At 43.3% G+C, this 72,089-nt stretch overlaps 2 protein-coding genes across 4 annotated transcripts; one reads left to right on the top strand and one right to left on the bottom strand.

Moving 5' to 3' along the window:
* Positions 1 to 14,541: 14,541 nt before the first annotated feature.
* On the bottom strand, positions 14,542 to 21,140 carry LOC121394331 (serine/threonine-protein kinase N2-like). 2 transcript variants are annotated; one of them, XM_041565130.1, is made up of 13 exons: positions 20,994 to 21,140; positions 20,812 to 20,912; positions 19,429 to 20,575; positions 19,267 to 19,342; positions 19,094 to 19,185; positions 17,936 to 18,112; positions 17,769 to 17,831; positions 17,403 to 17,479; positions 17,109 to 17,251; positions 16,568 to 16,675; positions 15,863 to 15,937; positions 15,096 to 15,352; positions 14,542 to 14,713 (listed from the first exon to the last, which is right to left on the bottom strand). In XM_041565130.1, the coding sequence occupies exons 3-12, from the start codon at positions 19,650 to 19,652 to the stop codon at positions 15,179 to 15,181; spliced, it is 1,209 nt and encodes a 402-aa protein (XP_041421064.1). In that variant the 5' UTR covers positions 19,653 to 20,575; positions 20,812 to 20,912; positions 20,994 to 21,140; the 3' UTR covers positions 14,542 to 14,713; positions 15,096 to 15,178. The 2 variants fall into 2 exon arrangements, with proteins under 2 accessions (XP_041421064.1, XP_041421065.1); XM_041565131.1 differs by lacking the exon at positions 20,994 to 21,140 and having other exon boundaries at positions 20,812 to 20,982.
* An 18,742-nt stretch (positions 21,141 to 39,882) lies between these two features.
* LOC108718312 (kinesin-like protein KIF3C) lies at positions 39,883 to 71,500 on the top strand. Of its 2 annotated transcripts, none has more exons than XM_018266049.2 (8): positions 39,883 to 41,921; positions 63,167 to 63,268; positions 65,358 to 65,480; positions 67,453 to 67,571; positions 67,838 to 67,954; positions 68,246 to 68,363; positions 68,781 to 68,950; positions 69,202 to 71,500. In XM_018266049.2, the coding sequence occupies exons 1-8, from the start codon at positions 40,509 to 40,511 to the stop codon at positions 69,293 to 69,295; spliced, it is 2,256 nt and encodes a 751-aa protein (XP_018121538.1). In that variant the 5' UTR covers positions 39,883 to 40,508; the 3' UTR covers positions 69,296 to 71,500. The 2 variants fall into 2 exon arrangements, with proteins under 2 accessions (XP_018121538.1, XP_018121537.1); XM_018266048.2 differs by having other exon boundaries at positions 39,885 to 41,921; positions 68,781 to 68,956.
* The last annotated feature ends 589 nt before the right edge of the window (positions 71,501 to 72,089 follow it).

Raw genomic sequence — 72,089 nt, 5'->3', positions numbered from 1 at the left:
ATCATGGGAATGCTTGGGCAATGGCTAATTTGTCATAGAGGCCAGGCAAAGGGCTATGTGACTGACAGCTCTTGTCATAGAAGGATGTGGGTCTTCCCATTGCTTTTCATGTAAGTGGGTCATCTGTAATAGGTAAAGGGCTATGTTGTTTGACAGGCCGTTTTTGACATGGCTCGGAAAGTTCTCTTGTGATTGGTCAACTTTGACTGATATGGAAATGTTGAAGACTTGGCAGGTTTTTCTCTCCCTATGGTATTATGTGATAGGGAAGTTGAGGCTTACTAGGCACAGTGCAACACATGGGTATGTGTTGGAATGTCAGCTTTTATCATGGGAGTGCTTGGGCAATGACTAATTTGCCATAGAGGCTAGGCAAAGGGCTATGTGACTGACACCTCTTTTCATAGAAGGCTCTGGGTCTTCCTATTGTTTTTCATGTAAGTGGGCAATCTTTAATAGGCAAAGGGCTATGTTGTCTGACCGGCAGCTTTTGACATGGTTAGGGCAGTCCTCTTGTGATTGGTCAACTTTGACTGATTTGGAAATGCCGAAGATTTGGCAGGTTTTTCTCTCCCTATGGTATTACGGGATAGGGAAGTTGAGGCTTACTAGGCACAGCTCTTATGTGTTCGAATGTCAGCTTTTATTATGTGAGTGCTTGAGCAATGGCTAATTTGCCATAGAGGCTAGGCAAAGGGTTATGTGACTGACAGCTCTTGTCATAGAAGGGTGCGGGTCTTCCTATTGTTTTTCATGTAAGTGGGCAATCTGTAATAGGCAAAGTGGGCAATCTTTAATAGGCAAAGGGCTATGTTGTCTGACCGGCAGCTTTTGACATGGTTAGGGCAGTCAATCTGTGACATGGATTGGAGATTCCTCTTGTGATTGGTCAACTTTGACCGATATGGAAATAAAGAAGATTTGGTAGGTTTTGCTCTCCCTATGTTGTTATGGGATAGGGAAGTTGAGGCTTACTAGGCACAGCTCAACACAGCAGTATGTGTTGGAATATCAGCTTTTATCATGGGAGTGTTTGGGCAATGGCTAATTTGACATTAAGGCTAGGCAAAGGGCTATGTGACTGACAGCTCTTGTCATAGAAGGCTGTGGGTCTTCCCAGGCAAAGGGCTATGTTGTCTGACAGGCAGTCTTTGATGTGGATTGGACAGTCCTCTTCTGATTGATCAACTATGACTTATATGGAAATGAAGAAGACTTGGTAGGTTTTGCTCTCCTTATGGTATTACAGGATAGGGAAGTTGAGGCTTATTAGGCACAGCTCAACACATGGTAATGTGTTGGAATGTCACCTTATATCATGGGAGTGCTTGGGCAATGGCTAATTTGCCATAGAGGCTAGGCAAAGGGCTATGTGACTGACAGCTCTTGTCATAGAAGTCTGTGGGTCTTCCTATTGTTTTTCATGTAACTGGGCAATCTGTAATAGGCAAAGGGCTATGCTGTTGACAGGCAGTCTTACATGGATCGGAAAGTCCTCTTATGATTGCTCAGCTTTGACTGATATGGAAAAGAAGAAGACTTGGCAGGTTTTGCTCTCCCTATGGTATTTGGGGATAGGGAAGTTGAGGCTTACTAGGCACAGCTCAACACATGGCTATATGTTGGAATGTCAGCTGTTTCACCGGAGTGCTTGGGCAATGCCTAATTTACCATAGAGGCTAGGCAAAGGGCTATGTGACTGACAGCTCTTGTCATAGAAGTCTGTGGGTCTTTCTATTGTTTTTCATGTAAGTGGGCAATCTGTAATAGGCAAAGGGCTATGTTGTCTGACAGGCAGTCTTTGACATGGATTAGACAGTCCTCTTGTGATTGGTCAACTTTGACTGATATGGAAATACTGAAGACTTGGCAGGTTTTTCTCTCCCTATGGTACTACAGTATAGTGAAGTTGACGCTTACTAGGCACAGCTCATCTCTTGGCTATGTGTTGGAATATCAGCTTTTGTCATGGGAGTGCTTGGGCAATGGCTAATTTGACATAGATGCTAGGCAAAGGGCTATGTGACTGACAGCTTGTCATAGATGGCTGCAGGTCTTCCTATTGTTTTTCATGTAAGTGGGCAACCTGTAATAGGCAAAGGGCAATGTTGTCTGATAGGCAGTCTTTGACATGGATAGGACAGTCCTCTTGTGATTGGTCAACTTTGACTGATTTGGAAATGCCGAAGACTTGGCAGTTTTTCTCTCCCTATGGTATGACGGGATAGGGAAGTTGAGGCTTACTAAGCAAAGCTCAATACATGTCTTTATGTTGGAATGTCAGCTTTTATCATGGGAGTGCTTGGGCAATGGCTAATTTGTCATAGAGGTTAGGCAAAGGGCTATGTAACTGACAGCTCTTGTCATAGAAGGCTGTGGGTCTTTCTATTGTTTTTCATGTAAGTGGGCAATCTGTAATAGGCAAAGGGCTATGTCTGACAGGCAGTCTTTGACGTGGATCGGACAGTCTTCTTTTGATTGGTCAACTTTGACTGATATGGAAATGCCGAAGACTTGGCAGGTTTTCTCTCCCTATGGTATTACGGGATAGGAACGTTGAGGCTTACTAGGCACAGCTCAACACATGGTTATGTGTTGGAATGTCAGGTTTTATCATGGGAGTGCTTGGGTAATGGCTAATTTGCCATAGAGGCTAGGCAAAGGGCTGTGTGACTGACTGCTCTTGTCATAGAAGGCTGCGGATCTTCTTATTCTTTTGTATGGAAGGGGGAATCTATAGTAGGCAAAGGGCTATGTGACTGACAGCTCTTGTCATAGAAGTCTTGGTCTTCCTATTGTTTTTCATGTAAGTCATAGTGCTTGGGCAATGGCTTATTTACCATAGAGGCTAGGCAAATGGCTATGTGACTGACAGCTCTTGTCATAGAAGTCTGTGGGTCTTCCTTGATTTTCATGTCAGTGGGCAATCTGTAATAAGCAAAGAGCTATGTTGTCCAACAGGCAGTCGTTGACATGGATTGGACTGCCCTCTTGTGATTGGTCAACTTTGACTGATATGTAAATAAAGAAGACTTGGTAGGTTTTTCTCTCCCTATGGCATTACGGAATAGGGAAGTTGAGGCTTACTAGGCACAGCTCAACACATGGCTATGTGTCTTAATGTCAAATTTTATCTTGGGAGTGCTTGGGCAATGGCTAATTTGCCATAGAGGCTTGGCGAAGGCCTAACTAATTGTGTACGTTTTGTGTAACCATAGGCAGGTATGTGTCAGTGCCTTATAAACATAAGTTTGATTTGGTGGGTGCCATTTAAGGATCAAAGCAAATACCCTCCACCATTTTATTGGGGTTTCGGGCATTTCTGCAAGTACTTGAATGACCTCAATGAATGATGACACTGTGTTAGCACTTTATCTGGAATGTGATTGTTTACTTCTCATTTCTCTGCATGTGGAACACAGGGCCGACACCTGGATCTCTGACTCTCACCTGTTGTGTTACTGTGTCTTACTTACTGTGGTTATTTGTTGGTTGAACTACTGACAATGGTGTTTCCTTCAGTGATAATAGCGACTAGTAATGAGTATACCCTGTACCTACTGTATCTGTATCAGCAGGACTCTGTATGCGCTACTGTATCTGTATCAGTCGGACTGTGTATGCGCTACTGTATCTGTATCAGTCGGACTGTGTATGCGCTACTGTATCAGCCGGACTGTGTATGCGCTACTGTATCTGTATCAACCAGATGGTGTATGCGCTACTGTATCTGTATCAGCCGGACTGTGTATGCGCTACTGTATCTGTATCAGCTGCACTATGTATGCGCTACTGTATCTGTATTAGCCGGACTGTGTATGCGCTACTGTATCTGTATCAGCCAGACTGTGTATGCGCTACTGTATCTGTATCAGCAGGACTGTATATGCGCTACTGTATATGTATCAGCCGTACTGTGTATGCGCTACTGTATCTTTATCAGCCGGAATGTGTATGCGCTACTGTATCTGTATCAGCTGCACTATGTATGCGCTACTGTATCTGTATTAGCCGGACTGTTTATGCGCTACTGTATCTGTATCAGCCAGACTGTGTATGCGCTACTGTATCTGTATCAGCCAGACTGTGTATGCGCTACTGTCAGTGCCGGGCCATGCTGGGCAGGCGCTCTAAGCAGGCCCAGCAGTCGCAGCGCCTATTTACTGCGCGCGTGCACATGCGCGAATTTGCGCTCGTGCGCATGCGCAAATTTGCGCTCGTGCTGAAGCCCACAGATCGCGAAAACTACATCGAGTCGGCCAGAGAAGGGAACCGGACTTGGGGTAGGCGACAGAGGAGGCATGTGCACGGCGCCTCCCAGCTTTGCGCCCTAGGCACATGTGTTATATGCAATGTGTTATATAATGTATTAGTTGTATGCTTGAGGTTTACTGAGAGCTGTCCCCTTTAATCAAGGTGTATGTCAGGCACTATGTATAGATGCACATGCCGTATGGTCGGCTGACCCCGTACATTTCCAGAATGGCCAGATATTTAGATCATCAGTGTGAATGGCCGGACAATGTTTCTATCCATAATTGCTCCTGCTTTGGTGCTGCTATCAGACATGCGCCTTCCCCCAGATACACAGGAATAATATACAAGAATAATGACCCTGAGCTCAGGCAGTTCAATTCCACTCTGTCCATTCACTGCCTCTTTGTATCATTATAATCATAGTGTCTGTACGCGGGTACTTTGCGATTGGTTTTGGAAGCCACGAGGTCTATCTGTGGTTGCCCCCATCGATGTACTAGATTGGCAAACGTCTCCGGGTGTAGCTCCAATTCTCTGGGCTCTAGTTGATTTCGGCTGAGGTAATCTGCCTTTGTGTTGGATATCCCGGGTATGTGGATTGTGGACAGCATCACCTTGTTGATTTCTGCCCAATGTAATATTTGTTGTGCCTCCTCTAGGGCTGCCTTACTGCGGGTTCCTCCCTCGCTCTGAACTCGTACTGGTTTTGCTTGAAGCATTTGTGTCCATACTTCTAGTGCCAGTCTGACGGCTCTTAATTCCAATATGTTTATTGGGAGTTTTGATCCTTCTGTTGACCATAGCCCTTGTGCCGATAGGTTGGTCCATGTCGCTCCCCAACTCTGTAGGCTGGCATCCGTGGCTATGACGTTCCAGTCTGGCGTCGCCCATGACTGTCCCTTGTTGAGGTTGCAAGGTCTCAGCCACCAGAGTAGAGAGTTCCTGGTCTGTTGGGAAAGAGAGAACATTCGGGACAGTGGTCCCCCTTTCCAGACTGCCAGAATATTCGCCTGTAGCGGACGAAGGTGTATCTGTGCAAATGGGATTGCCTCGATAACTAAGACCATGACCCCCAACACTTTCATTGCCGCCTGTATAGTTACAGTATCTTTTGCTTGTGAAGTAGGCGTGTTATCTGGTCCCTGAGTCTTCGCTGTTTTTCTTGAGGAAGACAGACTAGTTGTGTGACTGTGTTGAATTCCAGCCCCAGAAAGGTCATTTGGTGACTGGGCTGGAGGTTGGATTTGGACCAATTCACTGTCCATCCGAAACTCTGGAGCATTGAGATCGCTAGACTGAGGTCTTCTTTCGCTTTCTCTGGTGTTCTGGCAATTATGAGCAAATCATCCAGATATGGAGTGATTGATATCCCCTTTAGACGCAGGGCCGCTGCAGAAACCACCATCAGCTTTGTTAACACTCGGGGGGCTGCTGATAACCTGAATTGTAGAGCCACAAACTGGAAATGCCTGTTGGCAAATGCGAATCGTAGAAAGCGGTGTTGAGGAGTTCAGATTGGTACATGGAGAAAAGTGTGACCTTGAAGGTGAATGTTTTCTTCTGGGAAAAGTCCGCTTTGACCTCGAAAAAACCTTCCTCGTCTGGAAGAATTTACTCTTGGACTGTGGGAGGAAGGTACTCTTGTCCCCTGTCGTTTGGCAAATGATCTTTTCCAATTCTTCGCCGAACAACCGCTGACCCTTGAATGGAAGTGATGAGAGATTTCTTTGAGCTAAGATCTGCTGACCAACTCTTAAGCCACAGAACCCTCCTCGCGGTTATGGACAGCGCTGATGTCCTGGCCGTGGTTTGTGAAGCATCGAGTGTGGCATCGCATAAATAGGCTGATGCGTCCACAATGGAAAGAATGGATGCTGTGAGTTCGGACCTAGGCACACCCTCCTGTACATCTCTGAGAAGGGCCTCCGCCCAAAAGTGCATTGCTCTGGATACCCATGCCGAAGCTAGTAACAGTTGTAGTGCAGCTCCAGAGGCTGAGTAGATAGCCTTTAGAGTACCTTCCATCCATCTGTCGGCTGGATCTTTAAATGCTGCGGCATCAGTCACCGGCAGGGTGGAAGATTTGGACAATCGTGATACTGGGGCATCCACAGTTCGAGGGGTGAACAATTTATCCACCAACTCCTTAGGGAATGGATAAGACTTTGAAAATTTCTTAGTGGCTTGAAACTTTCACTCAGGAAAATTCCATTCTTCTTGAATCAAATTGGTTAGTTGGTCATGTGCAGGAAAGAAGGATTTTACTTACCGAAAAATCTTTTTCTAGCTGGCCCGAACTGTCAGTGCAGAACGGGTTAAGTATCCACCTCCGGAGGCAGGACAGAAGAATAGAAAAAACTTCAGCTCCACCCTCCCTCTATATAGCCATGCTCCTCCTGTATCCAGCAGTTTCGTCGGTCAGCTTAGTTAGGAATAAACAGAGGAGATGCATGCAACATACAAGAACATATACAACAGAACGTGAGAACGTATCAATATAAAACTACGGCAGAATAATGCACTCGTATAACCTTAACAGAAGGGTGGGGCTAACTGCACTGACAGTTCGGGCCAGCTAGAAAAAGATTTTTCGGTAAGTAAAATCCTTCTTTCTCTAGACTGGCCCTCCCTGTCAGTGCAGAACGCCTGGGGACGTCCAAAAGCTGTCCCATAACTAGGGTGGGAAAATCACTACTGCTGTACTGCTGCCTGTAAAACTTTTCTACCAAAGGCAGCAGGTGCAGAATGGAAGACATGTAGTCTGTAAAATTTAGCAAAAGTGGACAGTGAGGCCCAAGTGGCTGCTTTACAAATCTGTTCAGGGGAAGCAGAATTATACAGAGCCCAGGAGGTACTCATAGCTCTAGTAGAATGAGCCTTAACATGGAATGGCCTAGGCTTGTTACTTAGATCATATGCACAATTTATGGTCTCCACGAGCCATCTAGCTATAGTGCGTTTCGTGGCTGGAGATCCCTTGTTGACCCCATGCGTGACTAGAAAAATGTCGGTCTTCCTATACGCTTTTGATCTGTCTAAGTAGTAGCGGATTGCCCGAACCACGTCCAACTTGTGCAGGGCTTTCTCTTTAGCATTAGCTGGGTTAGGGCAAAGGGATGGTAAATTAATCTCTTCATTAATATGGAAAGCGGAGACCACTTTTGGAGTGAATGAAGGAATCGTTCTGAACACCGCCCTATCCTGATGCAAGATTAACCATGGTTCTTTACGGGAAAGGGCTGCCATGTCCGATACCCTCTTTGCTGAGGTAACGGCCAACAAAAATGTCATTTTCCAAGTAAGGAACTTCAGTGGACAGGATGCCAGTGGCTCAAATGGGGGACCCTGAAGTGCAGTGAGAACAGTAGTAAGGTCCCAAGGTGGTGTGGGGTCTCTGTAGGCTGGCCTGACCTTGCAAACCCCCTGCAGAAACTGGATGATGTCAGGTTCCCGTGCCCACTGGTGTTGTAAAAGCAAGGAAAGGGCTGAAATCTGGCCTTTTAGAGTTGCTAGCGATAACCCTAACTGGAACCCCTGAGTCAGAAATTCCACTATCATCTGAATGGAAGTTTGGTGCCAGTGTAAAGACTTAGAATCACACCACAACATGAACCGCCTCCAAGTCTTATAGTAGGCTTTTGTGGTGGCTGGCTTTCTGGCCTTCATGAAAATGTCCGTGGCCCGTTGTGAAAACCCTTTTGCTCTCCAAATCTCGGATTCAATAGCCATGCCGTTAAATGTAGAATGGATAGGTTTTCGTGTCTGATTGGACCTTGAAGGAGAAGGTCCGGCCGAAGAGGTAGTCTCCAAGGAGGAGCTACTGACATTTTGACAAGTTCTGAATACCACGCTCTCCTCGGCCAGTCTGGAGCAATGAGGATCGTCAATGCGCCCTCCCTTCTGATTTTTTGAATTATCCGTGGCAACAGTACCACTGGGGGGAATGCATAGACTATCCTGAAATTCCAAGGAATACGCTGCTCCCGGATCGTGAGACCTGGCGCAGTAAGTAGGTACCTTGAAATTGTGTTTTGATGCCAAAATGTCTATGTCTGGTCGACCCCACCGGGATGTGACCGCCTCGAACACCTCTGGGTGTAGTGCCCACTCTCCCTGGTCTAAGCGTTGGCGGCTGAGGTAGTCCGCTTCCCAGTTGAGAACTCCCGGAATGAAGACCGCTGATATGGCTGGAACATTCAGCTCCGCCCATGCGAGTATGTGAGATATCTCTCTCATGGCTCTGTCGCTGCGTGTGCCCCCTTGTTTGTTTAGGTAGGCCACGGCCGTGGCATTGTCGGATTGAATCCTGAGAGGGAGGCCATGCAGCTCGTTTGACCAATGTCGGACAGCATTTCTTATCGCTCTTATTTCTAGCACATTGATTGGAAGGGTGGCCTCCCTTGGGGACCAAACACCTTGGCAATTGAGGGGTGGAAGAGTTGCTCCCCAGCCCTTGAGGCTGGCATCGGTGGTCACCACAGTCCACTGGTGTAAGACCCAGGATCTCCCCCTGCTGAGGGTCTGAGGTGATGTCCACCATCGTAAGGACTGTTTGACAGGACTGGTCACAGGAATCCGTTGTGTGAGATCGAAATGATCTTTGTTCCAACAGTGGAGGAAGTGATTTTGGAACTCCCTCATGTGGAATCTGCCGAAAGGAAGTGCTTCCAAGGCTGCTACCATGTACCCCAACAATGTCAGGCAACACTTTGACGTGACTGTCTGCTGACAGCAGACTTGTTGTGCATTGGAAATGATGGTATGGATCTTCTCCTCCGTGAGAGATATTGTCTGTGCCGAAGAGTCCAGCCACATCCCCAAAAATTGAATGCGTTGTGTTGGAATGAGCTGGCTCTTGGTCTGATGTATGAGCCAACCGTGTTGTTGGAGCACGCGGACACATAGACTGGTGTCCTTCAGACTTTGTTCGTATGACGTGGAGCGAATGAGAAGATCGTCCAGATACACAGTCAGTGTAATCCCCCATGCGCCTGAGGTGTGCCACGAGTGGACTGAGTATTTTGGTGAACACCCTTGGTGCTGTGCACAGTCCGAACGGAAGTGCTCTGAACTGGTAATGGTCTTCTAGGATCGTGAATCTCAAGTACTGTTGAGATTGTTCCCTGATGGGGATGTGTAAGTAGGCGTCTCGAAGGTCTATTTTGGTCATGTAACAGTTTGCTGTCATTGACATCAGAACCGAACGAATTGATTCCATGCGGAACTTTTGCTTGGATACGAAAATGTTGAGAGGTTTCAGATTGAGGACTGGTCGGAAAGTTCCTTCTTTTTTTGTGACCAGAAATAAATTGGAGTAAAACCCTTTGAACCTCTCTGGCGGAGGAATTTTGGTGATGACTCCTTGATGGAGTAAGTCTGTGACGACAGAAATGAGAGCCTGCAGTTTGTGTTGGTTTCTTGGAATGGTGGACCGTTTGAATGAGCGAGGAGGAAGGTCGTTGAATGGAATGCGATAGCCTTCTTTGATGATCGTTAATACCCAACTGTCTTGAGTGTGAGTTTGCCAGATTGGCAAGAATGTTTGAAGACGACCTCCTACCCCTCCCGTGCGAGTGGTGTGTGAGTCAGGTGGAAGGTGTTTTTGGCGGACCTGGCTTTCTGGTCTGCCTGGATTGGTTGGACCAGGATGGTCTGCCTTTTTTGGGTTCTCCACTGGTTTGGTTGGGACGAAACGAAGTGTTTCTAAAGGGGCGAAAGGAGCGACTGTGGGACCCCCATTGCCTATTGTATGGTCTACCTTGTTGGTCAGGCCGAGGTCTTTTCCCAGATGGGAAGAAGGTGCTCTTCCCTCCCGTAACCTCCGTTATGATCTGTTTGAGATCCGGTCCAAAAAGGGTATCACCCGTGAAACGTAGATTCAGTAACTTATTTTTGGATGCTGTGTCGCCAGACCAATGGCGCAACCACAGGGCCCTCCTGGCAACAACATTGTCCATACTGGCCTTGGCTGCTAGTTTCACTGTATCCATTGCAGCATCGGACAAAAAAGCTAGAGCTGAACTGATACGAAATAGTTCCTCCTGCAGTTCCTCCTGCGATTTGGGAGTTTTGAGCAGTTCCTGACACCAGAACCGAGATGTGCGTGCTAGACCTGCTGCCGCTATTGCTGGTCGAAGCAATGCGGTAGAATGTGTGAAACCCTTCCTCAATGCGACCTCCATTTTTTTATCCATGGGTTCCTTAAATGCAGCTTCCTCAGTTGGAAGTGTGGTATTCTTGGAGAGGCGAGCAATAGCAGAATCTACCTTGGGAGCTTTGTCCCAAGGTTTCTGTTGTTCTTCTGGTATGGGATAAGTACTTTGGAACCTCTGAGTTAGTGAAAAACGGTGACCTGGTCTTGACCATTCATTTTCGATTACTTGAGACACTGATTTAAACACAGGAAAAGCTCTCGACTTCCGAGGCTGAACACCCAAAACTTTATCCGCCTTTGATGCGGTGGTCGTCTCATCTTTAATTTCAAGTGTGGCTAACATCTCCCTTAACAGACGCTTAGCTATGTCTGGGCCTGCTATAGAGCGGTACTGATGTTCTGAGTCTGAGTCATCGGATGATCTATCACTAAGTGAAAGTTCTCCCAGTTCTGGTTCGCTATCTTGGTCAGTGTTCTCATGTGACTCTGATGAGTCAGTGTCTAGAGATAGTTGTGCTTTGCGTTTCTTACTAGGGAGAGACGGCTGACTGATGGATGATTGGATAGTAGATTTAATCCAGTCAAATAACTCCTCCAACTGAGGAGGTTTGGAGGATGTGGAAGGATTCGCTGACGTGGAGGGATTTGGAGCTTGTGCTTGATCTAAATGAGGGCTATCTTGTATATCTTGAGACAGTATTTGTGGAGATAATGTTGGAGCCGAAAGCGGTGGTTGTAAACAATCCAAGCATGTACCTTGTTCCCCTTTTCGTAATGTATGTTTGCAAACTTTGCATTTTCTGCTTTGGGTGTGGCCTTTCCGCTCAGTAGGCTTTCTAGTTTTTGGTGTTGCTGTACTGGACATGTCCTTCCTAATATCCTCAAGCGCTGTATTTATATCCATTTTGAGGTATCAGTGTTATCTGTATGAGAAAAACAAAACCCTACTTAGTGACTGAAAACTAAGTATCATGCAATATATATATATATGGTCATCTAGCGCTGTTATGCCATATAATGACCCAAGTATCCCAGCAGGACAGAAGAAAAAAACTGCTGGATACAGGAGGAGCATGGCTATATAGAGGGAGGGTGGAGCTGAAGTTTTTTCTATTCTTCTGTCCTGCCTCCGGAGGTGGATACTTAACCCAGGCGTTCTGCACTGACAGGGAGGGCCAGTCTAGAGAAAACAAGCAGTGGATTTATGTTTTTGTTTAAATAGGCCTGTGGTGTGACTCTTCTCCTCTGATGATGGCGTGATATTAAGAACTTCCAGTACTCCCTTAATAATGCCATCTATGTCATGCTGTGAATCTTTTTCAATGCTTTCCCCTTGGTTTTCTTCATCCTCTGAAGATGCGTCTGACGGAGGGAGTTCCCCTTCAGACTGGGAAGAGTCTTGCTCTGCTGATGAGTCATCAGATATGCTATGCGAGGTGGCAAGGGTCTTAGGGCAGTCTGCTCTCTTGCGCTTGGCAGAGTGTTTGTGGGTTAGTTTGGATAGGCTGGGAGTCCCTGCAAAGATGCCAGGGATTGTGAGAGATGTACAGCCCAAAGTGGCGCTACTGCCTCTTGCGTGGTACTTTCTCCTGTGTTTTGTGAAGTACCCTGTGAATCATCACTTGTTGCCCGAGGTTGTAGGGAAGAGAGTACCTGAGTGGGAGGTGTAGTCTGTCCCCCAGAGCAGGTTCTGCACAGCGGTTCAATCTGGCCCCCCAAAAATTTTGTCTGACATTTTGTGCAGGCAAAATGAGACACCTGCGCCGCTGCTGGGGCTTCACCCCCCCTAGGGAATAACCCCCCTGCCTTACCTTCTGCCATCCTCTTAGAATGAACTGTTAGGACAGATAGGCGTGTGGGGTAAACCTGCCAGTTCAGGCTCTTGTTGCTCTCCCTTGGTAGGGAAAGGGTTAATCAATTGGCCAGGAGTATGAGCGGGGGAACAATGTACCTGTGCGCACTGTTAGGTGTGCTGACAGTCAAAGAAAAAACTTTGCTTTAATAACTTTGAGCAAAATATTGTGTTATCATTTACTCTTGTGTTAATAAAACTGGAACATCTATGGTGTCACCATTAACTTTGAATGTATAAAAACATGAAAACATCTACGGTGTCGGTATCCACATTGTATGAATAAAATAAAGAAACCATTTACTGTGCCATCATCACTGTTGTATCATTAGTCAAGAATTTGTACTGTAATATCCTGAATTCAATGTGCCAGAGCTGCTTGTAACACTTTGCGGCCAAAAACGGCCGGATTTGAAGCAAAAACATGTAATTTGTAAAACTTGATAAAAGTATTTGGGGATGCCCAAGTGGCTGCCCTACATATCTGCTCAGATGCAGCTAAGTTCTGAAGAGCCCAAGAAGTGCTTTGCGATCTAGTAGAGTGGGCTTGGTTTTGGAATGGTTCTGGAATGGTTTTGGTTTATGGTTCAGCTCATAAGCTTTGTTGATTGTCTCTACTAGCCAACTGGCAATGGTTCGTTTGGACACTCCGACACCTTTGTGCGCTGTGGAATATGAAATTAACAGTGAATACAGTGAGTAGCTGTTCTACATAAAAATGTTTTGATTGCCCTCACCACATCCAACTTGTGCAGCTGTGACTCCTTGTCATAAGTGGGATTGGGACAAAAAGATGGCAAGATTATCTCTTGATTAACACGGAACCCAGAAACTACCTTTGTCAGAAACCCTGGTACCCTTCGAAGGACGGCTTTGTCGTGGTGAATAAACAGCCATTTATTGCTATCAGAAAAGTCAGTTTCAAAGACAACCACTTAAGGTCACATGACGTAATAGGCTCAAAGGGGGCTTTTTGTAGTGCTGAAAGTACTAATAGCAAATACCAAGGTGGCGTAGGTTCTTTGAAAGGTGGTCTGACATGTACCTTGTAGGAAACGTTGAATGGTATTGTCCTCCGCCCACCTAATATTTGAGAGTGCTGAAAGTGTGGAAATTTGTGATCTTAGATTGTTGAGTGCAAGGCCCTTAGTAAAGCCCTCTGTAAGAAAGTCTGTAATAACTTGCAAGGAACTGTCTGCCCATAGTATTTGCTTAGCTGAGCACCAGTTAAGGAAGGTACTCCATACTTTGTAGTATGCTTTAGTGGTGGAAGGCCATTTGTATGCTTGCTGGTGAGAAACCCTTCTGAGTCAACAACTGGGTTTCAAAAACCAGGCCCTTAAACGCAGCATGGCTAGATTGTGGTGTCTGGCCCTACATTAGCAGATCCGGTCGTAGAGGTAGCTGGCTTACAAACTGACATGTTGATCAGGTCCATGTACCATAGTCTGTTTGGCCAATCTGGAGCAATTAAGATGGTCGTAGCACTCTCCTGTTTAATTTTGGAAATTATTCTGGGAAGAATTGCTAGAGGTGGAAATCAAAACACCTTGTTGAAATTCAATGGGATTACCAGCACATCCATGAATGCTGCTTCCGGATCCCTGGTTCTGGAGCAGTAGCATGGAAGTTTAAAATTGTGTCTGGATGCTAAAATGTCTATGTCAGGTATTCTCCATTTTTGTATCAACTGAGCAAATACCTTGTTGTGAAAGGACCATTCCCGTTGGTCTATAGTTTGTCTGCTGAGGAGGTCCGCTTCCCAGTTCAGGACTCCGGGAACGAAAACTGCTGAGTTAACTGGAACTGTATTTTCTGCCCATGTTATAATTTTTGCTGCTTCCTGCATTGCCCGGCTGCTTCGCGTCCACTGTTGCGTTGTCTGACTGAATTCGTACTGGTTGTGTTCAAAGGCTGTCTGTCTAGCCATGAAGAGCTAGTACTATCGCCCGAAGTTCTAGGATATTTATTGGCAACTGTGACTCTTGGTCTGTCCAACGACCCTGCAGAGTGAATGTACGATATACTGCGCCCCACCCATCCGAATTTGCTGGTGTTGTTTGTTACGACTTCCCAATTTGGGAACGAGCCACCGTGCCTGGGCCAATAAACACCCTTGTGTGGGTGTCGACAAGGAGAAATTTCAGACTCTCCTGTCTTAGGCTACCTCCACTTACTGCAATATGTCAGCAAGGAGAGAAGGTGCCTCACGTTGGGAGAACAATCATCAAGTCTCAAACTCCTGTGTATTAGTTACAGATTCAAGCAAAGTCGGAAGAGTAGTTCAGTTAGTTTATTGTAAAAGTATTTTAATGGTTAGGAAGCACCAATTGGGGCTGCAGTGGAAGTTTGAGTTGGAAGTTCCATGGACATGTCACCGCTATGAAGAGTCGTTCTGTGACGTATTGCAAATAGGATACACAGTTGCGGGAGTTGCTGTCCCTGGTTTGCTGTTAAGATTAAACAGAAATAAATAAATAATGCATTCTGAATGTTTCTTACAAATATGGCAGCCTGGAGAACAAGAGCAGAGAACTAATGTGATAATAATAGGTGAAGGAAAGCAGAAGATTCTAACATAAAAAGTAGCAAAATGGGAAAGAATAACAGAGAGGAGAGAATAAAGGGAGATGAAGGATAATGGGAAGAAATAGTGACCTTCACTATAAATCACCATCCTATCAAGTCTCTCTTATCCTAAAGACCAGTATTCAAAGGGATCTATGGGACATCCCCCAGCTGTTACCCTCCACCTTCTGTAATGGGTGAACATTATTAATCCTGAAGATGTTTCTACAATCAGTGTTCCCAAAAGCAAACGTCCATATTTACCCAGGCTTCCTTTAGCCGGCTGCTTCATTCCTGGTTGAGGGGCGGGTGGCATTTCTTTAATATTCAAGTGTCTCTTCTCACATTCAGCCAACATAATAATCAAAGTTCTGGAGGGCTTCACTGACGGAGTCTGGTATAACTGCTTTACGCCCATACAGAGTTACCATTAGGTTTGTGTCATTATCGCTTGAGCTTTGGACAGCTGGGATGATTGGTGGTGTCACTTTTTTATTCAAGAGGCCATCAAAATTGATTTTCTGTGGCAAAGGAGATGGATCAAATGAATACAATAGAACTGATGATACAATTTATACTATGGCATAAAATCCTACACACAAAGGAACAACCATTGCTAATATCACTTCTTACTGACACTGTGATACATTTAGGGAAATAGTAAAAAAGATGGAATATCTAAGAATATCTAAGCATCTAGCTAATGAATGTTATTTAGAATTTAGATAATGTGTCACAATCAAAGGGACATTTTACTGAGCAACTATGTATTAGATAAGCCAATCCCAGGAGATCCCTCCAGCAAATGTATTACTTAGTAAAGTCCGAGAACCTTTCTACCTTGTTTCACGATTCAGCCATTTCATTTGTTCCCTTACAAAGAAAACTACAGAGATTTTGGGGGGGGTCAAAATATATTGGATGGCCACCTTGTTCCTTGATAATGTCACCAGACAAGAATACGTCTGGAATAAATCTATATCCACTCATTATAACAGCACGCTATGCCTAATACACAACTATAAACCTACACAGAACAACGGGCTTTGCTTCACTTCTTCAGCTCCGTTGAATCCCAGGCGATTCTCAGGGAATTTGGCCAAAAGCTGCGGAAAGAATAAAATAGTTGTTACTCAAACAGCACAATCCAGTGGGAGGCGGGACAATCTGTAGCTCCACCTTCCCAGTATGTTCCCTGAGACCCCTCCTCCAGAAGGCGTTGTCTTTTCTCCAACTATAGGAGGAGAAAAGCTTTGAAATATTATAATATAATATGGCTGGAATCTACTATTTTGAACACAGATTTATTAGTATTATCTGGTTCTTCTATAGTGCCTGTAATTATACGCAGCACTGTGCAGAGCTTACAATCTATAATAAACGTTGCACCATCACAATGGAGCGAAGACTCTCAGTCCAGTAACAGAATGTTGGAATTCTTTTCTTATTCTGGGTGTACCCCCAGTCCAACCCTGCCCGTTACTAAAAGCTTTAGCTCGCTATATATTTGATAAAGCCTTATTTATGAACATTGATATGTAATATTTCTATTATATGCAGATGGTTTAGCATGTGATGTGCTGTGACTGGCCCCCTCTCAACAATGAATTGTACAGGTGAAGGTGAGAGCAAATATACGTTGTACAGAAAGAGCACAAGTGAAATGAATGATCTCTGAGTAAGAAACCCCAAACAGAAGCAGATCACATGATGATGATGACAGGATTTAAACTTACTCCTTTTGTTGTGGATGAGAAATCAGCAGGGACTTTCGGTGGAAAAATCGCCCTCGAATACTTGATAAATTCAAACAGATGCTCCATGTTCAGTCCGTTAAAGGGGAACTGCAAAGGTGGAGACGTATTTGTTAGGAAAGCAGGAATTCTGAGCCACCAGGGGTTAATGTCACTGTCCCAGAAAATGGCTAATAATGTATAGCAAGTTGCTTCTAAACTTACTGATCTCACAGACAGGGGCGTCTGATATGATCAACGGGAACTGGATTTAACACCAAGCAGGACAATCTTTCATTAATACTGAGTCGTTTGTAAATACGGGTATCAAATATTATGCCTTAATATTATACTCATGGAGTAACTCAAGTTGTTATTAAAGATGGACTAACATTCTTTATGTTCCCTTTGCATAATACAATATAGAGATGGTCCCTTCCTATTGCAGGGCTTCCCTTGCTATTCTAATCTTGTACTAAGGTCAAAGTTTTTCTCATAAAAATATCCATTTGTTACTTGTGTCGAGTGGATGAATCAAACTTACCCTGTGAAGCACCATGTAATAAAGCATCACTCCTACAGACCACCAGTCTACTGCTCTTCCATAGGGCTCCCGTTTCAATATCTCTGGAGCAGTATAATAAGGAGTTCCAGCAGGGCTTGTGGTTAAGACTCCAACGCCCATTCCTATAACAAACACAATATTTCATGTTAGTAGTTAGTAGTAGGTTTATGTTAGGTGTCTGTTCTATACATGTCTTTGTGATGAGCAAGATGGTGACACATTAGTTACCGAGTTGAACCCTGATATTCAAGGCAACAAAGCAGCAATTCTTACCTTTTTTGCAAAGGCCAAAGTCTGTGATTTTTATATATCCGGATGCATCCAAGAGGACATTGTCAAGCTTTAAATCTCTGTGTGAAAAAAAGAACATGTTTAATGGTGCTATTAGTAAGCGTCCGTTCCTATGGCATGCCAATGGTTCCAGTTGTGTGCCCCATACAGAATTGCTCATATGTACTGCCCTGAGCCGCTCCAGTGAGAAAATGACAGTTAGGAGTAGAAGCAATGCATAGCCACTCCCTACCTGGCTGAGAGAAAGTCTGCCCATGTTCCTTTGACTTATACACTTGTGTCTTATACAAGGTCAGGCTCTTGTTGCTGCTAAAATCACATGTCCCTTTTACTTGCATTAAGGCTTACCTATGAATGACGTTGTGTTCATGGAGGAATTCCAAGCCCAGAACAATGCACGAAGAGTAAAATCTGGAAATAGAAAGAAGATTCCCAAATCAGTTGGTAAATAATCACTGCAATCATCCTTGTTCCCTCCCAGAAATCCCATCCATACAATCCACTCTTCTACTTACATTGCTGCTTTATAGTTGAATTCCGGATGATCAATGACTTTTGTTAAATCGCCTCCAGCCGCTAAATCCATGGCGAGGCAAACGTGATGCTCTGTTTGGAACGAGGCAAACAATCCAGTGAGGAACGGATGTTGCTCTTGTTTGGCCAAAAGAAGAATCTCCTTCTCCATCAGAGCACTGGGAAATAAGAGTCAAATATTAATATGTCTGCACATTAAACTGTGCTGGAACCAATACAGTTGGGATGAGGCTTATGTCCCCTCTGTGTGAGAAATGATAATAATCTAAGCTGAAGTTAAAGTGAAAATTACTGCTAAATGTCATATTGTAACCAAAGGTCACCAAAGATTCAATAGGCAGTTAGTGTGTCTGTTGTCCCAGAGGAGGTGCTGCTTCTTGGCTCCCAGGGGAACAAAAGTTTAGAAGGTGTTGGGAAACAAGCAGCACCTATAGAATTGATCTCAATAGTATTGGGGGGAACATGTTACTCAGGGAGGCCCATTTATCAAAGTCCGTATTTATCTCATTATTTTCTGGAAAATACTCCGACCAATGGGGTTTTCCCCCTTATTTATCAACACATTTTCCTGAAAAAATCGTGAAAAAAAATGAATTGTACAAAGTATTGAGTTTTGTCTGAAAACCACAAAATCTTTAGATTATTGCATAAAGCCCAGTTCAGATCAAGATCCTTGGGACCTTCCATTGACTTATATGCAACCTCGGCAGGTCTAAGATCCCAGATTTTCAGATTCAGACTTTTCCATCCCCGGGGTATAATAATCGCAAAAAAAAATCTAGTTGTTTTTTCCCACTACAAATACGGATTTTATAGTAAAAATAAAAAACCACAAATTTTTTGTGTTTTTGGCATTTGGACTTTAATAAATAATCCCCTGCATATCTGAATTTAGTCTGATGTGTGTTTCTTAACCTTAAATTGAGATTTATATATGTTTGGGGGAGAAATACTAAAAAGAGTTCCGGTGAGCCCTATTTCTAGAGTCTCTTTGTGTCTTTCTCTTCTATACACTGGATTAATAGACTCGGTGCAGCCGTTTTCTATCCTTTGTGTTGGACTAATACAAGTGTGTGGACTTTATTTATTTGTATTAAAACATACAAGGAAAGGCGACTGTTTGTTGGCCTGTAACTTACCTGTTCAATTTAATTGAGGAAGTCATTTCTCGCTTTTTTAAGGTCTTGATGGCAAACAGTTTGCCTGTTGCTTTGTATTTTCCCAGATACACCTAGAAAAACACAATTACCGTCAATTAGATCACATAATGGGAATGAAAGTCCGAATGTTAATTATGGAGCAAGTGACTTACTTTTCCAAAACCTCCTTGGCCCAGCACAGCACTTAGTTGGAAATGGCTAATAGAAACGCGAGATGGCTGCTCATCACTGAAAGAGAATACGTATTTATTATTGTATCTTGTTTGTTGCAGTCATGTACATATACACTATGCCGGGAGCAGCTTGTACCATACCTTGTACAGTCTATAGGCTGCCATGAGCTACTTGGGCTGGGAGCAGGAACACTTTGGAGAATTCCTTTTGATATTTCTTCACATTCTGCCTCATGTTCTTTCTGCCCCTGAGATGTCACTATAGGACCACTGGCTGCAAGTCTATCAGGGACACTTAGAGGCCTGTTTGGTGGGTTTGGATCAGCTGCAGAATTCAAAATAAAGCAATCAGAACTCAGAAACATTGTTGGGAATGAAAACTTGTATATTGTACCCCCAAGGCCAGACTGTCACCCCTCAGATGTTCTACCTGAAGACTTCTCAGCTTTTATCTCCACATTTTCTTCATTATTGTGTTCCACACATGAACGTTCCTCTACGGGCTTTTCATTGTCTGCTGCTTGAGGGACGGCACTACTATCGTCAGGTCTAAATTCAGCCTCCTAGAAATATAAACCATAATATCAGTCATTAATTTAGGGAAAATTGTGATCCCGGGCCTAATAATTACACTGTTCCAGATAAATATCCCTTCAACAAAATATAATAAAACCAATGTGAATAAAAAGCAAATCAGTAGAATCAAGATGGAAACTATAAGACGTGGGGTATAATAAGTGAAACAATGGGATAACATTTGTTACAAACAAAATAAATATTTTCTATTTGAGCCAATGGACTTGTTAGAAGGATCAATGCGCTGTACTTACAGCAGAGGGAACATCAGAAGGAACATCAGAAGGAACATCAGGAGGACCATCAGAAGGCCTCTCAATAAGAGCAGGAGGCGACTTTTCATCTTCCTCATTGGCATTTGAGGGAATCTCTTCACTTTCAGTTGCTGAAGGAACAGCAGAAACACTTTCAGGAACATCTGAAAAATTCAAACAAAATCATATGACTGAATGTTGGTGTCCCCAAAGATGGGGTAGGCCTGCAGGCAGACACATATATAGGTATTGTATATTGATAGAGCCTTGAACATGCACAGATGTGGTTACAAATATAAAACTTGATCTTGGGCTAGAGAGAGAATAAAAGATTGTGTCTAAGATATTGTACCTTCACTCAGCTCCACTTCTGTCTCCTTTTGGGACTGTTCTGCTATTTCAAGCTTTACTGGAGAGATTTCTTTCTCTTGACCAATCGATACATTGATTCCCGAGTCCTATTGAATAACAATAGGAATATAAGAGAAAGCATTGTGAGTTCCAATAAGCTGTATAATTCACATAGGATAAAATCCTCCCAAACACAGTGATAATATTGTTATTGGGGAGTGAATTAGTGATGGCAGGACACTGACAGGAGCCACAAATCACATGCTGGTTCCAGGATAAGACAGACATTGGGGGAACATATAATATTAGAATGATAAAGGAGGGTGGAATGTTCTGTATTTACATTAGAAGGACTTCTCTTCTCTTCTTCCGATCTCGTCTCCCTTTCCTCTTCTTCACTCTCAGAATTCACAATCTCAATGGGAGTTACAGATTTGAGAGAATCTGAAAAAGGCAAATAGAACTGAATGATCATCATGTTTGTTCTCCTGAAAAAAATATGAATTTATTGCTTAGATACGGTACCTGCAAACTTCACCGATTTCTTGGTTTTTCTCTTTTTCCATATCCGAGCCAGTGGGTTTGGTCTTTTCACGGGTGTAACATTCACTTGGCTACAGGAATCCTGTAAGGATCAAACATGAGGAAACATCAAACATTTTGGGAGAAAACAAAATTGTTATACAGGTATGGGATCTGTTATCCAGAAACCTCTGAATTATTGAATGGCCGCCTCCCATAGACTCCATTTTATTTAAATAATCCACATTTTTAAAAATGATTTCCTTTTTCTGTGTAATAATAAAACAGTCGCTTGTACTTGATCCCAACTAAGATATAATTAATCCTTATTGGAAGCAAAACCAGTCTATTGGGTTTATTTAATGTTTACATGATTTTCTAGTAGTCTTAAGGTATGAAGATCCAAATTATGGAAAGATCCGTTATCCAGAAAACCCCCAGGTCCTGAGCATTCTGGATAACAGGTCTCATACCTGTACAATCAAACAGATTTGATTTGGTGCAGAGTTAAAGGGGTTGTGCATCTTTGAGTTAACCTTAGTATGATGTACAGAGGGATATTCTGACACAATTGCATTTGGTTTTTATGTTTTATCATTTGTGTTTTTTAGTTTTTCAGCAGCTCTCCAGTTTACAATTTGAGCAATCTGGTTGCTAGGCTCCAAGTTACCCTAGCAACCATGCATTAAAGTGAATGTGAGACTGGAATATGAATAGGAAAGGGCTGAATAGAAAGAGGAGTAATAAAAAGTATCATTAATAATATATTTGTAGCCTTAGAGAGCATTTGGTTTTAGATGGGGTCAGTGGCCTCATTTGAAAGCTGGAAAGAGTCAGAAGAAGGAGGGAAAAAAATAAAAAAAACTGTAAATAATGACCAATAAAAAGTTGTTTAGAAGTGCCAGTTGTATAACATACTAAAGGGTAACTTAAAGGTGAGCCACCCCATTAAGGGCACACTTATGAGTGCTACAGGTGCAAACATTTAATGGCCAAATAAATTAATTTTGCTAAGGGAATAAAAAAGTACAGTTTTTAGGAGCTAAACAATAAGCCCAAAAGACAGTAAAATAAAAAAAATATCTGGCTAATAAAATATAGAGGGAAAAGCACAACGGTCCCACAGCAGACTCACCGTCTCATTATCGTTGTCTGGAAGTTGAACCTGCAGATGAAAAAAGGGAAAGTTAGGGAGCAACAATGGAAAGCACTTTTTAGAGAATGAGCCCTTGTGGCTAGTAACTACGTGCTCCACTCGGGGATTCACCTTCTCTCCCAGATGCTGTGTGTGCTGAATCTGGGCACAGGGAGCAATAACGGAGCCTTTATTGCACATAATGGATGGAATCAACTGAAAACTACCCCAGGGAAGCTTACACTCTAATTTCCCCACAAACCCAGTGTGGGACATAGAAGCCCCTGCAGATAATGGAAGTGAAAGCAGAAACCCTCCCATACTAATCATTCCTCACTGCTGGGGTAAAAAATGTGTTTATAGCACAATATAGATGGTAGTGTATTTCTATCATGTACTTGACATTAACTTCAACAATGAGCCAATCTGCGCTGCCCTAAAAATTGCAGATGGTCTTCATATTGACATGGATTGTGAATGACTCTCCTTTGTATCTGCCTGATCTGATTACTGCTCTTACTGACTGTTACAATCAGAAACCAGATGAATTGTGGAGGCTAAATGCCCTTTATTCTGTTATACTGCCTGGTTGCTATGGTCATTGCTACTCTAGCAACCAAATAACCAAATCAGAAGTTCCAAAGCAAAATCCATGAGCTATAAGACCAACTGCAACTTGCCATTGAAGCCCACTGGCTATATTATACTGAAAGTCCATTATAAGGTGGAAAAGTTACACGTGCTATTGGCCAGACAGGGGTCACATGGTACAGCAACGGCTCACAAGTCTGAGACAAAGTGGGGGTTCAGTTAGTGGCCAACGGTCACCAAGAAAAGCATTAGAGACTCACTCAGAGAGAGGATTTACATTGAATGGGAAGTGTCCCAGTCAGTAAAGAAGGACAGGGCTAAGAAGTTGGATTCAATGGCCTGTTATTGGTATAATTACTGCTTTATGTATTGTAAGAGCCAATCATAATTAGAGGAGGGGGGTGTAGAGAGATTAGCAGTACTGGCAGGCTGGGGGGCTCACACATTATATACGGATGCCCCTTTATCCACTCACTGCCCATAGAAATGTATGTGACAGCCTATCACAAGCCTTTCCCCCAATATTCATTTATTATTATTATTATTATTATAGGAGATATTCCCAGGGATCTTACCTTTTTCCTGAATGTAAGGCATGAGATACAGGCTTTTCCATATTTCTGACCCATCGTTGTTTTTACTGTTAATAAAGCAGAAATGTGATTATTAGTCATTTGGAGCATAAAAACCTATAGCACAAAAGCGTTTGAGACCAATATCCCCAGCCAAACCCACGTATCACTCTCTATACATGTTCCCTCTATAAGAAATAGACACTTACAGGTAAATTCACTAAAATTTCACAAAAATCGAAGTAAAAAGATAAAAAATTGGCAGAGCACTGAGCAAGGGCTGCAGAGCGCTGATCAGTTACTCGCCAACTAAAGAAATGTCACCAGGGTGGTCTAGAAACTCTCACTGGCCCATTATGACATCATAATCACAGTATGAACGCTCGCTCCTGATTGGCCAGAGTGAAATGTCATTGTTTCAAAGTGAACAATGACATCAAAAGAAGTAAACAAGAAGAAAAACAAATCTATATATATAGTTTATTGGGCAAAAATGTAATGTATAAAGGCTGGAGTGAGCGGATGTGTCATGTAATAGTCACAACATGTTCCTGTTAGTCAGTGACTAGAATGGGGGACATAACTGTTAGACACAGAAAGGCCACAGCTCAGGAGCAACAGCAAACGAACGAAACAGTTATGTCCCCTGTGGCCCCACTTCTACTTACTGACTGGAGAAAATAAGGGGCATTTACTGAAACTACACTTTTTCTCACTAATAAAAACCAAACTCCCAAACCCGAATCCCCTTAATTTACCAACATTTTCTCTTGTCAGAGCGACAAAACCTCACAATAAACTTGTGCCACAATCTGAATCCTACAACTTGACTCTTCAAAAAACTTTCGAATTGTTGTTGCTGCGGCGACTCAAATTTATCAAATTATTGAACTTAAACCAGCGCAGATCAGACTTCTCCGTAACCTTGAGAGGTTTTAACTGGAGTATTTTTCTGTTTGGATTTTTAGCAGTTTTTGAGGTATAATAAAACTCTAAAAATTCAATGTTTTTTTTTTCCTCTTAAAAATGTGAGTTTTCCCCTTGAAAAAGTGCAGCAGTAAAAGTGAAGGGTTAATAAAGAGGCGTGTAAGTGCACAGTAGCTGTATTATGTGACTGAGAGCAATACTTACAGGTCCAAACCTTGGCATATGCTCTGCTAATCACTGGACTGTTTCTGGACATCACATGAGAATTCATACACAGGCTCCTCATTACATAGTGCAGGACACCATTCAAACGCCAAAGAAACACCATGGATTTTGTACCCTGCCCTGCACTTTACACCTTGGATGGAAGTTTTGGGTTGTTCCCACAAACACTTGTAGTTCCCCCATGAATCCAGTTTTGTGGTTCACTAATTGTTTTCTTCTTCTCTTCTCTACCGAGGGTCTCACAGCTTTGCCTGCTCCGAGGGAACCATCTGATACATCTCATATTTTACCCATATTTTTACATCCTATATTTTACCCATTGGTTAGTGGGTTCCCACAGCTCGGGGCTCATAATAAAATATTGAACGTTTCTCAGACAACCGCTCATTTGTTTTTCCCATAACCAAGTTACTTTAATTTTTCCCCATATATTTGTTTTCACTGACTGTTGCCTGTTTCCCCTGCCCCACTGGCTCTTATTCTTTGCCCCACTGGCTCTTATTATTTGCCCCACTGGCTCTTATTATTTGTCCACTGGCTCTTATTATTTGCCCCACTGGCTCTTATTATTTGTCCACTGGCTCTTATTATTTGCCCCACAGGCTCTTATTATTTGCCCCACAGGCTCTTATTATTTGCCCCACAGGCTCTTATTATTTGCCCCACAGGCTCTTATTATTTGCCCCACTGGTGGGTAAGGAATCATCACTTGCCTGGTGGCATCTAATAGACTAGGAAACCTTTGGACCCCCAAGTAGGTGCTGAAAGAGGCATAATACCTTTGGGAGAAAAGGAGGAGAAATACCTTTAACTTGTCAGTCATAGAGGGAAAAGTAGCCCATAAACACCACTAGTAGATCTTCCCTGATGAGCTCAGCCAACAGCACCAATGGGCACACTATGGAAGAGTTATTAGTATAGAGAGTCCCCAGATTTGTGTGAAAGGCAACAGACAATAAGCAGACAGAGCTAGAGAACAACTGGGCAGAACACAGCTCATGTCACATGGAGCAGATACCCAGAGGGCATTTTCTGGAGCTGCCCTTGACTTCAATGGGAACCATGCAAAAGTGCAGCTGTAAAAGCTTTCCCACCCATAATGCTCCGGTAAGTTGGAAGTTGGAAAATACCAACAAACCATTTCCCCATTAAAAGATGGAACCTTCTTTCTACTCGGATGATCTTGTGACCATTGGAAGGGTCTATTTGTGAATAAAACAAGAGAGAGTTTAATATGGTCCTGTTATATATTTATACATAGTTATATCTCCCCTTAACCTCCTCTTCTCCCAACTTGGCCAACCTCTCCTCATAACTGAGACCTACCATTCCCTTTATCTAAGTGGACGTCTCTATTTGGACTTCTATATTTTGGTAATATCCCTTTTAAGCAATGGAAACCAAAACCACTGGGTATATTCTACATGGGCTTTTTTTTGCTTTATTGAGAACATCAGCTGAACAGAGTAGAGAAAATGAAACATGAGGAAACAGAAACAAATATCAGGAGATATGACAATAGGTGATACAGTGGTGCAGTACAAATACATCTTCTATGCTATGTATATATAGTCATGCTGTGTAAAATGGGGTGCTACAGGGGGTAAGAAGTGGGTGAGGATGGGCAATATGGAAGGGGAGAGGAAAGAAAGAGAAAGTGGGGCACTAAGTAAATTCTCTTACTTCCACCTGCATTTTTGGTCTACAAGTTGCTAAATATTCATTTTTTTTTTCATTTTGCGGTCATTCACTTTATATTTATTTATTTTTATTTAAAAGAAAGACACATTGCTTTATACAGGAACAACGGACGCTGGACCTTCCTCAGCCCGCTTGAGCATTCTACAATTCAAGTTCACCAATTATTCCTGTATAGCGTGTAAAAAGTTTGTTGTTACAAACCTAAACAATGAACAATCTTGTTCAGAATTATGGAAAATAAAACAGTAAGAGAAGCCAAACGTAAAAATGAAAGAAGCGGGAATGGAAACTTAAAGGGGGAATAAAACAACTACCAAGTATGGATGCTGTCAGTTCAGAATATAGCAAGTGTAGTGGCTGTCTTGTGGTGGAGATTGGTTGGCAATTACCAGGGCCAAGAGGGACAAAAATAGAGTGTAGGGTAGAGTCGGGTACCTGCAGTACCCTGCGGGTTGCGGGTAGAAGTTCTGGGTGCAGGTATAGACACGGGTCAGCGGGTTTGCAGGTTGTTGGTCGGCCACGGGTCTTCTCAATATCGATTGTTACTCCTTTTTTCTGATCACGGCTACTTCCGATGATGTCACATCCGGTTTACAATGACAGCACGTCCTGATTCTTGATGGTCAGCGGGTCACGGATAAGGTACTTGAAGGTCCGGTAGCAGGTCCAAGCGGGTAAGAATGCGCTTTGCGGGTCCGGGCTGCAGGTTGCAGGTACAGGTTCCAAAAAATGGACCCGCGCAGGACTCTAGTGTAGGGGTTAAGCATTTCGTATGCTTCTGTATGCCATCCATGGGTTCCAAACCCTATCATGCCGTTTCTGCTTTCCTGTATGATAGCTGGTCAGTTTTTCCAGAATTAAACAGAGTCCAATTTAGTTTTAACGAACTGAATGTCCAGGGTTGGGGATTTCCAGGACTTGGCAATTATATGCTTTGCTGCTGAGAAAATATGGGTAATTAGAGTCCTTATAAATTGGTTTCCTACTGACACACACTTATTGAGGAGAGCCCTCATAACAGAGACCCTCAAATCACATTCCCAGAGTTGGACAAATTGTAAATCCTTGATGTCTGTTTGGTGGACTCTGAGCCGGGCCAGATGGGCCGGGCGCCCCAGGCAAGTGGCCAGCTGCGTCGCCCCCTTCACTGTGCGCGCACATACGTGACCGCACGCATACTTAAGCGCACGCATGCGCGCTGGAAGCAGTCTCACAGCGCATGTCACCCTGCTGTAAGATAGGCGCAGGCGCACATAGAACAGGACGCACACAACCCTGATGCCAGATAGGCGCATGCGCGCATGTGTACACGAAACAGAACGGCAGACTGGACAGGGGTAGGCAGCACTTATAGGTACGTGCCAGGCGCCCCCCAAGCTTTGCGCCCTAGGCACGTGCCTACTCTGCCTACCCCTAGTTCCGGCCCTGGGTGGACCCTATAGTCATATAAAATAGAAATTGACCATTAGTGTGGGAGAACCTGTAAGTACATCAACCTCAAAGGGGGTTGGACTGGGAAAAATGCTCTCTTTCCATTTTATGTAATGTTGTATTTGTAAATTTTGAAAAGTTCCTGTGAAGGCATGTTGTAAAGGTCTTTGAGTTGCTGCTCAGATAGCAGATTTGTTTGTTTTGTGAGGGAATAAATTGTTAAATTGTTAAATTGTTCTGTTCCCATCATAAGAAATTTTCATGAGAGAGTCCTGGGACAAAGTCGGGGTTAGAAAGGAGACACAAGGCTGGGTTGGATGCAGATATCATCCTATGTTTAGCACCAAATCTCCGACACAGTTTAAGGGGGTGAGTTATCATTGGGTTGGATTGGTCTTGTGTTAGTGGGCATTTAGACCATAGTATATTCTTTCCACAATGGAGCATCGTCACCACCGTTCCATGCAGAATATTGGCTTAATTGTGCAGCTATGTATAAGTAGTGAAGGTTGAGTATGCCTAGACCTCTGTATGTACTAGTAGTGAAGGATGGGCATGGCTAGACCTCTGTATGTACTAGTAGTGAAGGTTGAGTATGCCTAGACCTCTGTATGTACTAGTAGTGAAGGATGGGCATGGCTAGACCTCTGTATGTACTAGTAGTGAAGATTGAGTATGCCTAGACCTCTGTATGTACTAGTAGTGAAGGATGGGCATGCCTAGATCTCTGTATGTAATAGTAGTGAAGGTTGAGTATGCCTAGACCTCCTTTATGCCTATTCCTGGAAGCTATGGAGAAACCCGAGATGGGCTTTTTTATTATCCCACACAAATTTATTAAAGGCTTTTTGTAGGTGTTCCAGCATGCCTGAGGGTGGAGCAAAAGGGAGGGTTTTGAACAAATAGAGCAAGTGGGGAAACGCGGTCATTTTAAGGGCATTTACCCTACCCAACCAAGACAAATGTTGTTTGGACCAGGAGGAAATCATACCCAAAATTCTCTGTGAGGTGTGCTTGTAATTGCCAAGAGCAAGAGACCCATAATCATGGAAAATGGTTACCCCTAAGTACTTAATATATTTCGGTTAACATTTGATTTGAAAATTAATGTCCAGTTATTTCACAATATTATTGGGTAAATTAAAGTTCAGGGCCTCTGTTTTAGACAGATTGACTTTGAGGCCTGAAAGGGAAGCAAAATTGCCTAGGATATCGTACAGGTAAGGAAGGAAGGTCATTGGATGAGATAATGTCATCAGCATATAACATGCAGCCATGATCTGTGTGGGGCTCTAAGCAGGTGAATAATGAAGAGTGACACAGCTTAGGGGAGAAGAATAAGACAGGGAAGGGGACAGAGAGGAGACAGGGAAGGGGACAGGGAGGAGAAGGAGATAGGGAAGGGGAGGGGACAGGGAGGAGAAGGAGACAGGGAAGGGGAGGAGACGGGGAAGGGGAGGGGACAGGGAGGAGAAGGAGATAGGGAAGGGGAGGGGACAGGAAGGAGAAGGGAGACAGGGAAAGGGAGGGGCGGGGAAGGATACAGGGAAGGGGAGGGAACGGGGAAGGAGACAGGGAAGCTGAGGGGACAGGGAGAAGATGGGGAAGGGGAGTGGAAGGAGACAGAAGGGGAGGGGACAGGGAGGAGAAGGAGACAGGGACGGGACAGGGAAGGGAAGGGGAGTAGAAGTAGTCAGGGAAGGGGAGGAGAAGGAGACAGGGAAGGGGAGGGGACAGGGAGGAGAAGGAGACAGGTAAAGGGAGGGGACATGAAGGAAGACAGGGAAGGGGATAGGAAAGGAGACACGGAAGGGGAGGGGGAGAAGACTGGGAAGGGGAGTGGAAGGAGACAGGGAAGGGGAGGAGACAGGGAAGTGGAGAGGACATGGAGGAGGAGACAGGAAAAAGGAGGGGATGGGGAGGAGAAAGCGACAGGGAAGAGGAGGGGACAGGGAAGGGGATGGGGAGGAGAAGGAGACATGGATGGGGAGGGGAAGGAGACAGTGAAGGGGAGGAGACGGGGAGGAGAAGGAGACAGGGAAGGGACAGGGAGGAGAAGGAGAGAGGGAAAGGGAGGGGACAGGGAGAAGACGGGAAAGGGGAGTGAATGGGAAGGAGAAAGAGACAGGGAAGAGGAGGGGATGGAAAGGAGAAGGAGACAATGAGGGGATGGAAAGGAGACAGGAAAGGGGAGAAGAAGGAGACCGGAAAGGAAGGGAGACAGGGGAGGGGAGGAGAATGAGATGTGAAAGGGGAAGGAGACGGGTACAGCAAATAGTAAATCCGGCCCTGCTGTTCTAATAAAGTGTTAATATACAAGTTCTGTACCCTAAAATCTTCATTGCTACTCTCTGGATGGTCTATAATATTATCTGGCCTGCTATTGGTTGTCTGTAAGAACAAATGCTTCCTTTCATTTTCAGAGGAGGCAAATCTGGGAAGCAAAAAATGAGGCCCTATTTCCGGTGAAACGGAATGGAGAATGGCCAGTTCTTTTGTTCTATAGTAATAGGTCATATTTGTACAACTGAAAGCCAATTTTTGTGGTTGAAGAAAAAAAGATGTTGGTACGTTGCTAATTCTATTTCATTTTATTTTATGGGATAAAAGATCTGTTTGGTTTCGGTTAGTTTAGTATTTCTCTTTATACAGGGTGGAGTACCTTTGCATTCCTCCCAACTGTCCTGTTTTTGTTGAGAAAGTCCCGATTTTGACAGCTCAGCCGCAGTCCTGGGTTTGATACTGAAATGTCTTGACTTTCTCTTTGATCTCCAGCCAGAAAAAGATACAAAGTTTCTAACTTAATTGGCTTTTGGCAGAGAGCCCATAATAGATATTTTTGTAACAATTTAAGATAAGCAGGTCTCTTGGGGAAACTGAGACTCACATCTTAAAGGGCAATTCACCTTCATTAGCAAAACTGTAATAACACATAAAAACCATAGAAATGTGTCCAAATGTTTTATAACCTGCCAAAATTTGTAAAATGAACATGGTAATTAGGGGGTATATTATCTTATTCAGATGCAGCACAATAGAACACAAGATATATATATGGAGCAATATTTGTATAAGTTTATACAAGGAATACTTTGCCATTATTCTTGTGAATCCCAGTTTGGGAAATCAGTCACATATGATACTGAATAGAGTGAATTCTCCCCTGAGCACAATCCCCATCAGTACCGAGGCCACAATAGATCTCTGTACCAGCTGAAAAGAATATTTTCTATGAATGTATATTAAAATGATTCACGTCGAAGCCTCAGTCTTATACTGAATTGTAATAATTCTCCCATGAAGAGGAATAATGAGCCATTCATTGGTTTGGGGTCACTGTTAGTGTTTCCCACAGGCAGCCTATTGCTCCTTCATTACTGCCATAATAAGGATTCTCCCATGATCATTAATAAAGCTCAGCAATTAGAGAGTTGGCACAGCCCAGAGCATGGCATTGCCCACATCTCACTCTGGGAAGTGCAGCGGTTTTTATAAAGCAGTTCTCTAACACGGAAGGGCAGGTTCATTCATTATCAGATTCACATTTTTAAAGGGCATGTAAAGGCAAAAAAATAAAATCCCATTTTTACTTTCTTTAATGAAAAAGAAACCTATCTCCAATATACTAAACCTGACTGTATGCAGTGAAATTCTCCCTTCATTTACTGCTGTGGATAGGAATTGTCCCTAACTACTCTGCAGGGAAACAATCATACTGAACAGCAGAGGGAGCCCCCGCCTTACTTCCCAGCCATGCAGAACTCAAGTAGCTTTGTTTATGACGATCCCTAAGCAGCCCAGACCACACTGAGCATGTGCACAGTCTTAGTCTTGCAAAGATGTCTAACAAAGTTACAAGATGGTGACCCCCCTGTGGCCAACTTTGAAAGCATAAATCATTTGTTTGATTAGGCTTGTGGTGCAGTAAGTTCATGTTTATGTTTAGTATACAAAATACAGTATTTCTAGCCTTATTCTATTTTAGACTTTACATGCCCTTTAAATTCACTTTAAAATCGATAATGTTTTGATTGCTACACCATCTATGAAAATACTGTATTTGGAAAAAGCTGACGGTATTAAATTGTAAAAATAACCTATATTGCAACAAAAATCACATTGACTTATTCATTTTTACTAATTCAAGTGTTTAAAAGAACTTGAGAAAATGCTTAAATGTCAAAAATACATCTCTCAAATAAATGATTCCAGTACAAACGAAATCTAACAAACAACTGCCTTTTGCTCAAATCCTGCATGTAGAGAGACATGATGTCTGGTGAGTTTAATAGAGTGACCTCTAATACATCTTCTAGGCAAAAGGAGCCCCCCTATAAGATATATTGGATGTAACTGTCAGTGAATATCTGACACCCAACTGCTGCATGAAGAGAGAATGAAGAGAAACAGATGCTGAGAGAGGAATAGTGAAGATAAACTTGATTATTTCAGAAACTATGCAGAATATTTGATTGTTTCTTATTTCAGTATGATGAAGCTTATATTAAATTTTCATTTTCGCAATAGTTCCCCTTTAAAGGTGAATAACCCATTTAAATCATTGTTGTACTGCCACCATGCCATCTTCAAGGAGTTTGTATGTTTCCCCCATATCTGGGTTGCTTTTTCCTGCACCCCAAACACACACAGGCAAGTTAATTGGCTCCTGATAAAACTGCCCCTAATGTGTGTGACTGTCATAGGGACCCTAGATTTTAAGCTCCATAGGGACTGATGGGAATGTGATAGGGACCTTAGACTGTAAGCTCACTGGGGCAGGGACTGATGGGAATGTGATAGGGACCTTAGACTGTAAGCTTACTAGGGCAGGGACTGATGGGAATGTGATAGGGACCTTAAATTGTAAGCTCACTGGGGCAGGGACTTATGGGAATGTGGTAGGGACCTTAGATTGCAAGCTCACTGGGATAGGGACTGATGGGTATGTGATAGGGGCCTAAGACTGTAAGCTCCATAAGGACCCTGGTTTGTAAGCTCCATAGGAACCAATGGGAATGTGATAGAGACCTTAGACTGTAAGCTCACTGGGGCAGGGACTGATGGGAATGTGATTGGGACCTTAGACTGTAAGCTCCATAGGCACCCTAGTTTGTAAGCTCCATAGGGACAGATGGGAATGTGATAGAGACCTTAGACTGTAAGCTCACTGGGGCAGGGACTGATGGGAATGTGATAGAGACCTTAGACTGTAAGCTCACTGGGGCAGGGACTGATGAGAATGTGATTGAGACCTTAGATTGTAAGCTCACTGGGGCAGGGGCTGATGGGAATGTTATAGGGACCTTAGATTGTAAGCTCCACAGGCACCCTAGTTTGTAAGCTTCATAGGGACAGATGGGAATGTGATAGAGACCTTAGACTGTAAGCTCACTGGGGCAGGGACTGATGGGAATGTGATAGAGACCTTAGACTGTAAGCTCACTGGAGCAGGGAGTGATGGGAATGTGATAGGGACCTTAGACTGTAAGCTCACTGGGACTGGGACTGATGGGAATGATGTATAATCTTTGTACAGTGATAATTAGCACTATTTAAATACGGTAACAAGATTATACTAAATATATAATAAAGTTTGTAAGATATAAAATGCTGTTTATACACAGGTCTCAGATGCTTGTGTTACCCTGATGTAACTTGCAAATCAATAGTCAGTGGGGGTCATTTATCAACACTTGGCTAATTTGCCCATAAGCAGTAACCCATGGCAACCAATCAAATTCCTGCATTCATCGTTTTAGTTGCAGCTGTCATTAAAAAGCTAATCACTGATAGGTTGTTATAGACCCATGGGCAAATTTGCCTAGAGTTCATAAATGAGCCCCAATGTGGCTTTAATATTCATTTGCTTTATTTCCCCTTGGCTTTAAAGTGTAGTAAATATGGAGCATGTGGGAGGGTGGTTCTCAGCCGTTCCTGAAGCCTTTGACAAAATAATCTGATGTGCTAAAGCTCAGCATTTGCAGGAGTGAGGGTATTTGTGCACATTGGGGATATTAGTTGTGTGTCTGTAGAGCTCGGCTACACCTGCACAACATGTCACAATTGTACAAACACACATCTAAGGAGCTGCTTTACACCACAAGGCACATGTGCACATCCACATGATCAAACAACAATCAGTCCATAGTTTGATATCAAACGTCCCAAAACTGCATCAGCTGCTGAACTACAGTTGCCACGAGTCTGTGTCTGATCTTGTTGTGACTCTACATGAGAAGCCCGGCCTGTGTCATTAGGAGCCTCCTGGTAGTGCAAGTTATTGTTCAGTGTAGAACACAATGGGTGTCCTGTCACGGGGCAGTAAAATGAATGGTTATGTGATGGGCACAGTCTGGGTGTGACCTCTTTGTCCTTATCCCATAGGCACCACAAGGTTATATTCCCTGAAAAGCAGGCGGACATTCCATCTCTCTATCAAACACTGTAACAATGGCCATACAGTCAGATCAATGGCCAGATCGGCAGGTAATTGTCCCATGTATGGGGCCCTCCGGTGGGCTTCCCTGATCGATATCTGGCCGAGAGTCGGGCGGATTTCGATCGGGCAGGTGTAAAAATCCTGTTGGATCACAGACATCATCTGTTTGTTGATGAGGTCCCACAATCTGACGCCTGTATTCCCTAGGGCCCACGATCGGATCAGCCTGATATTGCCCACCTCAAGGTGTGCATATCTGTGTATGGCCAAATTAGTGAAAAGTTGCCCCCGACCCTAACCCAGCCCAGCAGCATTTGCCCAGCAGCATTTGCCCAGCAGCACCCCTATTTTTATGCAAACCACACTGTGACATCAATAAGAGGGCAGAGCACGCCAGCGAGAGTATAAAAAGTGGGGCACTAGAAATTCAGCCCGAATCTGTCCGTGTCCAGAGAACAATGGGTGGAAGTCGGCCCAAAACCGCCCGACCCATGGGCTTCTGGTCGGCCCGCACATCACATCATTTGCTGGATCCCTGTTCTTTAAATGAATCAGTGTCTCTCACTAACACCTGACGGTCATCCCATTAACCAAGGGCAATTCTCTGCCCCTTACAACTGAGGCAGCTCCTGGGATGCATCGCTAGTGTAGAGAGTGCAATTGTGCTCTGTGCACTACAAGAGACAAATTTCGGGTTTAACAGGTTACCAGGAGCGGCTGTTACTCGGGGGCTGAATCCGCCTGAGGCCTGAGTTTCTCAAGTTGTCTAATGGGAGCAGCGGCCCTGCCATTAACACCAGAATTTACCTTCAGATTATATCATAATCACTTACTTCACTTAAGGTGGCCATACACAGGCCGATAAACGCTGAGGACAGACCGTGTTGGGAGCTTATTGGCCCATATATGGGGCCCCTCGACAGGCTTCCCCGATCGAGATCTGGCCGAAAGTTGGCCAGATCTCGATCGGATAGGACTAAAAATCCCGTCGGGCATATCGGGGAGAGATCCGCTCGTTTGGCGACATCTCCGTGTATGGCCACCTTTACTTTTGCCACACACAGAGATTTTATTGGATCATTTATCTTTTTGATAAATACATGACCAAATGTAATTGTTGTCGTTTCATTCATTTAACTTGGTTTTCTTCATCGACTTTTAGGACTTGTTTGAAAATCAGATATTTTAGGTCACATTTATATAAAAATATAGAGAATTTGAAATGGGTCACAGACTTCAGGGAAGCAAACAGTTGCACCCTAAAACTCTGCTCCATGCCCACCGGGAGGGCGGGTGCCATCTTCTTCTCTTCGGCAATCTTCGGGAACAGAGCGGCGTGTCGGGACATGCGCAGTTGGCGCAATCTGCTGATCTGCGCATGCGCTGAAATTACCAAAGCAGAAGACCCGAAGATTACTGAAGAGAAAAAGGCGGCACCCGTTCACTCCGATGCCCTGAATCTGCAACAAGGAGTAAGTAAAGCATTAGGGGCATTTACCCAGGATAACACCTAGGCTGGGGGGGGAGCAGGGAGGGGGTTAAAATAAAAAGGGTTTGGTTCTCCTTTAAAAGGATTCTGTCTTTGATTTTATGATGTAGTTTTTATTTCTAAATGACACAGTTTACACTGCAAATAATTCACTGTACAATATAAAATGTCATTCCTGAAGCAGCAAGTGTATTTAGTTGTAATATTGGTGTGTAGCTGCATCTCAGCTCATTTTGCCTGGTCATGTGCTTTCAGAAAGAGCCAGCACTTTAGGATGGAACTGCTTTCTGGCAGGCTGTTGTTTCTCCTACTCAATGTAACTGAATGTGTCTCAGTGGGACCTGGATTTTACTATTGAGTGCTGTTCTTAGATCTACCAGGCAGCTGTTATCTTGTGTTAGGGAGCTGCTATCTGGTTACCTTCCCATTGTTCTGTTGTTAGGCTGCTGGGGTAGAAAAGGGAGGGGGGTGATATCACTCCAACTTGCAGTACAGCAGTAAAGAGTTACTGAAGTTTATCAGAGCACAAGTCACATGACTGGGGGAACCTGGGAAACTGACAATTTGTCTAGTCCCAATTTCAAAAATTAAATATAAAAAATCTGTTCTTTTGAAAAACGGATTTCAGTGCAGAATTCTGCTGGAGCAGCACTATTAACTGATGTGTTTTCCCGTGACAGTATCCTTTTAAAGTTGTTAATAGAGGCTATTCCAATGTTTATTTCCCGAGTTTTTTCAGTGACTTTTTTTTTGCTTTGTTAATTGTGACAATTACCTACATTATTGGGCTGATATTAGAAAATACAGTATGTCCATTTGAAAGCCAGAAGGATGGTATTAATGGGGGATTTGGCTGAAGGAGGACAATGTTACTGAAATCCCATGATTTAGCATTTCAGTGGCTGATAAAACTTTTCGGTTGGAATAGGATTGAGATAAATAGGATAAGTAAGAAACATTCAAGTGATTGTCATTAATGGTTCATAAATTGGGCCCAAGATCCATCTGCAGGGAATCAGTTGGCCACTAGAGGGAGATCAATTCATGTTTTTTCATCTGAACAGGGAAAATAGAGTTTTTTGTTATGAGGGTTCCCTGGCAGAGAGGCTGGTACGTCACTTGTATCTCAATTTCATTGTATACATATGGCTTACTGGGAGAATTGGGGGGCTTATAGGGGAGACACAAGTCATATTCGTACAACTGAGTGTTTATTTAGTAGCTTTGCTGCCTTTCCTTGTCTGTATTCCATAGGTCAGTGCAGTTAATGAGGCTGGAGGAAAGGAGATTTCACCATCAGCACAGGAGATCAGTGGGAAGCACAGACATTTCCAAGTGAAAGTGCAGAAATCTTGCTTTATTATGTCAGTGCTGGGACCCTGCATCTCCTCTATACAAATTTAAGACTGGCCTCAAGCCCATTTCTGTAGCCCCCACCCTGGGTGACATAAGGAGATGCCATTGCTCTTTAGTGACCATCCATTCCCAGCTGTGCATAGCTGTGCCTATCTCAAGTTTCTTTCCATCCATTGGGATATTGCCACGTATAGTGCCTGTGCCCTTGCTCAAGGTCGATCCTTTGCACACATTGCCGGCAGGGGGCTGAGCGGAATTTGGGGGATATAATGGCAGCATCTGGAATATTATAGCTCCGCCTATGGAATGTGTATCGAGTATTAGAAAAAGTAATTGCCTGTTAGTTTTTAATACTGATCTCTGGCTGAAGTATAACTCCCTGCAGCCTTTGGCTGTTATTGAGATTCTGGGAGTTTACACAATATTGGCCAGTACCCCAGACTTCTTCCCAATTTCCAGGGCTGTATGATGTGTTCTAGTGCTGGTTATGGCTGTTTTGCAGTCTCTATAGGACTTTATGTAGTAAAAGAAGAAACTTTTGGCACAGTCCTGAAACCCCCAGCAGCCAATCAGCAGTTAGCATTTACTGGTCTAATGCAGTTAGTGTAATGAACACACACATCTGATTGGTTGCTATAATAACAAAGCTCAGGTTGGACTATTGGTTTCTGTGTTGGGTTCAGGTGTGTCAGTTTAAATCTAAATATTTGTACAAGAGCTTTTTAGGTTGGACAACTCCCTAGAAATCTAGGACTGAAACTCTCAGGCCTTTCACATTTAACTCTATAGGAGACAACAAGGACTCTTTCAAGTGCTTTGATACTGTACTGAACAATGGCAGACCCAAAATCTGCCTGTGGCCAACTTTCCTTTTCACCTAGTCTAGTCCTATATGAGCATTCCCAGATATCCAGGCCTTGCAAGACAAACCATGCAAGTCAAATATCTGAAATGCATTACTCTTAGCCAAAGCCGCCATAAGGGGGGCACAGGTGGTACTGTTGTGCTGGGCCCGGCCTAAAGGGGGGGACTTCGGCTCTTCAGGACTTCGCCTCTTTGGCCCATGATGTCAAGGGAGGCCCAGCTAATTCAAAAAGAGCAGCACAGCCGGGCCTCGCTTGACAGCGCCGAATTCATGGGCCAAAGAGCCTAAGTCTTTATGAGCTGAAGTCCTGAAGAGCCGAAGTCCTAAAGAGCCGAAGTCCCGTAGAGCCGAAGTCCCGAAGAGTTGAAGTCCTGAAGAGCCGAAGTCCCAAAGAGCCAAAGTCCCGAAGAGCCGAAGTCCCAAATAGTTGAAGTCCTGAAGAGCCGGAGTTCCGAAGTCCCAAAGAGTTGAAGTCCCGGAGAGTTGAAGTTCCGAAGAGTTGAAGTCCCAAAAAGCTGAAGTCCAGAAGAGCCGAAGTCCAGAAGAGCCGAAGTCCGGAAGGCGCAGAAAGACCCGAAGGTGTGAAAAGACCCAAAGCTGCGAAAGGATCCTAGGGTAAGTTCCAGTGAACACCAATGTTATGTTGTTGTTTTTTTATTAAACCCCTGGTCTCCAATGTATTATTTTAATATTCTATAGGCCCCTGGCCACCAATGTTTTTTTTATTAAATATTCTATGGGGCCCCTGACCACCAATGTTTAATTTTAACTTGTAAGGTGGGAGGCCATGGCCACCAATGATTTCTGATGGCAGCCCTGCTTCCAGCTACAAGTTGAATGAAAGGTAAAACTCACTAGGGGGTAAAGTCCCTGCCCTGTTAGCAGGTGCAGCGTCCTTTCTGCAGGGTGCACCCCCACCATCATCTTCTCTACTTTTTACTGCCCATACACCCGGCATTAATCTGAGGAAGAATGATTCATTGTTTCAAGATGTGAGTTGGCCTAGAGTAATGGGTCAGTAATATACTCACTGGGGGTTCCTAACAAACTGAAGACTATTTAGCATGACATTTGGGGTGCTCATTTCTACCCTGGATACCCCTAAAATGATAGCATGGTGACTATAACCCCAATGTTTCTATATATCTGTAACCTTGTTATGAGCTAAGGGGGCCCAGTCTGAAGGCCAGTTAGGGGAAGATTTGGGGTGAGTGCTTATTTGTACCCTGGGTACCCCTGGAACTATAGCAGGGTGACACCCCAATGTTTCTATATATCTGTAACCTTGTTATGAGCTAAGGGGGCCCAGTCTGAAGGTCAGTTAGGGGGAGATTTGGGGTGAGTGTTTATTTGTACCCTGGGTACCCCTGGAACTATAGCAGGGTGACTGTTACCCCAATGTTTTTATATATCTGTAACCTTGTTATGAGCTAAGGGGGCCCAGTCTGAAGGCCAGTTAGGGGGAGATTTGGGGTGAGTGCTTATTTGTACCCTGGGTACCTCTGGAACTATATCAGGGTGACTGTTACCCCAATATTTCTATGTATCTGTAACCTTGTTATGAGCTAAGGGGGCCCAGTCTGAAGGCCAGTTAGGGGGAGATTTGGGGTGATTGCTCATTTGTACCCCTGGAACTATAGCAGGAAGACTGTTACCCCAATGTTTCCATATATCTGTAACCTTGTTATGAGCTACGGGGGCCCAGTCTGAAGGCCAGTTAGGGAGAGATTTGGGGTGAGTGCTTATTTGTACCCTGGGTACCTCTGGAACTATATCAGGGTGACTGTTACCCCAATATTTCTATGTATCTGTAACCTTGTTATGAGCTAAGGGGGCCCAGTCTGAAGGCCTGCTAGGGATCCACACATATCAAATCCCTTGTGATTTTTCTGATTTTTTGCAGTTCTTTGGCCGTACAGGGATTCTGGGAGTTGTAGTGCAATACTTGGAGGAAGACAGATTGCACTACAGACATGTGCTTTATGCCAGCCAGCCCTCTGTGACATTTCAGCTAATCAGTGGCCTTTTTTTAAATCTCTGCTTGCACTTAGTGATACAGCTGTCATACACAGCAGTCAGCTGAGAACTACAGCCCCCAGAATTCCTCTGCAGGATAACATCTCTCGTGAAAGTGAGCTGAGCTGGTGGGCAGGCATTGCTGCTGAGCATTGTGTCTTATCTGGCAGTTTTCCTGCTCAGCAAAGCATTCAGTAGAGGCATCTGCCCCCCACCCACTCGCCCCCAGAGCACCACAGCAGCAAGAGCATCATTCCCAGACCCCGCCTCATCCCCGTCCTTGTTTTTGCCTGTCATTCTCTCACACACTCAGAACAGCAGCCGCGGCACTGCAATGAATGAGCATCCACAGCTGAGGAGAAGGCTAGGCGTTTCCAGATGCCTCCCAGGAACCTTGCCCAGGATTTGTCTCTGGCACTGCCACTGACTGCCCGGACACCGGGGGGATTGGGTACAGTTCTCTTCTCTCATTTACCCCCTTTCTCATTATTGCTGCAGATCCCCTTCCCTTTCCGTACAAGCTAGAACGGCTGCTGTCTATCTCATGGGGGCCGAGCAATGAAGCTCCTGCAATTGTTAAGGAGATGCCACCAGGGAATTATTACGCCCAGTAGATCCTTCTGTTCAGGAAAGCAAAGGTGAGGAGGGGAGGAGGGCAAATCCTTACTATAGATGTACCGGAGCTTCCGTGATTTCTGAGGTGTGTCTGAGTGTTGCCTTGGGATAAACAAAAGCACCAGACAGGGGCAGCACTAGAGGAGGAGAGTCAAGATGAGTAGCAAAGCTAAGAGCAGCGAGGCCCTCAAGGTAGTGGTCCGATGCCGCCCTACCAACAGGAGAGAGGAGGCAGCTGGGTACGACAGCATTGTTGCTATGGATATTAAGCTGGGGCAGCTGACTATGAGGCATCCAAGGGCAAATCCAGGGGAACTGCCAAAGACGTTCACGTTTGATGCTGTATATGATGCCAACTCAAAGCAGGCAGACTTGTATGATGAGACCGTTAGGCCTCTGATTGACTCAGTACTGCAGGGATTCAATGGCACCATCTTTGCTTATGGGCAGACCGGCACCGGAAAGACCTACACTATGCAAGGTGTTTGGGCCGAGGCCGAGAAAAGAGGGGTGATCCCTAACACTTTTGACCATATATTCACTCACATCTCCCGGTCCCAAAACCAGCAGTATTTGGTCAGGGCGTCTTACCTCGAAATCTACCAGGAGGAAATCAGAGACCTTTTGTGCAAAGACCAGAACAAGAAGCTAGAACTCAAGGAGAATCCCGAAACCGGGGTTTACATTAAGGACCTCTCTTCTTATGTGACAAAGAATGTCAAGGAGATCGAACATGTCATGAATTTGGGCAACCAGTCGCGGTCTGTAGCCTGCACCAACATGAATGAGCACAGTTCAAGGTCCCACACCATTTTTGTTATCACGGTGGAGTGCAGTGAAATGGGAGTGGATGGGGAAGAGCATATCCGAGTGGGCAAACTCAACCTGGTGGATTTAGCTGGCAGCGAAAGACAAAACAAAACAGGAGTAAATGGCGACAGGCCTAAAGAAGCTTCAAAAATTAACCTCTCACTTTCAGCACTGGGAAATGTGATCTCAGCTCTGGTTGATGGAAGGAGCACCCATATTCCTTACAGAGACTCCAAACTCACCCGCCTGCTTCAGGATTCTCTGGGTGGCAACGCAAAAACAATTATGGTGGCAACTTTGGGTCCAGCTTCAGTCAATTATGATGAGACCTTGTCCACTCTCAGATTTGCCAATAGGGCTAAGAACATCAAGAACAAGCCTAGAATCAACGAGGACCCAAAGGACACCTTATTGAGGGAATTCCAAGAAGAAATTGCTCGACTAAAAGCCCAGCTAGAGAAACGAGGGATGCTGAGTAAGAAGAGAAGAAGGAACAGCCGCAGATTAAAGTCAGTGGATGGAGACGGAACTCCAGATACAGAGGTAGAAGAAGACAATGAAGACAAACTCATCGAGAAGAACGTTGGATGTTACCTGAAGGAGCAGGCAGAGAGGATTGAGCAGGAGAAGGCCGCAATCCAAGACGATCACAGTCTATTGGCAGAGGAGAAACTGAAGCTGATAGAAGAGAAAGAGAAGATGATGGATGATCTGACTAAGGAGCAGAAGGCTACAGAGATGCTGGCTGTGAAATTCAAGGTAAGTTACACTGGGAGTCCACTGGGAAAAACATGTATTTGTTTACTTGCTTAGATGTAGGTGAACCATGGGGGAGGTGATCAGCCTGCAGTCCTCTAATGTTGTTGAGCTACAAGTACCTGTATCTGTTTATCAGTCCAGCTGTCAGTGGGATTCTGGGAGTTGTAGTCTAATAGCAATGGAGGGCTGAACACAAAGGTCTGCTTTCTTGTGATCAAATAGGACTAGGGCTGCCACCTCCTCCCATTAGTAATGGGCAAATATAAAATCCACAGTGTATGCTGCAGATTGCACTGGTTTCTAGGCAGCCATGCAACACACACCTTAATTGATCATGTTCACAGCTGTGGCCCAATAATAGGGGCGAGGCAGTGATTTTAGACAGGACATCATACACAGGAACTACCGACTAAGATCTTTCTCCTAGATGTTAAATATTCCAATCTGGGCATTTCAGTTTACCATTTAGTGTAAAGAGATCATCACCCGAATGTCATGGGGGTTTCACGACTTCTGTGCCTTCTCTTAGTACAGTTGGCAATTCTGACATTTCAATAAATGGCTCAGAACTACAGTTCCCAGAATGCTTTGCCATGTGTATCTGTGAAAGTCCACACACATCCAACATCTGATGTCTTTAGATTGTAAGCTCTATTGAACAGGACCTTCTTGACCTCCTGTATTGGCAAGATTTTTATGTTTGATGGATACTCCCTTCTGTTGTACAACGCTGCTGAATATGTTGGCACTTTATAAATAATGATTACTCCTGAACGGGAAGATGCATATCCTGTTTATAGGGAAGGTGAGGGGCCAGAGAGGAACCAGGACAGATACAGGTGAGATTATGGTCTCTAGATTGATACCTGGTGATTACAGACAGGAGCTTTGTACTTGGATTTACCTAGTGGGGTGGAGGTAGTTAGAAAGTCACTGGAGAACAAAGGGTTGTCCCATAATTCGGATTTGGAGAGACTGCTAAAACCCAGCTAGAAGGTCAGTTAGGGTGAAAATTGGGTTGAACACATATCTGCTACTCTTCTTGTTATTATGGCTGCGTTACTGATACGTTGATGTTCTACAACCTGGTCATGAGGATGGCTGGGCCCTGACTAAAGGCTGGACCTCCAACCTTGAACCAAAAAAGTCCAACAATCACTGCTCATGCTTTGGGTGGCTTGTTTGAAAGTCAGGTGACACTTTAGATATTCCCAGGGGTGATCATGTTAAACTCGGGCAGGTCTCTCACCTTAATCTGGATGTGGCCCCTGCATGGAATAAGGGATTTATAATGATGGCTTGGAGTTAGTATATGTGACCCTAAGGACTAGCTTCTGTGAGGGGGATACTGCAGTGTTCCATGTAGCAGCCCATGAGTATTGTTGCCACCCAGCCAGTATTTTACCGGCTTAACTGGTAAAAATGATACTTGACCCCAATGTTATTAATAGGGAAGAAGCAGCAACATCATGGAGGCCCAATACTTCCAATGTGACAGGTAGTGTTGTGTAGTTCAGCCCTGGATAATGTCACATTGCTGTTCTGCACAATAACAACTATATGTCACACACACTCCCAGCACGCTACTCTCAGCACCCTTATAGTTCTTCCTTCTCCCTCGCCTGCTTCTATCTGCATCTCCCTGTGACCAGGCAATTCTATGTGCTGCAGCCCCACCAGCCCCCAATCACTTTTATTCGCACATATATCAGTGCAGTCTTATGAATTAGCTGCATATCTGAGTACAAAGGAAATGTCCAGTCCGTATCCCCCCCCCCCGTGCATATTTGGTGGTTACTCACACAAGATGAGCTGAAGAGCATTTACACAGATGAGTTGGGCCAAACAGTAGCACCTAAAGAGTGAACCCAAGACCCCAATAAACTTAGTTGCTTTTTCATGTACACAGAGCCCCCAAATACCAACATTCCACATGCTCAAGGGCCAATCAGAACTTGGTCTGTAACATCACCAGAAGAACAGAAGTGCATGGATATGGTGTGGCCTAATCTGGGGCTGTTTCCTCAGTACTTATCACTTGTGATCACGACTAGTTTTATGGTAGAGCTGGGACACTGGCAGCAGAGGGATTGGGTGGTTGGCCCACCCAAAAACCTTAGACCAGGGGCCACCAAAAAACCTTAGACAAGGGGCCCACCCAAAAACCTTACACCAGGGGGCCATCCAAAAACCTTAGACTAGGGTCCCATCAAAATACCTTAGACCAGGGGCCCACCAAAAAACCTTAGACCAAGGGCCCACCCAAAACATTAGACCAGGGGCCCCCAAAAACCTTAGACCAGGGACCCACCCAAAAACCTTAGACCACGAACCCACCTAAAAACCTTAGACCAGGGGCAAACCAAAAAACCTTAGACCAAGGGCCCACCCAAAACATTAGACCAGGGGCCCACTTTCAGTACTATTTTCTTCCTCTCCTCAGTCAACCTCTATTCTCCTAGTCTCTTTACATACTATAATCTATTATTCCATCTATTTAGCCTCTTTGTTTCCATAGAAAAGGGGAATGGCCATGAAATAGGCCACTGACTCCTGGGCCCACAGGGAGTTTTTCTGTTATCCCAGTGGGCCAGTCCAACACTGTGTCCCTCCACTGGGTCCTTCATCCTTCCCCAGCCCCCTTTTCTAGTGCTTTAATTAATTAACAGTGTTGTTTTCTGGTACGGGCAACACATAATGCACAGGTGTGGGCCCCGTCATGGTGGCCATTGGCCATATAGAAGCAGACCTGTATCTGTAGTAGGAGCCTGACATTTTGCTTTTTGTTAAAGGTTTCTCCTGTTTGATAACTATGCCTTAGGACTGGTGGATTCTGGGAATGTTTCTATTGCTAGGCTACAAGTTACAGGATCAGCCTATGCTTTGTGATGTTGGTGAGCATGCTGGGAATTGAACTGTTGCCAGGCAACATCACCCAGCATCCCCAAAGCCTATACCTGCAGTATATTGCTTCTCACACGTAATGACAAATGCTGATTTCACCTAACCTGAGAGACATACACTCAGATTACTGTCAGCATGAAGCCCCTTATAATAGCATCTCAGGGCTAATAATAGGCTGTAATCATTACCAGCAGAGTTCAGCTGCTGAAATAACCTGTGTCTATTGAATTTACTGGACATGTGCAGCAGGCAGGTGTATTTTCTCTGGATGATCTGTTGTACAGATAGCTAGAATCTCAGCTGCCGTAAAGCAGGACAGGACTGCTGCTTACAATGGGGATCAGATAGGATCTGTGCAGCCACTGGGACAGAATGTTCTGTTATACAGATAGCTAGAATCTCAGCTGCCATAAAGCAGGACAGGACTGCTGCTTACAATGGGGATCAGATAGGATCTGTGCAGCCACTGGGACAGAATGTTCTGTTATACAGATAGCTAGAATCTCAGCTGCCATAAAGCAGGACAGGACTGCTGCTTACAATGGGGATCAGATAGGATCTGTGCAGCCACTGGGACAGAATGTTCTGTTATAAAGATAGCTAGAATCTCAGCTGCCATAAAGCAGGACAGGACTGCTGCTTACAATGGGGATCAGATAGGATCTGTGCAGCCACTGGGACAGAATGCTCTGTTATACAGATAGCTAGAATCTCAGCTGCCATAAAGCAGGACAGGACTGCTGCTTACAATGGTGATCAGATAGGATCTGTGCAGCCACTGGGACAGAATGTTCTGTTATACAGATAGCTAGAATCTCAGCTGCCATAAAGCAGGACAGGACTGCTGTTAGGAAAAAAATTACAGCGAAAGGGTATGGGAGGGGCACAAATACAAAATGTTTAAAGAAAATATTAGCAACAAAAGGAATCTTTGTAAACTGAATATTAGGTTTTCCTTCTTCTTATTTCTTTCTGTTTGCCCTTGTGTCTGTCAGGCAGGTCTGTGTGTGACAGAGGAGACATTAGAGTGGCTGGAGAGTGAATTAGAGTGTGGGTGACAGACTAATGCATGAGACACTGATATGATGTGACTGGTTACACAGGGGTGCAGGGTGAGAGCTTGGGATCAATATTAATAAGCAGAGAGGCAGGGAAGCATGGATACAAGGCACAGCTCTGGGTCACATGCTGCTGAAAGGGATCTGTTGTGCGGTATGCTTGAGACATAGGGTGTTCTGAATAAGGGAATTCTTCCATAATGTAGAGCACAGTGCCTGTAGGCTTCAAATAACATTGAAAAAGTAAATGTACGGGACATATAACTGAGATCTAGGAGACAGTATATAGCCACAGGCCACTGTATTGGAAGGTGCAGTATGGGGTATAACTTACCAGCTCATATATGGGGTGAGCACAACTATACAGCTTATTGTCTGCCCAGAACATTCCTTCTCTGTATATTTGTATTTATACATATGGGAGGAGGAGGTGCCATATTGATTCCCTTAGACAGTACAGTATGAGGGTATAGCTTATTGTGTGCCCAGAACATTCCTTCTCTGTATATTTGTATTTATACATATGGGAGGAGGAGGTGCCATATTGATTCCCTTAGACAGTACAGTATGAGGGTATAGCTTATTGTATGCCCAGAACATTCCTTCTCTGTATATTTGTATTTATACATATGGGAGGAGGAGGTGCCATATTGATTCCCTTAGACAGTACAGTATGAGGGTATAGATCATTGTGTGCCCAGAACATTCCTTCTCTGTATATTTGTATTTATACATATGGGAGGAGGAGGTGCCATATTGATTCCCTTAGACAGTACAGTATGAGGGTATAGCTTATTGTATGCCCAGAACATTCCTTCTCTGTATATTTGTATTTATACATATGGGAGGAGGAGGTGCCATATTGATTCCCTTAGACAGTACAGTATGAGGGTATAGCTTATTGTGTGCCCAGAACATTCCTTCTCTGTATATTTGTATTTATACATATGGGAGGAGGAGGTGCCATATTGATTCCCTTAGACAGTACAGTATGAGGGTATAGCTTATTGTCTGCCCAGAACATTCCTTCTCTGTATATTTGTATTTATACATATGGGAGGAGGAGGTGCCATATTGATTCCCTTAGACAGTACAGTATGAGGGTATAGCTATTGTGTGCCCAGAACATTCCTTCTCTGTATATTGTATTTATACATATGGGAGGAGGAGGTGCCATATTGATTCCCTTAGACAGTACAGTATGAGGGTATAGCTTATTGTGTGCCCAGAACATTCCTTCTCTGTATATTTGTATTTATACATATGGGAGGAGGAGGTGCCATATTGATTCCCTTTGACAGTACAGTATGAGGGTATAGCTTATTGTGTGCCCAGAACATTCCTTCTCTGTATATTTGTATTTATACATATGGGAGGAGGAGGTGCCATATTGATTTCCTTAGACAGTACAGTATGAGGGTATAGCTTATTGTGTGCCCAGAACATTCCTTCTCTGTATATTTGTATTTATACATATGGGAGGAGGGAGGTGCCATATTGATTCCCTTAGACAGTACAGTATGAGGGTATAGCTTATTGTCTGCCCAGAACATTCCTTCTCTGTATATTTGTATTTATACATATGGGAGGAGGAGGTGCCATATTGATTCCCTTAGACAGTACAGTATGAGGGTATAGCTTATTGTGTGCCCAGAACATTCCTTCTCTGTATATTTGTATTTATACATATGGGAGGAGGAGGTGCCATATTGATTCCCTTAGACGGTACAGTATGAGGGTATAGCTTATTGTGTGCCCAGAACATTCCTTCTCTGTATATTTGTATTTATACATATGGGAGGAGGAGGTGCCATATTGATTCCCTTTGACAGTACAGTATGAGGGTATAGCTTATTGTGTGCCCAGAACATTCCTTCTCTGTATATTTGTATTTATACATATGGGAGGAGGAGGTGCCATATTGATTCCCTTAGACAGTACAGTATGAGGGTATAGCTTATTGTGTGCCCAGAACATTCCTTCTCTGTATATTTGTATTTATACATATGGGAGGAGGGAGGTGCCATATTGATTCCCTTAGACAGTACAGTATGAGGGTATAGCTTATTGTGTGCCCAGAACATTCCTTCTCTGTATATTTGTATTTATACATATGGGAGGAGGAGGTGCCATATTGATTCCCTTAGACAGTACAGTATGAGGGTATAGCTTATTGTGTGCCCAGAACATTCCTTCTCTGTATATTGTAAGTTGAGGGCTGTTACATTGTTTCCACTGTGATTTGTATTTGGGGCCCCCAACATATAAAGTCCATAAAATGACAGCTGAGCTGTGGCTAATGCAGAATTGTGGGTAATGGACACCCCCACACACACCCCCACACTCCGTGTTGATCTGGGCCCATGCCCTGTACAGTAACACTGCTGCTGTTTTGCTGTAAATAAGAGATATACATTGCTGTCTATTGGCTCTCTCATTGTCCAATTATCTGCAATGGAACAGCTGCTGCTTGTTGGTGGATATTGATTGGCTGACAGCTTATATGGTAGTTGGGTGCTACTAATAGATCCACATGGATAATCATCAACTGCTCCAGTCCAGACATGGCTAACAAATAGGGAATCCACTATTTTGGATTCGGCCGAATCCCTGAATCCTTCACGAAAGATTCAGCCAAATACCAAACCAAATCCAAATTTGCATATGCAAATTAGGGGTGGGATGGGTAGAACATTTTGTTACTTCCTTGTTTTGTGACAAAAGTCATGCAATTCTCCACCCCCTAATTTGTGTATGCAAATTAGGATTTGAATTCGGTTCGGCCGGGCAGAAGGTTTCGGCCGAATCCGAATCCTGTTGAAAAAGGCCGAAACCTGTCTGAATCCCGACCCCCAGTCCTGGCAGATCCCTAAAGATGATCCATACATGTGTTTGGGGCCCTACCTGACCAATAATCCACAAGATGTTAATTGGGCAAGTTTAACAACCCCATATGATCAGTGAGTGAATCAGCTTGGTGACCCAGTCCTCTCTCCAACAGGCTGTCTCCCATCATTGTGACCTCATATGACTTCATGTGACCTCATGGCGGCCATATTGGGGAAAAAAGCACTTGGCCACCTTTACTCCCAGCAGGTTACAGGGAGTTGGAGGCTGTTACTCAGTACACATAGAAAGAGAACTGCTATTTACCAAATCTGCTGTGAGTTACAGAGTGCCCCTTGGTGCTTGTGCACTTCCATCTGAGAGCCCTAAAAGACTTGACTATAGGGGGCACGTCAATGCTACAATATACAGGTATGGGACCTCTTATCCACAATGCTGTACTGCTCCCTGTGCCACTGATGAGTGACTTCTGTCAGTCATAGTCTGTTTGATTTAACTCCTTTATAAACAGATGAGTGGGAATGTTGTTGTGAAGCAAAGGGCTCAGGGTGGCATCTCAGGGTGAGGGCCGGGGAGCAACAGGGGCAACTGCTTGTTCAATAATATTGTTATAATACACCGATAACCTCCTGTCACCCCCTTGTATAAATACTGAGTAAATATGCTGAGACTACACAATTTAAGCATAAATACAGTATATAAGTGATACTTAGCGTATAACAGCCATGTGCATTTATATGGTCACAGAACCCCTCCTTCTAATATACTTATCATTTACAGTAGGGGGTACATTATCCCTTATAATACATGAGTGATACTTAAGAGTTCCCTGTATAACTCAGCCTGCAGCCTTGTGTCTTTATATGGTCACAGAACAACCCCTCAGTGACTTCTAATATCCTTATCATTTACAGTAGGGGGTACACAATGCATGATTCTGAAAGTTGCGTGACTCATATAATCTAACACGCACTTTAAGAAAAGGATTACAATCATTGGGATATTTCTGTAGGAAATTGAGGGGACTGTTGGATGTGCTACAATATGATTCTCAGTGTGGGGGAGAGGGAGGGGTGATTACTAACAAGGAGCTTATTGAGTGATATAGAGCAAAGCACAAATCCTTACTGTGTCCCATGTCAGTGCAGCTGGATGAGATAGGGTGTATATTGTATATCCATAGTGTAGCCCTTTATTCCTGAAGAGCAGCCGTGCCAGTGACCCTCCAGCTACTGATCATCTGTTGCCAAGTTGGATGATGTGAGTTGTAGTTCAGCATCTACTTTAGAACAAGCCAGTTGTATCTATGGTGACCTTTCAGCAATTCCCAGCCGTGCGTGGGTTTAGAAGAACATGGTCTGATGCATTTTCATACTCTGCCCAGTGGGAATATACTGGGAATACATTGGGAATACATTGGGAATATCCTGGAAATACACTGGCAATATACTAGAAATACACTGGGAATATACTGAGAATAAACTGGGAATACATTGGGAATATACTGGCAATATACTAGAAATACACTGGGAATATACTGAGAATAAACTGGGAATACATTGGGAATATACTGGCAATATACTAGAAATACACTGGGAATATACTGAGAATACATTGGGAATATACTGGCAATACACTGGGAATACATTGGCAATATACTAGAAATACACTGGGAATATACTGAGAATACATTGGGAATATACTGGCAATACACTGGGAATACATTGGCAATATACTAGAAATACACTGGGAATATATTGGAAATATACTGGCAATACACTGGGAATATACTGGAAATACACTGGGAATACACTGACAATACATTGGGAATATACTGGCAATATACTAGAAATACACGGAATAAACTGGGAATACATTGGGAATATACTGGCAATACACTGGGAATACATTGGGAATATACTGGCAATATACTAGAAATACACTGGCAATACACTGGGAATATACTGGAAATACATTGGGAATATACTGGCAATATACTAGAAATACACTGGCAATACACTGGGAATATACTGGAAATACATTGGGAATATACTGGCAATACACTGGGAATACATTGGGAATATACTGGCAATACACTGGGAATATACTGGAAATACATTGGGAATATACTGGCAATACACTGGGAATATACTGGAAATACATTGGGAATATACTGGCAATACACTGGGAATATACTGGAAATACATTGGGAATATACTGGCAATACACTGGGAATACATTGGAAATATACTGGCAATACACTGGGAATATACTGGGAATACATTGGGAATATACTGGGAATACATTGGGAATATACTGGGAATATACTGGAAATACATTGGGAATATACTGGAAATACACTGGGAATATACTGGCAATACACTGGGAATATACTGGAAATACCCTGGGAATACCCTGGGAATACATTGGGAATATACTGGTAATACACTGGGAACATACTGTGAATATACTGGGAATACATTGGGAATATACTGGAAATACACTGGGAATATACTGGAAATACACTGGGAAAACACTGGGAATATACTGGTAATATACTGGGAATACATTGGGAATATACTGGGAATACACTGGGAGTACACTGGGAATATACTGATCTGCTACTACTCCTACTGATCTCTCCCCGAGGACATGGGAGCCCTGGGGCTGAATGAATCTGCTCTAGTTGACTTGCCCTTCCTCATGCTAACAGAAGAGCTGACACTTTACTACTTGCCTCAAATGGTGGGTAGATAAAAGTGAGAAACAGCAATTAGCAATGGGGTGTCCTGTAGAAATGTGCTGGGTGGGGAGTGTCGAGCAGAACTGGGTGGTGTAAATGCACTGGGGAAGGTCAGTAGCTCAGTAACCTACAACTATGTATTGCTCTTGTGCAACTACACAAATCCCCTGAGTCCAACTACCCCGGGTGTGCTTCTGATTGCACTAACACTTCTGATTGCACGTAGGGCTCTTACTCACTGGCGTTCTGACCTGCGCTCCCCTGCGTTCCGTTTTTTGGCGTTCAAGCTCAGGGGAGCGCAGGAATAGACACATGTGATTATTTCAAATGGGGCTATACTCCCTCAGGCGCGTGTAGGCGCCGAACGCAGGTTGAGACGCAACATGCTGCATTTTTGCCGCGTTCGGCGCCTACACGCGCCTGAGTGAATACAGCCCCATTTGAAATAATGACATGCGTCTATTCAGAACGCCAGTGAGTAAGAGCCCTAACGCTTCTGATTGACAGGTCAGTATATGAGCCCAATGCTGGTTCTGCTTTCCAGCTGGATAGTTTCCCCGGTAGCCAGGAATGGGGCCAGTAATGAGACAGGGCATGGGAACGGCTCTGCGGGGCGGCTGATCACTCACATTCGCTTCCCGTGTTTGTGACTCTCTTTGTCTGATCAGCTTTGGCTCTCGCTGGGAAATTCATTAGCCTCTGATTGGCACTTTGCTTGCCCATTAGCCTTTGTATTCAGCTGGGCAGCGTGAGTGATTTACTAGCCATTAATAGCAGAGCCCACTTTATGTCTCATCTACAGTGTGTATTGATCCATTGCCTTCCCTGCAATTCATTTACATATCTATTCTGCTCTTCCCATACAAACTCCATTGGCTCCCACAGCAGCCTCAGTCCCATTCAGGGGCCCTTAGGGACGTTACATTATGTGGACTAAATGGGAATCACCTGTGTGTGTATAGTATCCCTGCATCTTGATGCTCCTCTAATACTGATAATACTGACTAATACTGATGTGACATGGTAGGAATATGATTTGGGTATAAATCTGCCCCCATGGCTAGAAACGACATAGATCCAAGTCTGTATTAGTCTAAAGGCGAAGACACACAGAGCTACTAGTAGCAGCTACTATTTGTGGCTTCAAAATTCCCTGCCATAGACAATACTGAGAACTGCCTCTGCTAAAATAGGGTTTTATTTATGGAAGTCCGAATGCCAAAAACAAGAAAATTTTTAGTTTTTTAACTATAAAATCTGAATTTTTAGTGGGGAAAAAAGAAACTCAAATTTTTCGAGATTTATTATACCCCGAGGATGGAAAAAAGTCAGAATCTGAAAATCCGGTCTGCCGAGGTTGTATATAAGTCAATGGGAGAGGTCCCTATCTAATTTGGAAGTTTTTGTGGTCTGAAAAGAAATTAGCCCGACAAGCCGACTATTTTGGACTTTTCAGGCAAAAATAGGAAAAAACTCTTGTTGTAAGATTCAGGGTTTCACTCGATTTTATTGAGTTTGTCCCAGATCTGATTAAATCGTGTTTTTTTAATAATAAATAAGGGGTCCGATTGTGGATTCTAGTTTGGTCTGACTTTTTATTTGAATACTCCAAAAATTTTGGATTTTCATAAATAAGGCCTGTAGTGACTTAGTAAAGCCAATTAGCACTATTGTTTATTTTGTAGCCGTGACAAGTAGTTGCTACTAGTACCTCTGTGTGTCTTCACCCTAGAGCTCTTTCAATCGTTAAAGGGATACTGCCATGGGAAAACATTCTTCTCCAGCACTGAAATCCATTTTTCAAAAGAGCAAACTGATTTTTTTTTTATATTTAGACATATTGTCAGTTTCCCAGGTGCCCCCAGTCATGTGACTTGTGATCTGATAAACTTCAGTCACTCTTTACTGCTGTACTGCAAGTTGGACTGATATCACCCCCCCCCCAGCAGCCAAACAAAAGAACAATGGGAAGGTAACCAGATAACAGCTCCCTAACACAAGATAACAGCTGCCTGGTAGATCTAAGAACAACACTCAATAGTAAAATCCAGGTCCCACTGAGACACATTCAGTTACATTGAGTAGGAGAAACAACAGCCTGCCAGAAAGCAGTTCCATCCTAAAGTGCTGGCTCTTTCTGAAATCACATGACCAGGCAAAATGACCTGAGATGCACCTACACACTAATATTACAACTAAATACACTTGCTGGTTCAGGAATGAAAATTTATATTGTAGAGTGAATTATTTGCAGTGTAAAAGTTGTCATTTAGAAATAAAAACTACATCATAAAAATCATGACAGAATCCCTTTAACTTCCCCTTTAATCCTGTACTGAGCAAAACCTTACATAACAAGTTCTCTTGCCAAAGCTGTAAAATATAAATCTGATTTTCTAGTTAATCCCATAAAGCCAAACAAAGGTAAGAGTGATGAATCCCCCTGCGAGTGGCTAATAAGGATCTATAATTCTGTGTATCTCTTACACTGGCAGCTGCATCTTCCTCTGAGGATTTCCCCTTCCCAAATGAGATGTGCAGCTGCGAGAGTTTCCCCACCTCCCGGCCACACGTGTGTCACAGACTTCACTAATGGTATCGGTCTCTTTTCTCTACTGAACTATAATGGCCTGAGTGCAGGGGGTATCATTATGCCACTTGGGCTAATACACGGCTTCTTGCCCCATGATCCAGGTCTCAGCAAATGTCAGTCAACTATTTTTACTTTACTTTACGGAAAAAACTTTTTCTGTGTTTTCTTGTATTTTCTGTTCCTGCTGAATTGTGCTTAGTACAGGGAATACCTATGCTGCCATAGTTTTATGGAATCTCTCTGTACAGACTATGAGCAAACTTAGGGGACTGTTCCTGCTGAATTGTGCTTAGTACAGGGAATACCTATGCTGCCATAGTTTTATGGGATCTCTCTGTACAGACTATGAGCAAACTAAGGGGTATGTTCCTGCTGAATTGTGCTTAGTACAGGGAATACCTATGCTGCCATAGTTTTATGGGATCTCTCTGTACAGACTATGAGCAAACTTAGGGGACTGTTCCTGCTGAATTGTGCTTAGTACAGGGAATACCTATGCTGCCATAGTTTTATGGGATCTCTCTGTACAGACTATGAGCAAACTTAGGGACTGTTCCTGCTGAATTGTGCTTAGTACAGGGAATACCTATGCTGCCATAGTTTTATGGGATCTCTCTGTACAGACTATGAGCAAACTTAGGGGCTGTTCCTGCTGAATTGTGCTTAGTACAGGGAATACCTATTGTGCCATAGTTTTATAAAATCTCCCTGTAGCAGCAGTCAGAAGCTGATACAGACTAGTTACTATGTTTAGTCCCATGGTACATACGGTTACCCCCGAGGACTCCCTGTATCATTTTACTGTATATGGGTATAGAGAGTAGTGTTGGAGATGTGTATTGTGTAGCAATGATCTTTTTGGCACAGTTCAGGCAGGGTCAGACCCGCTACCCACAAGCTCTGCACTCCCCCCATCCAAACACATGAAATGATGCACAAGAAAAAGGTGGTCACTGGTGGGAGGGTTTGGGTAAGCAGGGCAGAGAGTAATTTGTGGCTGGGGCTGGGGGCCAGTCTGACAGTTAGTCCAGGCATGACAGTTAGCACAGTTAGTGCCCATCATGTACAAGATGGATTATCTGGGCATGGGGCCTTCTCTGCTACATCAGGTTCCCACCAGGGAGCCTCTAAATCCTATTAAAGAGAAGCCTCATGGGCAGCCTGTGCCAGTTCTGTAATTAGTGACCAACTGCCCCTCCTCAGGCTCCGATACATAGCGGCCCGGTGTATAGATATGAATATATATCGGGGGAGATCATAACCATCAGTTGTGCATCTTCTCTTTGCATCCGGTGCATCCGGTGCATGTTCAGCTGGGGGAGGAGACTGCAGTAAATATGTCAGCTGCATAGTATACACCTGCGACCGAATCAGATCGATGCTGCCAGTGTGAGAGAGTATGGGGCAAATTCACTAAGATTCGTAGTTGCGTCAGCGTCCGCTTCGCCGCACTTCACCAGGCGTATTTTAGCCAGCACTACGCAAATTCACTAAAATCTGAAGCGTAAGGTTGTGAAGATGTGCTACCGTTAATTTGCCAAGCAAAGTGAAGTTACGCTAGCGATGGTTAATTTGCATACGGCGCCAAATTGAAGTTACAATGGAGGTATATGTAGCATCACTACAAATGCCTGGGAAACCTTCAAACAGCAAATAAAATGTTTATTTTGCCCTACACATGTGCCCACTGTATAGTTAAGGTGCTATGAGTTAGGAAATGTAGGGGGGAAGGAGGGGAGCCCCCCAAAAAAAATTTCGATCTTTTTCAGCCTATCACCCATAAAAAAAGAAAAAACGCCAGCGTTTTTTGGGACTTAGAAAATGTTTTAACTTTTTTGGAAGCAATCCCTATCTACTCTATTGCACTTCGCCTGGTCTGAGTTGGCGAAGGAAGTCTGGCGTAAAAAGAAGCGTTCAGAAAAATGCGCACGTCAGTGAATCTGCATAGTTACGTCCATTGTGCAAATTCGCCAGGTTTAAGGATGCGAAGTAACACTAGCGAATTTACGCCAGCGTCCGTTAGTGAATCAGCGAATTAACTATAATGCCCAACGCTAGCGAATTAACGATGGCGTTAGGTGCTTCGTCCTTTAGTGAATTTGCCCCAAAGAGTATCTCATGTCACTGGGAGGGAGAGTGTGTGGGTGTTAGAGTGCTTGGATAAGTGTGGGTAAAAGTTCGGGGCAACCTTCATGGGGTGCTGGGGTACAAGTGTAGGGTGAATTCAGAAACCCAAATGTTTGAGTATGAGACTGGGTGCTTGTTATTTGAGTTGAGGGATTTCTTTTGAGTCTGTGGATGAGGCCACAATGGGAGAAATTCTGCAGCATTTTGCCCTTAGCAGGAGAGAGAAGGCCAAGATTGTGCTGTAGTGGAGGAACACACTGAATACAACATTGATATTACCCATGATGCCCAGATGGTGATCTTACCCCAAACCTTGGCTAGATATCCCATAGCAGCGCTAGCAAATGTGACTGTGAACTAGTGATGAGCGAATCTGTCCCATTTCGCTTCGCCGAAAAATTTGCCAATCTGTGCAAAAAATGAATGACGTCAATGGGCATCAAAATTTTTATTTACGCGTGACAATGGTTTACACGTCTGACAATTATTCTCACTCCAAATGCAAAGTCAATGGGTATTTTTTTTTTTTGCAATTTTTTTGTCGCTGCAAATTTGCAGATGGCAAAACGCGGAATTTTGCCGCAAATCCATGGCACTACTGTGAACTGATTATTGTCATTTATATCTATATATTTTAGTTTGCGTAAAAAAAAAGCCTGAAAAGACTAATTCCCCAGACACATGGGGGGGGGTTGAATGTCCTCATGTAACAAGAAGGATGAAAGCAGCCGTGTGAATAATGTATGACAGTAACATGCCTGAGGGGCCCTGTCACACCACTAACACGCCTGCATGTATTCCTCCTGCCCCATCTGCTCATATTTCCCAGAGTGCATCACTCCTCTCAGGGTCAGGGAATAAAGAACACGAGACCTTATCTAGATTCATATCCTACTGAGTTGCCATGATAACAGAATGATATCACTATTAAAATGAATGCAGCGTATCATTAATAGTGACATCATCCATGTGTTAGTGACATACGCCCACAGGAGAGATCACAGCCCAGGCTAATGGCTCCCAGGGATAATGGCCGGAGGGGCTGCTCGGAGGGGTGTCGCTGACAATTGATAACACAATGGATTAGCAAATGGGACACATTATCATCTCAGGCCTCGGGGGAGGCAGGAAATAAAAAAGGATACAATGGATAATGCCCTTAATGGGAGTAACACCCGGGCTGGGTCATTACATCATTACACTCAGGTTATTATCAGGATTAGTAGAAAAGGAAGAATCTCCTTAGCACTTGTACTAATAATAACTAATAATACTAGTGTAATACAACACAGGGGTCAAGCCACAAACACACGGGATAAAAAGATCACAGCAAACGGGCAGTCATTAGAAATTGTGATTTGACTTTTTTTTTTTTTAAAGGGGATTATCCCCCGTGCAGGGCAGCGTTTATTCCTTCTCTGTAGATTTGTATTTCATCTTTTGTGCAGGAGCTGCCATATAAGAGCTCAACTGTGCGCTTGAACATATTAAACTGTGGCTTATTTTGCCTTTTAGTAACAACATTAACAGACTTTAGGACTCTACTTCCCCTTTAAATGTGTATATGTCACAATGACACGTGAATGTATATCAGTTGCACAATATATGACCCTTCCCTGAGTTTTTGTTGCCTGAATGAGCACAATACGCAAGATAGAGCGGGCACAGAAACAAAATTATTGGGCCCCCATAAAAGGGGTTAACTGTTGAGTTAACTGTTTGATGTAGAGGGTGAGATTCTGAGACAATTTGCAATTGTTTTTCGTTTTTTATTATTTGTGGTTTTTGACTTTTTATTCAGCAGCTCTCCAGTTTGTAATTTCAGCAGTCTGGTTGCTAGGATCTAAACTGCACTAGTAACCATGCATTGATGTGAATAAGAGACTGGGATATGAATAGGAGAGGCTTGAATAAAAAGAGGAGTGATAAAATGCAGCAATAACAATACATTTGTAGCCTTACAGAGCATTTGTTTTGTTTTACATGGAGTCAGCGACCCCCATTTGAAGGCTGGAAAAATCAAAAAAACTATAAAAAAGAAATAATCAAGACCAACTAAAAATTGCTTAGCATTATATAGCATAGTAAAAACCCATGAGTACAAAATGTGGTGTTTCTTTTGACAGAGCAACATTACTTTGAGGGGTTACTGGTGTATTTATATAGACATTTCTGATAAAGCTTACTTACTTTTAGCCTTTACTTCTCCTTTAAAGAAGGACTTTTTTCTAGTTAATAGTGTCCCTAGTGATATATACAGTAAGACAATGACTGTACTATTATAATACATGGAAAGACTAGTGTGTTTGTGTCATGAGAATTTGCATTTAGTTGGAGGCAAGCTGGCAACTTGCCCCCCGGATGGACTGTACGATTGGATTAACATGGAGCAGCCATAAATGGATTTATAGAAAGTGATAAATAGCATTATTGTGAGCCCGGCTGAGCGTGTGAGTGGGGAGGCAAGTGATGAGTTAATAGAGAGGACAATTGCAATTCAGTTGACTAATGAGAGGTTGGAAAAAAAAAGCCTAAAATAAGCTGACTAGAAATTTGGTATTTTACATACTTTACTTACTGTACCAGCCCAGAAGCCATATAAAACTAATGATCCAGACCTTCCCAGTTGCCCCCATCTTGTTAGGCATCTTTGTGTGTCAGCGGCACTGCACATGCTCAGTGGGCTCTGATTGGCTGTTGAGAAGCTAAGCTTAGGGCTCGTCACTAATTATCCAGCAGAAAATGAGCTTCCCTGGCTGTAATATAAGCTGATGCTACAGGTTTGCTGATTATTCAATTCTGATGCTAATTGCACTGGTTTCTGTGCTGCCATGTAGTAATTATGTGTATTAATTACTAATCATCCTTATATTGTGACATTTCTATTCTATGTGTACTGTATATTGTGAGTGGCTCCCTAAGCTCAGTAAGTGACAGCAGCACAGAGTATGTGCAGTGAATCAGCAGAAAAGAAGATGGGGAGCTACTGGGGCATCTTTGGAGACACAGATCTTTACTGCTAAAGGGCTGTGGTTGCCTTGGGCTGGTACAGAAGCACAAAATATAATTAACATTTCCAGCCCTTACTGTTTAAGTTAAAAAGTAAGTTTTAGTTCTCCTTGAAACGACTGTAAATAGCAATGTTTTTATCATAGCCGTTCCATGGGAATCCTCATGCGTTAGTCTCACATCTGGAGTGGCGTCCCCCCGTCTTGCTGTGGTGCAGAGGAGGCAGATGTTGCACATAAGTCATGGCTCCCCCTGGCACGGGATCACAAGCCCAATCATCTTGGGAACTTGAGAGATATGAGACACACAGAGCTCACACTCATCTGGAATCTCTATGTCCTTATACTGACTGGGAACTGCTCCAGGAATAACCGCTATATCCCTACATTCCCATGCCCCACCCCCCTTTAATCCTATAGCCCCCTACTTTAAACAATAGCACTTTTTACTTCAAAACTCCTATTTAAGGTCCCGAAATTAGCCCCTGTAGATCATAACATGGTAACACAAAGTCTAAGTAGGAGACGAGTTGCGCCAAAGTAGAAGCCGAGTTGCTCTGAAGTAGAAGCTGAGTTGCAGTAAAGTAGGAGGCAATTTGCCCTAAAGTAGAAGCTGAGTTGCAAGTAGGAGCCAGGGGACCCTGGTCAATGATGTTTATTTTTAACTTGGAGGGGGCTGGCCACCAATGTTTTTTTTGGGCGGCCCAGAAAATTTTGTTGTACAGGACCCCTGCAAATTCTGATGCTGGCCCTGAACTTGGGCACCCAAACCACTGATTAGGTGGAGCCATTGCCACAGTTAGGGAATCGCTGCTACAACAGATGGTAACCTTGTTATACCCTAATTATCCACATTAATATTGCGATTATGAACAAACAGAGGCCTTGGCACCATCTTGAATATCGATGCTGAAGAGGGAGGGGCAGAAAGGCTTTAACACAAGCAGTGGGTGGGACCAGGGCACTGTCATGGCAGCTGCCCAAGGAATTAATACTTGCCCTGGTTACAAAACCATATGAACAAATAATCTCCACGATGTTACTACTGTACTCTGAACTGAAGCAAGATGAGCAAATGAGATGAAATACCTGGAAGAGTGAGTGGGATGGTGCCATAGGCACAGGCTGAATCTTCTCACCGTGGATAAGAGACACTGAATGAGATGAGTGTGACCTCTGTCATTGTCAGGAGGCTCCATTAGTGCTTGGCTGGGTTCCAGGCTACTCTTGCTTCTGCTTGGCTTATCTCTTTCACTTGCACTCCTATTATTGGCAGCTCCTTCTGATTCCTGGAGAGTCCCACTCATCTGTCACAAAGACACACACACTTATAAACAGTGACATTAAAGCCATACAATTACCCTATTATTCCCCCTTTCGGCATCTCCATTTACTTTTTTATTATACATGTTCATGACATTACATTAAACAATAATGGTTTGGGATTGTCTTACTTCGCTTTGTTTAACTTAACAGTATATTCGAGTTTACATTTCGGATGCCCACAACAGATTACTTTGTTATAAAGCTATAATCTCAGCTGCCATAAAGCAGGACAGGACTGCTGCTTACAATGGGGATCAGATAGGATCTGTGCAGCCACTGGGACAGAATGTTCTGTTATACAGATAGCTAGAATCTCAGCTGCCATAAAGCAGGACAGGACTGCTGCTTACAATGGGGATCAGATAGGATCTGTGCAGCCACTGGGACAGAATGTTCTGTTATACAGATAGCTAGAATCTCAGCTGCCATAAAGCAGGACAGGACTGCTGCTTACAATGGGGATCAGATAGAATCTGTGCAGCCACTGGGACAGAATGTTCTGTTATACAGATAGCTAGAATCTCAGCTGCCATAAAGCAGGACAGGACTGCTGCTTACAATGGGGATCAGATAGGAACTGTGCAGCCACTGGTTTAGAATGTTCTGTTATACAGATAGCTAGAATCTCAGCTGCCATAAAGCAGGACAGGACTGCTGCTTACAATGGGGATCAGATAGGATCTGTGCAGCCACTGGGACAGAATGTTCTGTTATACAGATAGCTAGAATCTCAGCTGCCATAAAGCAGGACAGGACTGCTGCTTACAATGGGGATCAGATAGGATCTGTGCAGCCACTGGGACAGAATGTTCTGTTATACAGATAGCTAGAATCTCATCTGCCATAAAGCAGGGCATGACTGTTGCTAGCTTAATTTCTTGTTACAGAGACAAAAACATTGCATACAAAGTTGATTTTTTTTTTACATCAAAAGCGGGATATATTTTGGCTGTATCTGGTTAAGTGAAGCAATGTAAATCTAGGATTTGGGATGCTGAGACACCAGTAATTTTCTGGCTCAGGCTGTACCAGGATTGGCAGTAGTGCTGGAGAGGATATTTTTGGAGCAGACATCTGCAGACATCTCCATTAGTGGAAAGCAAATAAATTATGAATGATAAAGCTCTAACAAAGGGAACTGTATCACCGTCTTGTTGTGGAATTTGCTTTGAAGCAGAAAGACAAACATTTCTCCATTCTGCACAAAGACTACTAAATGTGCTATAGATGTATATGATATATCTGGGGCAGGCCCTGGTTAATTAAAAGGGACAGGCCCTGGTTAATTGAAAGGGACAGGCTCCAGTGTGGTTTCTTTTGTGCAGTTCGATTGCATTAGGGTTGCACACCACAGATCTTTTATTTTTACACTTTTCTGCTCTCCTGTTCTTTTTAATCTCTCCTTTTCTCTTGCCCCTTTCTGCTCTCACCCTCTTACCTCTCTATTATGCCTACGCCTTTGTACTGGAAATAGGAAATAAGTTTATCCAAAAACTGTAATACAGCACCTCAACACCTAGTTTGCTACTAAACAACAGAAGCTGCACTGAATGTCTGTTGAGTCACTGGGAGGGAAAGCAGGATGCAGAAGGGGCTTGTAACAAAGGAGGCCGTGGGTCCGGAATTCCGCACTGTTTGATTACAACTCACGTCTGGATTTTGCTCATTGAAAATCCTGATGCTGTATCCTAGATTAAAGAATAATTAAACCTTTAAAATACGTGAATGTAAAATTGATGAGGGGGGCTATTCTAAGCAGTTTTGTAATTTACATTCATTATTTATTTTGTTTTGATGCCAAGATATTAAGGGATACATGTCCTGTTACTATGAATGAACAGCGCCACCTGCTGGTCACTTTCCCACCAGTCTGACCAGCAAAATTAATAAAATTAGAAACCTTTCTCACATCTTTCCTAAGCAGAAGAACATCAGCCTCTTTCTTTCTCCTGACAACTTCCTTGACAACTTGCTGGTCAGACTAGTGCTTAGAATAGCCCCCTTATTCATTTTACATTCACTTATTTTTAGGTGTACTTATCCTTTAAGAGAATTTCATCCCTTTCCTACTGGAGGTCAGGAACACAACCCAGTGGTGTAACTATAGAGGAAGCAGACCCCTCAGTCGCAGGGGGGCCTGGTCTGCTTCCTCTATAGACAATAAAAAAATCTCTCCTCCCCAGTCGCTCTCTTACCTGTGGCAAGAAGAGAGATGCTAGTCAGGTGGGAGTGGGCAGAGTTGGGACAGGAAGTGGGTGCAGAGGCGGGATGCTAAGTGGGCGGGAGGATGGAGATCGGAGTGCGCTGGGCCTCTTTAAAGATTTTATTGTCGGGGGGCCTGGCCCACTCTAGTTATGCCACTGGGGCAACCCTAGATATATTTTTAACTGTCACCAGTGATTCTACAATAAAGCATACACCTATTATAATGTTCATTGTACCCCAATGATTCAGTATTTTAATCTATTTTGGCAAATTATGCGGTTCTTTGCAGTTGATGTTTGGGTCCCTTATTCCATGGCAACATGTTCCGATATAATCTCCTAACCCATGAAACAGTGTGCAAAATGGGAATATGTTGAGTGTTTCCAGGGAAAAATATCTTGATCACTGTATTGTTCCTATTTTTTCTATTGCAGTCAATGGAGAGCAAGCTTCTGGTGGGAGGGAAAAACATCATGGACCACACCAATGAGCAGCAGAAGATGTTGGAGATAAAGAGGCAGGAGATAGCGGAGCAGGTAAATGCTTCCAGACTAAGCATTGGAGTTACACGTTCTCCTAGTTATCCTAAACATTATGTTTTCATTTTCCCATTGCAACTGACCTACATTATCAGTGCCTTTTTTATGCTTATTGACCCTTTAGACTGAGACTAGCCTGCCAGGTGGACAAGTTAGATAAGAGATAAAATTAAGGTCACTTTCTCTACTTATATTTCACTAAATCCCATAAAGAATAAGAATACAGAAATGGGGACATAACTGAATCAATCAATTCATTCTTTCTAAGTACCCTGAAGTCTTTCCAAACTATATCTCTTTTTAAGCCAAATAACGTGTGTTTTGGTCAACTTAAGGCAGGGATCCCCAACTTTTTTTTAATCATTTAAATGTAAAAAAAAAAAGTTGGAGAGCAATACAAGCATGCAAGAAGTTACTGGGGGTGCCAATTATGGACTAGGATTGGCTATTGGGCAGTACATCTGGTTTTTATGCAACAAAACTTGCCTCAAAGCCAGGAATGAAAAAATAAGCTCCTGTTTTGAGGCCACACGGAGCAACATCTGCTCAAAAAAACACTGGCTGGGGATCGGGAAGTGGAGAAACATCCAAAACCTCCCATGCTGCCTACTTTTACCACTGACTTTAATGAAAAGCCAGGAATGAAAAAATAAGCTCCTGTTTTGAGGCCACCCGGAGCAACATGTGCTCGCGAAACCACTGGTTGGGGATGAAGAAGTGGAGAAACATCCAAAACCTCCCATGCTGCCTCCTTTTACCACTGACTTTAATGAAAAGCACCTGACACAGGTGGGTCTTTGCCTAAAAACATGCGTAATGCCAATGGCAGCCTTCATTTAAGCAGTTTCCATTAGTCAGAGCAATGGGACATTGGTGGTTTTGGGTGTTTCTCCACTGGCTTAATACACACATGCCATTAGCCCAAGCAACAGAAAATCGTACAGGGTAAGGGCCACCAAACTGAGTTCAGGTCTACATTTAGAAACTTTCTACAATGACAAAACAAATAGATCCCCAACCAGTAGCTCACGGGCAACATGTTGCTCTCTGACCACTTGGGTGTTGCTCTCAGTGACATCAAAGCAGGTGCTTCTTTTAGAATTCCTGACTTGGAGGCATGTTTTGGTTGTATAAAAACCAGGTGTACTGCCAGTTTCCTGTAGGCTGCAAGGCCACATAAGGGCTACCAATAGCCAATCACAGACCCTATTTGGCATCCCCAGGAAAAGTTTTCATGCTTGTGTTGCTTTCCAACTTTTTTTTACATTTGAATGTGGCTAACAGTTAAAAAAAAGGTTGGGGAACCCTGGGTCAAGAACTTTCCAAAGATATGGGTTTAGCTTCTACAGAGTCCCTTTCTTGATGGGTGTAATACTCTGCAGAGTCCTCTTTATTCCAACTGTTGCCCAACTATGACATAGCTGGCTAAGATGTAGGGAGTGAAAGGGGAGAAATAGCTACAGAGTCACAGATTAAAGTTGATATAATGATGAACAGTAAATCAGCCTATAAATGCCAAATACAGATATTCATTACAATTCAATAGGGATGCACTGAATCTAGGATTTGGTTCGGGATTTGGCGTTTTTCAGCAGGATTCAGATTTGGCCAGATCCTCGTGCCTGGCCGAACCGAATCTGAATCCTATGTTGCATGTGTAAATTAGGGGTGAGAAGGGAAATCACTGACTTTTTGTCACAACACGAGGAAATACATTTTTTTTTCACTTTTTCCTTTCTTGAGCCTAATTTGCATATGCAGATTAGGATTCAGTGAATCTTTCACAAAGGATTCGGGTATTCAATGGAATCCCAAATAGTGGATTCAGTGCATCCATACAAAATATATATATATATATATATATATACATATATATATATATAAAAATGTGAAGAGACAGCACTCCAAGGATTTAACGAACAAATACAGTGTCAAAAATAGGTAGGTTTTATATATATATATATATATATATATATATATATATGCAATATAGCTTAGTAAAGTCCAGTTCTAAAGTATGGAGAAAGGAAGATGTGTCATGCACATAGGGAATGAACGTATGTTTATATGGCACATCTCATTGCAGAAGCGCAGAGAACGAGAGATTCTGCAGCAAATGCTCCTGCGTGATGAAGAGGCGGTGGAGCTTAGGGGAACCTACACGTCTCTGCAGCAGGAGGTAGAAATGAAGACCAAGAAACTCAAGAAGGTGAGGTGGAGCCTATGTAATAACTTCAGGAGCAGAATGACACTCCATGTATTATTCTTTTACTGTAAACACCTATAAAACGGAGTGTATCATCCACGGCTTCTTCTTCTTCTTATTATTATTATTATTAACATGTATTTATATAGTGCCAACATATTGTGTAGCACTGTATCTTATCATAGTCAGTAACCAGGCGTCCTCCTTTGGAAACATTCTTAGAGAAGTTACATAATGATTGAGTCAGGGAGGAGATACCACCTGCTGCTTTCCAGCTAAGGTCCCACTGGGTGATAAGTGGCCCGCGATTTTTAAAAGAAAGTCGCGGCAACAAGGCGATCGCCTTTGTGCAGAAGGAACGTTTAGAGCAACTTTTACCAGGAAGCAATTATCATCCCATAGTGATGTGCGCTATGTCCATACACTGTTTGTCTGTACTGGTGCGGCCTCTCGTAGCGTTGTTACGTAGCGTCTTGACGTCAGCGTGAACATTTCCACATTATCGGGGCTACTATTCTTTGTGTGTGTTTGTTTGTGGGATATTTCTGTGCTTCTCTATGTACATGCTATTTCTCAGCTATCGCTCCAAAAAGGGTCTCTGCACGTTTTAAAGCTACAGGCGATCTCAAATCGTGTTGTGTACATATTAGCTCGCGATTTGCATGAATCTTGATGTGTCTACAGAACAAACAACTTGTCGCCAGCACTCGCTTTTAAAAATCGCGGGTGACTTATCGCCCAGTGTGACCTTAGCCTATAGGTCGGTTATCCCTATATCTTAATGTTTGCTTTGCCTAATGCCGCATATCCTCTAATTGGCTTTATATAGGTAGTGAGATGAATATGAACCTTATAGCTCTGTCTTCAGTAAGCGAAGGATATGGGTGTCATTTCTGGTAGAGCTGATCTCATGTGTGTATTAAAAGAAACAGAAAATAGGTGTTATAAGACAAAGATCATGTTTATCTTGATCGGGATCTTTTGTGCTACTGCCACACTGCCTGTTTTACCCAGGAGCCTACAGGCAAAGCATTTTAGCTACTGTAAGTGAATGCCTCTCATTTGTATATCCCACCTTCTATCTACTGTGAGTTACTTCTACCTATAACTAGGGGAGACAGGAATTGTAGTTCCAAAACAGTAGGTAGACAGGATTTCTGTTTTACTGACCTGAGCTCTAAGGGTCAGGGCACACGCTCAGATTCGGGGAGACTAGTCGCCCGGCGACAAATCTCATCTTCTCCGGGGCCAAACCCCTCGAACTGCCTCCCGCCGGCGATTTACATTCTAGAGATTCCTTTTCCGAATTTGCCCGAAGCATTCGGGGAGATTAGTTGCCCCGAAGAAGAGGACATTTGTCGCCGGGCGACTAATCTCCCAGAATCTGAGAGTGTGCCCTGAACCTAAAGCTGCAGGTTGACCACAAGGTTAGGCATAAAGACCAAAGACCATAGTATTTGTTTCCCAGACAAAGTTGAGTCCATGAAACCTTAAAAGTGTTTATTTTATTTATAAACTTTATTTGTACCCTGATGCTTTCCCACTGTTGCCTGCTACTGAGCTAGACACCCCACAGAGGTAGCCCCCAAGGAAGCCCCTGATAATTCTGTGTCCCTTTGCCCTTATTTTCCCGACTGACAAGTTTCCCCTTCTCTATGCATCTTGTGTTCTCTTGTTTTCACCTGCATTAGCCTTGCTGTAAGTGTCTCCTCAACACGTTGCTGTGGATATTGCACATTAAAGGCTAATTTACAGATATCAGGACTCAAAATGTATCAGGACCCATGGAAAAACCTCAGTACATTATTCCTCAGAAATATATTGCACAGAGCCAGTAACACAACCACAAAGTGTCCATTTGAAGCAAGTGTTTATTTGCGGCTATGTATCCGCTTTGAGCCCTGTCTCCTCCAATGCAAAGCAAAATAATACATTTGTTGTGTTGTTGCCAAGTAACCTCTGTTTTCTATTGTAGCTCTATGCTAAACTGCAGGCAGTGAAGGGTGAGATCCAAGACCAACATGATGAATATGTGCGGGTGAGACAGGACCTCGAGCAGGCTCAGAATGAACAGACCAGGGAGCTGAAATTCAAGTATGTTTGATGTGTTCCTCTACAGCAGGGCTAGTCAACCTCTGTCATGGTGTCATAGATGTGTCTGATCTCAATTCACTTCTTCAGAGGCTATGGGTAGAATCAATGGATCCCAAGAGAGTTAGCCCATCTGTGGGCATCTTTAAGCCCCCAAGTAATAAAACCCATGCATCTCAATCTTTCAACTGTGCATCTCGTGCCTCATTTGTATTTTACCATTGCCTCCTTGGTTGATATGATAGATTGGTCTCCATTGCCCTTTCTAGGTACTTGATCATTGAGAACTTCATTCCACCAGAAGAGAAAAATAAGATCATGAACCGAATTTACTATGATTCTGAAGAGGACCAGTGGAAATTCCAGCCTCTTGTACCCCCTGGAAAGTAAGTTCTTAACACCCCTCCTGTTTGTTCCAATGTATGAAATCCTTTGTGACGAAACCTACATGCCACGTATAGGTAGATCCAATGGGATGGTAACAGCCAAACTGCCACCGTCTTTAAACTGCTCATTCATTTCATGGAATATGTTTGTTCATGTAAGTAGCAAAAATATACATAACACTATCCTGTAACTTCTCTGCCCTGGGCTAGCAACTCCCGCCTATCCATAAATGGCTATTATTACGTCTCATGCTGGTTACTGAGAAACCCTAACATTCTATCTTCTCTCAGTGGCAGTGGAGGGAACGACACAATGAAGAGGCGTCCATCATCTGCCGTGGGGTATAAGAGACCAATAAGTCAGTATGCACGGGTCGCCATGGTCATGGGGTATCATCCCAGATATCGGGTGAGTTGCAAGTGTATACATTTTTATTGAGATCAATGCACTACTAGAATTAAAACAGGTCAGGAGACTTTTGCAGATAACTATGGCTATAGCCATCCCCCAGCTAGAAAGCACCCACAATTCCTTGCTATTTCGTCCATACTGCTGCTTCTAAATTTGGCCATATGTGGAAGATTCTCTCATATGATCAAGACTGCCAAACCAAAGTATGTTGCACTCAGTAGTTTGGCTCCATGGCAGAGAACCCCATCCAGGGCCTGTTTTTACAATTTCCCTAGTGCTGAGTCCCAACTGAGCAGTGAGTCCACTGTTTTGGCAAAGCTATTGACTGGCTCCATCCATGTCCAAACTAACTGTGTAGTAGAAATGATCTTACTCATGAATGGTGTGTCAAACATTACTGCATCTTCCTTTTAGGCTGAAAACATTATGTTCCTTGAACTGGACCTGACCCCTCCTACAGTGTTCGAGATGGACTTCTCTAAGGATCGGAGTGAACAAGACCCCCGGGCCCTTCACTTGGAAAGACTCACTCGCCTTGACAGTCTCATTGAGCGTCCGGCTGCAGCACGAGTTAGGAAATCCAGGTCCTGGTGGGTTAGATGTTATTACTACTGGGATTATGCCTGTTCTGTTCTGGGTGGGAGTTACTATACATTTTATTTTGCAGTGTACAGTTTCAGCCTTGCCTAAATTTTGATATTAGAAGATATGTTATTTTTACCAACTTTTGCCACCAAAAAAATACAAGATGCCTAAAATTGTAACTTACATACTAGTATGTTACAAGGATTTTCAAGAATGTTTTTTAACCCTGTAATATATTCTGTGTTTTCAGGTGTCAGCAGCCAAAGCTTCTCCCATCCTCAACCACCCACATCTCCCTGACTTCGAGCAGCCAAAAGTGCCCTCTGTCTCCCACCCATGAGTAACACGGCCTTCCCTCGATAGCCCCACCCAAGCACTAAACTTTATTCCAGGCTTTTGCTTCCAACAGACTAACCAGCCGGGATCTCGGCTGAGCAAAGAACGCTATAATTTAATGGATGATCGTATTTATTTATTTATGTGGATGGGCTTGTGCCGTCTTCTCTTGGCACAACCTGGTATGCAGAGAATTAAGGGCATGGGTAGTCACAGCTCCCACAAGAGTTTGGTAGGAACGGGATGATATCTCTTGACTGTTACCTCTGCATTCTCAGTAGGGCCTCAGGCCACAAAGCTGTACAGTAAAGTGATTAATGTTGTGTTGTTAGTGCCCAACAGAGGCTCCAAACATTACTCTCTACAAAGTCCAAGTGGACAGCCAAGAAAAAAATCATTTCCATACATCCAGAAACCAAAGGGGAACATGTTCAGCCCAGTCTATATTTCATCAATATATTTCCCACCACCAGGACTGCTGTGTCCTTTCTTATCTCCAGCCAGTGTGTGTGACTTGCATCCCAGCCTTGAATTCCTGGCAGACATCATTGCAAGTGATGGTCATCAGGATTTGGCCAAGTCTCATTTTACAAATGCCAGTGCCTTAACTCAAAGGCTTTCCATCTACAGCTCAGTCTCTGAAAAAGCCTCTCGAATGTTTTACAAGATACCTTTCTCCAGTCCTATGACACAAGCTTGCCTGGAGATGAAGCATACTTGAGACATGTCATCCCAAGTAGTTTCCGGCTGAGCTTAGCACTGATCATAGTCCAGAAGGAGACCTGCTGCTACAGACTTGACCATCCTGCTTATATTTACTACACGCTACGAGGCACCATTTGGGTTTACGTTCACTCTTGAAACAGGCCAACCAAAATGTCCATGCCTGGACACTCGTGAACTTTTTCATCTTAAAGGATCCAAGTGCAAGCTTAGTGTTCAATAGCTGTCTTTCAGTTTTGTATAAAATTAGGTCTTTATAAATCCTTTGTCGAAAGTATGGACCAATTTAATGCCATTGCCACCAATCACAAGACTGTAAACAGAACTACTTCTGGAGAGAACCTAGCATGTACCATACCTGCATGTCCGAGCAAACATATAATGGCAGGTACAGCTAAGGAGTTGTATTTAGATAATTATCGGTACTGCTTACCTTTTGTGTAACCCCCATGCTAAACCAATGTGTAAAATGATTTATGTGGGACAGGTATGGTCTTGGCTTCTTTACTATTGTATCCAAGGTGAGATGAGATGCTTCAAAGGGGATATATACTGTATTTATTTAGTGGCTTTTATCTTCCATATTTGTTTGCTAAGCAAGTAGTTAAAAGCTACCCTTTTGAGGATTTATATTTGGTTAGGAGCTAGATAGTCCCATTTCTATTAAGGCCTCAATTTAAACTCTTAAGCTGGCCATAGACGCAAAGATTCGATCGTACGAATCAACGTACGATCGGACTTTACCATCTCCCGACCTGCCACTAACCATTTAGATCAAATAAAGTAGAAAAGAACAGATCAGCGATGTTCTGCCCCTGACAGCAATCGTACGAAAGTTATGTCCGACAAAAGCTAGTGACAGTCTCCCTCTGAAAATCGCACGATCTGCAATACATAGGAGATATTATCAGCAGCCGACAAAAATCTTTTAACCTGTCCGATTGACCAAACGACCAATCTCCGCCGGATTAATATGTCGGGACTCTCCACACACGGTCCGAAAATCGTACGAATCCTCGATTTGTAAGATCCGATCTTTGCCTCTATGGCCAGCTTTACTGGTTTTCAGTTTGGCACCACTCACTTCTTTTATCCTTAAAGGACCAGTAGCACCATAACGTGAAAATATATATTTTTTACATTTCAAAGTTAGTATCTGTTCCTCCAGTAACTACAAATAAACGGTTTTGTGGCAATAGGGTTGTCATCTTTCCAAAGAAAACTTACTGTTCTTCGGGGAAGGGGAAGTGATGACTCTGTGGCTGATCAGAGATGTCATGGGGCATATCAGTGGTGGGGAATGGGCAGATTGGGGCAGGGTCTTTGGCTGTATTAAGTGGAGATTGGCATGAAGGACTTAAAAGACAGTGTTGGGCAGCAAAATAGCTTAGGGAGGGTAGAAAAGGGGAAAGTAGACTGCCAGCAAATTTGTATATAACTATATTTGTGCTTTTGCACCATCCACATATATATATATACATATATATATATATACATATATATATATATATATATATATATATATATATATATATATATATATATATATATATATATATATAAAAAAAATTTGCAAATAAACCGCACAACCAGGTCTTGCATAAAGTGTAAAAATCAAAAACGTATTTTATTATCGACGTTTCGGCTCCAAACTTAAGCCGTCTCCTGGTTGTGCGGTTTATTTGCAAATTTGGTATTAATTATTTAACCAGCACCTAGGCATTGACCAGAACTTGGGAGTGCTCCAGATCGTGGTTTTGTATATATTTGCTTTATTATATATATATATATATATATATATATATATATATATATATATATATATATATAGTCAAATACAAGAGTCCTCTGCTATATATATATATATATATATATATATATATATACATACACGCGCGAAAATTTTTTGTTGCTACTGGTCCTTTAACACTAAATTGTGAGATGAGGAGGACTGTGCTGCATCATTTCATTAGAGAGTGAAACAACAATTTGTTTAACTGTTTAGGGCTGTATGTGCCAATGCATAATACATGAAATTTGTGAAAATCAATAAAGCTCCTCCAGGCCGCTATCAATGGA

The sequence above is a fragment of the Xenopus laevis genome, chromosome 5S (assembly GCF_017654675.1).
Source record: "Xenopus laevis strain J_2021 chromosome 5S, Xenopus_laevis_v10.1, whole genome shotgun sequence".
In the NCBI taxonomy this organism is placed as follows: domain Eukaryota; kingdom Metazoa; phylum Chordata; class Amphibia; order Anura; family Pipidae; genus Xenopus; species Xenopus laevis.
Note: the sequence above shows the minus strand (reverse complement) of the source record. Positions and strands in the feature narration are given on the sequence as shown.

What these genes read in the sequence shown, in the direction of transcription:
- LOC121394331 (XM_041565130.1), bottom strand. Translation starts at nt 19,652, where the DNA reads ATGTTTCTGAGTTCTGATTGCTTTATTTTGAATTCTGCAGCTGATCCA. An exon ending in GCCAAGGAGGTTTTGGAAAA is followed by an intron (nt 19,186 to 19,266) that starts GTAAGTCACTTG and finishes GTGTTTTTCTAG; the next exon opens with GTGTATCTGGGAAAATACAA. An exon ending in AGCAAAGCCCGTTGTTCTGT is followed by an intron (nt 15,353 to 15,862) that starts GTAGGTTTATAG and finishes CCTTTGCCACAG; the next exon opens with AAAATCAATTTTGATGGCCT.
- LOC108718312 (XM_018266048.2), top strand. Translation starts at nt 40,509, where the DNA reads ATGAGTAGCAAAGCTAAGAGCAGCGAGGCCCTCAAGGTAGTGGTCCGA. An exon ending in GGCAGGAGATAGCGGAGCAG is followed by an intron (nt 63,269 to 65,357) that starts GTAAATGCTTCC and finishes ATCTCATTGCAG; the next exon opens with AAGCGCAGAGAACGAGAGAT. An exon ending in GTTAGGAAATCCAGGTCCTG is followed by an intron (nt 68,957 to 69,201) that starts GTGGGTTAGATG and finishes CTGTGTTTTCAG; the next exon opens with GTGTCAGCAGCCAAAGCTTC.